This window comes from Metopolophium dirhodum, chromosome 6, assembly GCF_019925205.1.
Source record: "Metopolophium dirhodum isolate CAU chromosome 6, ASM1992520v1, whole genome shotgun sequence".
NCBI classification, from domain to species: Eukaryota; Metazoa; Arthropoda; class Insecta; order Hemiptera; family Aphididae; genus Metopolophium; species Metopolophium dirhodum.
Window position 1 is genome coordinate 34559906 of NC_083565.1, and position 72089 is coordinate 34631994.

General features: G+C 30.7%; 5 protein-coding genes and 2 pseudogenes across 5 annotated transcripts in view; 3 read left to right on the plus strand and 4 right to left on the minus strand.

Annotated features, from left to right (window-relative positions):
* Positions 1–3908: 3908 nt before the first annotated feature.
* On the minus strand, positions 3909–4358 carry LOC132947746 (craniofacial development protein 2-like). Its single transcript, XM_061017993.1, has one exon. It carries the CDS (start codon positions 4356–4358, stop codon positions 3909–3911), a length of 450 nt encoding a protein of 149 aa, XP_060873976.1.
* Positions 4359–16110: 11752 nt separating this feature from the next.
* Positions 16111–24873, plus strand: LOC132947747 (zinc finger protein 514-like). Its single transcript, XM_061017994.1, has 4 exons — positions 16111–16229; positions 16386–16871; positions 20990–21106; positions 24135–24873. Exons 1-4 carry the CDS (start codon positions 16111–16113, stop codon positions 24871–24873), a joined length of 1461 nt encoding a protein of 486 aa, XP_060873977.1.
* Positions 24874–27347: 2474 nt separating this feature from the next.
* LOC132947748 (uncharacterized) lies at positions 27348–28055 on the minus strand. Its single transcript, XM_061017995.1, has one exon. The coding sequence runs from the start codon at positions 28053–28055 to the stop codon at positions 27348–27350; it is 708 nt and encodes a 235-aa protein (XP_060873978.1).
* Positions 28056–28113: 58 nt separating this feature from the next.
* Positions 28114–28741, minus strand: LOC132947749 (uncharacterized; annotated as a pseudogene).
* A 9419-nt stretch (positions 28742–38160) lies between these two features.
* LOC132947750 (uncharacterized) lies at positions 38161–38805 on the plus strand. The gene has a single exon (XM_061017996.1). The coding sequence runs from the start codon at positions 38161–38163 to the stop codon at positions 38803–38805; it is 645 nt and encodes a 214-aa protein (XP_060873979.1).
* A 4981-nt stretch (positions 38806–43786) lies between these two features.
* LOC132947751 (uncharacterized) lies at positions 43787–63884 on the plus strand (annotated as a pseudogene).
* A 6558-nt stretch (positions 63885–70442) lies between these two features.
* Positions 70443–72089, minus strand: part of LOC132947752 (uncharacterized) — a 22958-nt gene continuing 21311 nt past the window's right edge. The window contains 5 exon segments of the mRNA XM_061017997.1: positions 70443–70878; positions 70954–71295; positions 71394–71562; positions 71625–71899; positions 71963–72089. The exon segment at positions 71963–72089 is cut by the window's right edge and continues 51 nt beyond it. Of these exon segments, the coding sequence (XP_060873980.1) occupies positions 70468–70878; positions 70954–71295; positions 71394–71562; positions 71625–71899; positions 71963–72089 (1324 nt within the window). The 3' untranslated portion in view covers positions 70443–70467.

Here is a 72089-nt window from a genome sequence, read left to right on the forward strand (position 1 = left end):
TTTGTTATTAGATATAACAGTTTTTGGCCTTCGTGTTCCAATTGTGCTATTTCTGTTACTCCCTTGTGTTGTCCCTTGAGTACGTCGGTATGTCCAAAACGTCGATTGAACTCCAGGGCTATTCCGCGGGACTGGTCTAAATCTTCGGATACACAATGTGCTAGTGCATAGTCTTGAGTCGCTTCGAATAGATCCCCTTCTACCTCGATAACTCGGTGGTTAATTACCGGAGAGTCGTTGCGTTCAAAGTTATCGTAAGCATTTTCCAGGTTATTAAAATATTTTATGTGTGGTATCCTACTCAAGGCATCCGCGTTGGTATTGAGAACTCCCAGTTTATAAATTATTTCGTAGTCATGTTCCTCTAGCTTGAGCCTCCAGCGTATGAGTCTCGCGCCTGGATCGGCCACTGAAAATAACCAGGTTAACGGTCGGTGGTCAGTGATGATGTAGAACTTGTGCCCGAATACGTAATGTCTGAATTGTTTTACGGCCCACACAATGGCCAGCAATTCCTTTTCTGTAGTGTTATAGACTATAGTTTACCTCCGCTTTGTTAAGTGTTCTTGATATATATGATATTGGCAAGTCCGATCCCACTCGCCCTTGAGACAAAACGGCCCCGATAGCCGAATTTGACGCATCTGTGGTAATCAGAAATGGCTGAGAGAAATCCGGGTGTTGTAGTATTGGTTCCGTGGTAAGAGCTCGCTTAAGCGTCTCGAAAGAGTGTTGGCATAAGTCCGTCCACTCGAACCTCGCTTCTTTCTTAAGAAGCGTGGTGAGTGGTTTAGATATTTGACTGAAATCTTTAACAAACTTTCGATAGTAACCCGCGAGTCCCAGGAAGGATTTAACCTCCTTCGGGTTGCGTGGCATTGGAAAGTTAGTCAGACACGATGTCTTTTTAGGGTCTAGTTTTATGCCCTCTTCAGATATAATGTGCCCTAGGTAATTTACTTCCCGTCGCATAAATTCGCACTTGCTCGGCTGCAGCTTGAGATTATATTGCCTTAGACGGTCGAATACCTCCCTGAGTCGCTCTTCGTGTTCTTGGATCGATGATGCTATCACTATCACGTCATCCAGGTATACGAAGGCCCGGAAACCATTTATACCCATTAGTACTCTATTGACCAGACGTTGGAACGTCGAAGGTGCCCCTTTTAGTCCAAAAGACATTCTTTGGAACTGAAAATGTCCTTGGTTGGTACTAAAAGCAGTCTTCGCTTGGTCCTTAGGGTGTAGCGGTACCTGGTGGTAGCCGCTAGCCATGTCTAGGCAACTGAAATATTTTGCTCTACCTAGTTGATCTAATATTTCGTTGATGTTGGGCATTGGGAACGCGTCACCGATAGTGGGGCTGTTGAGCTTTCTATAGTCCACGACCACACGGTATTTTTTTCTACCGAAGCGTTGACCTTTTTTGGCACGATCAAGAGAGGTGCGTTCCAAGGACTGTCACTCGTGGTGATTACTCCGTCGTGTAAGAGCTCGTTTACTTGTTTATTTATTTCTGACTGCTGCGAGTAGGGAAGACGGTAAGGTCTTTCGTGAATCGGTTGTGCACCTTGTGGTATTTTAATCTCATGTTGCACGGCATCCGTGCACGATATGGTGTCACCTTCGAGATGAAAAATGACCGCGTACTCGTTACAGATGTTTTCTACAGACTTCTTTTATTCCTTGTTGGCGTGGCCTAATCGTAGTGTTTTTTGTAACAAATTGATTCTGTTCTGTCGGTTATCGGCCCTCTGTATGCTAAATATAGTCTTAGCTTGTGCTTCGTCGAGCAGCTGGTGCGATAGCTTGCCCAAGTGAGGTGGTTCCATTTGTATCGGCACCTCCCTCGAGTTAGCTATGCATATCAGTACCTGTCCGTTTTGTGCCGTATTCAACACATTTCCGCAAAATAGGTCCTCTGCGAGCTGTTGTGAATGAATTAGAACGTCTCGGTTGTCTCCGACGACGTTCGTGGTACAGACTGGTATCACTACCTGGCTGCGCGGTGGTACAGTTATCTCGTTGGTGGAAATGTCCCACGTCAATGTTCCCATTGCAGTCGATTACAGCCTTTAGTTGTTCCAGAAGAGGTCGTCCCATGATCCCGTCCTGCGGTATCGGGAAAGCCATTGGTATTACCTTGAATTCGGTAGGCTGTGTAGAATTTCTGATGTGGATGTCCAGCAGGACGGATCCCATCGTGGTGACCGGTGTTTTATGAATACCTTGGAGGCTATAGGTCCAGTCAGTATACAGTATACACCTTTACATTATCAGACAAAGTGTCCAGTTTTATTAGGTTTAGGTCAGCCCCCGTGTCTAATAGTAAGCTTGCTGACCCTTGGTGGCATTGGGGAATGTCCATTTTGGCGTGGTTGTCTACGAGTCCGATTGAAATGACGTAGACACCTTTGCCACTGCCGTGAGCTTGAGGTTGCGCACCGTCTGTTCGCCCTTCACAGACGAGCGCCCGTCGTTTCCCGACGTGCCCGTTGATGTACTTTGCTCCTCTTGCCTTTTCTTTTTGCGACATTCTATTATGTCATGACCCGGAATCTTGCAGAAGTTGCAATAGGGTTTTTTTTTTTCTTTCTCCCCCTCCCGTGGGGGATACCGTTTCGGACTTCGCTTGAGTATGAGTCGAATATATGGTTTTTCCCGTCTGTGTGCCTTTAATAAAACGACAATTTTCTGCCTGGTGCGTATTGGTTTTACATCGGCTACAGTATCGGGTCTTTCCTCCTGGTTTAGAGTTGTTGAAGAAACGTTGTGACTCCTTATCGGATTTATACACTCGTTCTTCTTCCAAACTTTCTTTTATTGCCAATTCCAATGATGCTGGTTTACCCGCTTTGATTATTGTTTTCATGGGTTGCCTTAGTCCTTCGATGAATATGGCTAACGTTTGTCCCTTAATGTGTTTTCGGATAATTATGTCTTCGGCAGCCGTTTTTCCTACGACACTTGCGTTGCAGAGTTCGTGGAACAATGTTTGTATACGGGTTGAGTAACTGCTATCTCCCTCTCGCTGTCGCGTCGCATTTAATTCAAGTTGAACATGAGTGGCGGTCCGTTGAACGCGAAATTCTTCTTCTAATAAGGTTTTAAGTGATTCCCATTGCTCAACGTCCCGGTACTGCGTGATCGCATAAGCGTTCCCGCGTAGTTTGGTTTTTATGGCTTTTAACAAAATCGGTCTACATCCGTCGGAGACACTTGTCATGGCGATTTCGCAAGCGCTAATAAACGGGAAAATATCCTATGGTACTGTGCCATCGAAGCACGGGATTAAATGAAGAGCTTCCCCCAGTGCTAAAGCCATATTAGACGTATTTTCCGTATTTATTGTGTTAGTATTATTATCGGTCGTCTGTGCGTCGTTGCGCGCATGTGTGTGTGTTACTGTAAACTGGTCGGCGCGCGGCGTGTGTGTTGGTATGTAGGTCAGTAGTGTTATCGCGCGTGTTATTGTTTACCGTAGTAGTGCCGGAAACCGCGGCGGCGGCCGCTGCTACGACGTCGTCGAATGTGTCGCTAGTGGCAGCTGATGGGGGGGGGGGGGGGGGCGGTGTTGGTTCCTACGCTTTGCGCCGCTGATGGTATGTCGGGATTATTGCTGACGAATGCTCTAGTGCGAGGATGGTTCGTAACGAAAGATCTAGGTCTAGAATCTGCCCCTACTCTTCTGTCGTCGCTATCATAAGTGATAAAAATAAAAATAAGTTTTTTTATACAAAAATTTGTTAGTTTTTTGGGGTATACATATCCCCCCCCCCCCCCACCAAGGAAAATTTCTGTCTACGCCACTGGACTTATAATTAAATCATGTTGTCTGTAAAATTCGATAAGACGATCACCTCTTTCATTCCTTGTCCTGAGTCCGTATTTACCAACTTCCCTACCGTCTATATTTTCACGCACAATCGCATTCCAATCCCCTTCCCCCACCACATGATAATTAGATTTTCCCTTCTATTTGTGAAGTTAATGAATTCCTCTAACTTTTCGTAGACCTCTTCTACTTCTTCATCGTTCGCTTGTGTTGTGGGCATATTACGTATTTGTCTTAATGTAATGTCATTAGATGCAGATTTTAATTTGATCAATATCAATCTATAATCGTAAGCGATGTGACTACTCACACATAGTTTCCACTTTTTATTTAGAATAAAGCGTACTCCATTTCTTCCGTTATCACCACCGTAGTAGATGACACGGTAGTCTCCCGATATAAAGTCACCTTGACCGCTCCATCTCCTTTCACTTATCCCTAAAATATCTATCTTGAGACGTTCCATCTCAATCTTAAGATTTTCAATTTCTCCTGTTTGCAACAGCGGGTTCTGGCATTCCATGTTCCTATTATACTACAAGGATTTCGCTTGATGACGACCTGAGGTACCTTGTTTGGATTCCTGCCAGGAATAACCTCTCCGATAAAGTCGTTTCCATACATTGTATCATTTACTGTGCTGGTCATTTGTTGATTTACTAAGGAAATTAATGTGGTGGTATCCTCTTGCCTTCCACATCGTAGTGTAGTAGCCGTATTTATGGTCTTCATGCACGCCTTACCACTATTACCTGGTTATAGCTGTACCTGCTTACGAAGCATCGGTCTAAAGCCAGTACTGAAAGCGCTAGTGCTCACTTTCAGGTCCATTTTAGTCGCCTTTTACGACAGGAATGGACTACTGTGGGTTTATTCTACCCCCAACCCACAGGGTTTCCTCTACATGAACTTAAAAATGAATCATATTTTTCTTTCTTTTCCCAATTAAGTTAATTTTGAATATTCCTACTATCCAGAAAAATATTTTGTTTATTATGGATTTTTGGTTTATAATAATTGTTATAAGTTTGCATAATTCAGAAAATATTATCAGAATACAAATAAGATATATTTCAAAAAACTTCGTATCTATGTTTAAAGATAAACTAATATATTGTATTAATTAGTTGCATATAAATATGTAATATAGGGGTAACAATAGTCGCCCGTATGAACTCACGGGGAGTGGAGTTTGCTCATCTCACACTGTTGGATGAAGGACATTCTATATAAGTTCACTCGAATGTTTATTCCGGATTTGTAGTGCGTATAAGTAACATTCAAATAATTACTTGCATGTTCCACCGGTCGTGTTTATACATTTTTGTAAAAGGGTCGGACCTCTGGCTACCCACTTTCCAAAGCAATGTTTAGGTTAACATAGGGACCGTTACATTTTAAATTTCTAACTACCTAGGACTTAAGTTAACTTATAGTCGTTTGTGTTTATGGGCTTGCTACTAGGATAATATCTAATTATTGTCTAATGTAAACTTTATAGTAGGTACTCTGTACTATGTTTGGGACTTGTATAGGCAACATATCGTACCCATTCTTATCAATGTCTGGCTAGGTCAATAATAATTATTACTGAATAGTGACTAAATCCTAGACTTTTTGATTTACAGGCATTTTGTAAATAGTAATGTCTATACTTTATTTTCTAACTCGCGTCTCATAGTTGAATAGTTAAAACACAACACACGTAAGTAAGTAGTTGTCTGAGGTCTCTAAAATTTTTAATATTCACTGAAAGTAACTAAATGATTTACTGTTACTGTTTTTAGTTCACACAAAAAAAACAATGTATTATAGCATGGTTTTTAAAACTGAAATATAATAATAATATGACGTAGGTTCCTACGACTTACTAGGAACTAGAAAGTTGAGCCAATGTGTTAAACATTTATGAGAAGTTGATTTTCTTTAAGACAATTGTTCAGACCAAGTATACTTTATAAATATTACAATTCAACTAATAAAAACATTAATATTAAAGTGAATACTAAAACTTAAAGGTAAGAATATAATTGTGGGCACCTCATGAGATTTTATTGATTTATTAATTTAATAGTGAGTTATCTGTATGACACTATGACTACATTATAGGGTCTGATATCATTATGTTATATAGTTATATTATAATATATCTAATTAAGTATAGAATTATATTTGTGTCCAAAGGGCACAGCCAGTTAAGTCATAATAAATAACTATAAATAAATTATATTAGGTACTTGAAATACCCAAAACTTCCTTTAAAAATAAAATACAAGTAAATAAGGTAAGGTTCAATCTTTATGGTTAGTTGTACCTAGTTTTATTTTTATAATCTTTTAGTTTGAAAAATCTCATGCTTGACACTTATGTGAATGGCAAAATTAATAAATATTTGTAAACTATGAAAAATTACAAAACAAATTTATGTGCAAATACCTAAAGTGGAACAGAGACTCAGTGAATAATTGAGGTTTGAGATACCTAGAAAAATTAAAAATAAGTTAACAATAGTCATAATTAAAATCATTGCAAAATAGAATTACTGTTTTTACCACAATTTAGTGAAACTTATAAACGTTTTTCACTTTCTAATAAGTTGTAAAATGCCCCACCTCCTATGAGCATAGGCTATTACTCCAGCCTCAGTAAAGGAGTGGTCAGACAGATCGTTAACTAAATCATTTGGAATTTTAAACTTATGACTTGGTGTACAGCAGGAAGACAATTCACATACCGCGCTTGGTAGTACATAACAGGCTAGATCAATTATATTACCCTTGACCCTTGACATTACCTGAATATCAACCGCTACTGATACTTGGACACGACTAGATCCGATTCTATTTACTAGAATCACAGCACTTCTACTGGGCAATTGCAATAACTTGAACAGTCGCCTTGAAACGAGATTTACTTGCGAACCGCTGTCTAGTGTCGCCCGACATCTTTGCTTTGTCCCATATCTGTCAGCGATATAAACTATGACAGTTGACAGAAATACGTGACTATTTGCTTGCGAGGCACAGTAGGAAGTTGGTGGTATTGCTGTATCGCAACTTGGCTTATGTGTGTCCTGCTCTGAAGTACAGTCATCGGTTGTACCATCTCGAGCTTACCGTTTGCCCAAGTGAAGTATCGTGTTGTGTCTTCTGTTACAATGTTGGCAGCTGTATCTTGATCTGCAAGCATGAGCTCCATGATAAGGTGAAAAACAATTGAAGCAAAGCCGAGCATCGCGTATTTGTATTTTACTGTGACGATCCGTGACTGTCATTTTTTTGAAATCCTCACACTGATAGACTCTATGAGACTTATTGCAACAGATGCAAGGAGCTTCTGGTTTTTCTGTGACGACCAAACTTCTTTTCTGGTGTGGTAGTTTAGAGGGCTTCGCTGTTGAATTATTATGAATGTCAATCTTGTTTGTCGATTTGTTCGGCATCCCAGCTTCTGAATTTTCCAAAGCCACGCAACAAATAGCTGCGAACGCTTCAAGATCCTTATATTTCAGCAGGTCGGTATTTTTTATGTGCAGCTGCCATCCATTGCCAGTGCTTTTATCCAACCGCCCTGTCACAATGGTTATCAACCATACATCCCAGTACTCAACTGGTTGATCTAACACAGCTACATGCGTACATACGTGATAATAAAGTTTTTGTAGTGCTCCAGAGGACGACCTATCGATCTTTGGACAGTCTAGTATGGTCCTTATGTGAGATTGAATTACTAGGCTTTTGTTATCATATCGATGTTTAAGTTCATTTAAAACTACAGCGAAGTTGCAATCAATGATGGGAATGGATCGCACCAAATCTAGCGCAGGACCTAATAAACATGAGTGTAGATGATAATATAATTTCTGTGCTGTTGAAAGTGAATCATCTTCATGCACCATAGAACGAAAAAATTCAAAGAAGGACGCTGAATATTCCTGAATATTCCCATATTCCCATCGATACTAGGAAGGGAAACGGGTGCAAGTTGCGTACGATGCATCTGACAGGAACTGAAGGATGCATTTGGCCGAGTTACACTTGTTAGTTTTTCGGTATTTATTAGCTCCTATATTTGAGACCTAATTGAAAAATATTCGTTCTCAAACCTCTCTCGCTCTTCTTCGGAACTAGAAATATCATCAATTTCTAGCAGTTCGATTTCTGATTGAACATCATCAAACTTTAGATTAATCGCTGGTAGTGCCTCTTGCCTAAACACCAGCAAGGATACAGGTTGTTCGGTAACATCGAAATTGCTGATAAACGTCCGTATCCTCGTTAGGGATGCCTTAATCACGCCACGCTTTTTTTTAAGCCCCATGAGAATCTTTAACGATTCATCATCTAACACCATATCTACGTTGTTTAATTAATGCGTATAATTAAAATAAATGATAATATATTTTAATTATAACGATATTACGCACTTAGGATATCAACTCTACCAATCAACCAATTAAAATAATTTTAAAATATCCCCATAAATTAAAAATTATAATAATATTATAATTGAAATAATTAGGTCAACAACTTATGGGCGGGAACGGGAAAAATATTTTGACTGTTTTCGAGCTGTATACCTAAAAACTTTATCAATTTTCAATTTTTTCAGTCTGTTTTTTCTATAAATGTCAATAAAATGTTATCTGTTGGGGCGTGAAAATTTAATACAAGGACCGTGATATATTGTTACAATTGCAGTTGGAAAATATTAAAACTACATATGCAACATTTTTTTTATAGGCATTTAACTTTTGAATTTTGACAAAATTCATGAAATATTCAACCTTTACAGCGAAGGATTGAATATTAAAAAAAAGGTTTCCCGTAAATAAGTAAAAATAAATTACTTTATTCACAATAATATCATAAAAATATACTTAGTTATACCATTGATATTATATCATTGAATTCAAATTTGATACCATCCAATATAGTGATCCACTCGAAACCTATGTACATCAAAGCGACACCCACTTTCCCACCTTTTTATCGTCTACCTCCAATTGATTGTAAAATGGCAAAATATTGTCATTATTAAACAAATATTATATAATTGACTACAAAATCACACTAACCACAGAAAACGCATACAAAACTATAAAGATTGTAAAATAAATTCAGGTTTCGGGTTAACAAGAATGTTTTATTCGGGTTTTATTTCGGGTGTTTTGAAAATAGAATCTAAAATTTGGGTGTTTGATTTTTCGAGGGTTTTTAAGGGTATTACAAGTTCTGGTTTATTCGGGTGCAAGGCCCTAATAAATTCAAAAATATCAAGCGAAATAATTAAAATCAGAACCCAGATTGTTGTACACAGACACAATATTATATCTATTCGACATCTATAGGTATCATTTAAGTTTTAATAATTGTTAGTTATTTATATTCCCGGTGGTTATTGTTATTATGTTTTCTTTGTAAATTATAATTCGATAGACATCGTAATATAAACAATAATTGAACGCCAGGCGTCATTGACGTTGCGGCATTTTAAAAACATTCAAATTAAGGCTGTACAGTATGATTCGTTTAACGTGAGACACTCGTTATTTCAAAAAGTATAAATGTTTTTAAAAAGAAATTTACATGGTAGATACCATCCAATCCATAGTTAATAAACTAACGAACCAATTTTGATGATTTGACTATCAAATTTTTCAGGAAAAAAAGATTTGCTGGAATTCATTAAAAAATATAGTAGTTACCATTTGAAAAAAATAAAGTTGATTTTGCTTTTGGTACACCCGCGTGTTTAAACTTTTGAAATTCTTATAAAAAAAATGCCCGTTAAAATTAAAGAAACACGTCTTTTTCCATAATCATTAAAAAAAAACCCGCGTACAATGACATAAGATACACCCTGTATAAATTAGATACATATTAGGTATACACCGTATATTATATAATAAAAGTTATATATATTAAAAATTAATATATCAAGATTTTTTTGTTTTAGCGTGTCAATGAAAACCACTCAAATTAACCGAGCTTATATGAGTACCGTAAAACCTGGTTACATGGGACATTGGCTAACTTGGGCCATTTTTTAAGAAATTTAGTATTGTTTCGTCTGGCATCACTAATTTGTCTTTTTGTTATCATTACAATTTTTATCACTTAGTATACACATTAATAATTGACTACTTACAGACGTATAAATAAAAGTAAGTTATGTTTATTTATTTAATTAAGTTATATAATAATATATTAAAAGCTTTAAAATTCAAGCGAATTAGGTTTAATTCCTGTGCGTAACTATGCAGCTGAACTATAAAGTAGATTTTTATGTTAATTAAATGGCAAATATATTGTAAATAAAATTTAAATGTTGTTATCACCTTGAAGTAATTTTTACACTATAAGTTTTGGAGGTAAATAAATGTATCCATCTTTAGGCTAACTTACGGCACGCCTATCCCATGTTTTACTACTGTCCCAAGTTAAACTTAATGTCAGTTATGTTACTTTAAGTTCAATAAAATCATTAAAAAGCTTATTTAATAATATCAAATTCTTTTAAAATTTTTAAAAACTGTCCTAAGATACCTCTTATTTGGCCAACATGAAATTTTGTATACATTTAATAGGGTTGTCCCAAGTTATACCTTTTTAAGGGTAATACAAAACAGTGACATTTAAAAAAAAAAAAAAACGGTGAGCCATATACTTTTTTAAAACTCACAAAAAATTACAATATGTAAGCTAATACGCATGTTTTATCTCATATATAATTTATTTATAAGTACTATATTTCTATGAGAAAATTACATGCAAACGAAAAAAATGTCTCATGTTACCCTGTCTTACGGTACATAAAATAAAGAAAAATCCCAGGATTTTTAAAATGTTATTCTTTATCGCGTCCGTAAGAAATGAGGGAGTGCAACATTTTTGGGTTATTTAATTTTTTTTTTTTAATAAATTGACTAGTGACTTTATTTTAAAAAACATTTTTGACTTAACCTAACTGTTTAAGTGCATAATTATTCTTAAACTATATGAAAAAAATGAATGAGCAACAAGTGGACAGACCTTTACATTTACTAGATCATGATTATTTTTTACCAGGTATCTTTACATTTTATAACCTATTTATTTAGTTATTTAAACATAATATGTATAATACATAAGAACATATAAGTGTTATAAAATAATTTAATTATTTACCACCAAATTTAGTTATATATCCAGACATTGTTGATGAAGAAGAGACACTAAGTTGTGGTGAGTATGATCATGATGATGTCTTTTCCGATAGAGAAAATGAAGGTGAATTAATTTAGAACCTCTGTTGTCTTGTCTAAAAAAAAATTGGTTTTCTATTAAAATATTTTTATTGATTGTATAATAAAAATTAATACCTGTATACATTATATTAAATGACATAGTTCCAGTAGAAAAAAATCCCGAGACTTACACCATGATTCCAGTAGTTCAGGTTGGATCTCAAGTTTATGTGCACAACTTACATTTTAAGTACTATAAAAAAAGTTCTGTACGAAACCGTTTGTAAGTCTATATACCTGATGAAAATTATGAGTAGAAAATTAAGATTAACTATCACTAATACTAAAAATGAAATAACCACCTTTATCTTTTATGTTCTTTAAGATATTTAGTTTACCACAGAAAAAAATCATAATGATTGGCTATTTTGCCCTGCCACAGCTAGTGTTAACTTAAACAATCCAGGTTACCTATCATTAAACCGGAAGCATATCCATAGGCCTGAAACAATTAATGAGCCATTAGCATTCTTTAGAGAAGCAGTTTCTAAAAGAGTCCTTTCACCTGGAAATTTATCCTCTTCTGTTAGACTAATGTACAATCAGAAAATTGTCAAGTAAGTATAATCATGAAACAATAATACATTTCATTGTTCTTAAAAATTGAAATTGTAGTCACCCTGAAGCAGCAGAAAACTATACATGTCTCCAAACAGAACATAGAGTTAAAAGACAGCGACGTTGTAGGTGACCCACTCCTCCCAGCTCACTAGATAATTTAGCACAAATATTAAATGATCACATCTACGAAAAGTACAGTCACACGATACAAACACCTCCGACTAGGTACAAAAAATAATATATTAATAGTTTAATAATAAAAGCAAAAAGTTAATCATAGTATTCATTGTTATTTGTCAAAAATGTAAAAACACCCTAATATATGGAATTTTATACTTGAGGTTTTCCTATTAATATTATTTTTCTATAATTATAATGTATAGGTTTCATTACTATATAATAAAGGTGTATTAATTCTTCCTCTACATAATCAATTTCTATCATTTATGTTTAATCTTTGGTATATTTTGCTTATTGTAGAGAAATTGACACTGATTGAAAATCAATGTTTTGTAGAACTACACCAAGCACGGCAAAATTATACTGTACTTTATTCTAAATTTAGTATTTATTAAATATATAACATAATATTAGTAATTATTAGTTATAACTTATAAGTAAATATAATCCTAGGAAAACCATAGAATATAGTTTAATTTATGATTTAAATTGAAATTCTTATATAAAGAAGAATGATTCATAAACAAGAAAATATATACAATTTATAGATTAAAGACACTACTTCAAAACAGGAAAGTTGAATGTAAACAACACACCCTGTATTATGTAGATTATAAGCAAATTATTCATACTGTAGTACAGCAGACGCTGAATAGGCATTTTATATTTCTATAGCATATTCGTTCTATGTAGTAGCTTGTAGGACGATTAGTCGTTGCTTTATATTACGCCTCGGAGCACTATAGTTATTCATATCAATATACAAATTATTATATTATTACATATATCCGATCTTATTTTTATTTACCTATAGCTTCTTTATATCTGTATACTTCAACAGGTTATGGGCCCAGTAGTAAGGTATTTATAATAAAGTTGTGTGTGTATAATACATTAATTATTGATACGAATCGCTTATTTGTGTACAGACAGTGTACAGAAATAATAATTCGCGAAGTATAGTGCAGTGTAGTGTAAGTGCATCGATCGTTTGGAGCGCAGAAACTGTGTTTGTTATTATTACATTTACATAGTGTACAGACAGTGTACAGATAATTCGTTATTATGGAAAACGAATCTATAAAAATTAATAAACTAACAGGTAATGAAAATTGGGGAACATGGAAGTTCCAAATAAAAGTCATAATGACTGCAGCTGAAATATTTGATGTTGTGACCGGAAAATCGAAAAAACCCGTTCTTACAAAATCAAGTTCAGAAACTGAAGATGATGCAAGAAAAAGGTATGGTGTTGATTATTCAACATGGAAAAGAGCTGACAATAAAGCTCAAAAATATATTGTAACATCTGTAGACGAACAGCCATTATTTATTATGAACTGTGAAACAGCAAAGGAAATGTGGGACAAATTTCTCAGTATATATAAACCGAAGTCTGCAACAAGCATTTCTTTGTTACGAGAAATATTCTATAGTTATGTTATGGACCCCGTAGAGAGTATGGCTGGTCACATATCAAAACTAGAAAATTTAAGTAAGCAATTGGCACAATCAGGAGAACCAATATCTGATTCAATGCTGATGACAAAGATTCTAATGACGTTACCAGACACTTATAAACATTTTTATAGTGCTTGGGATTCAATGTCGAGTGAGAATAAAACTTTAACAAACTTGACATCTAGACTCATGGTGGAAAAATCAAGGCAACCTCAAGGACATGATGTTCAGAGAAATACTGCAGGTAGTGCATTTTCAACAAAGAAATCGTATGGAACGAATAAAGAAAAACATACAAAAATTGGTAATTCTGAAAACCAAAGGAACAATAATAAAAAACCAGGCAAGTGTAATAATTGCAAAAAACCAGGGCATTGGAAGCGTGAATGCTGGATTTTCTTAAAAGAACAAAAAGAAAGAAATAAGAGCTAATCAAACTCAGGAAATGCGTTGGTTGGAGTACTATCAAAGGACATCGAAATCAGTGAGTCAGAAAAATGGTATGTGGATTCAGGTGCAAGTGATTACATGACCAGTCGAAAAGAATGGTTCACTAACTATGAATTATTTGAAACTCAATTACCAGTACGTATTGGTAAAAGTAATATAAATGTTCAAGCAATAATCGGTGATAAATGGGTTGACAGTCATTTGTCGAACGTTTTACACGTACCTGATCTTAAGGTAAATTTGTTTTCGTGTGAAGCATGCCTTGACAAAGGTATAAAAATGGTGACAGACAGTGACGGCTATATATTTAAAAAAAACAATCGTATAGTTGGTATAGGAGTTCGTGAGAATAAAATGTTTTCAAGACGAAGAGAACGGGACTATTACAACAGGCTGATCAAGCAAATATTGCAGTTAAAAATCTCACATTACTACAGTGGCATGAAATTCTAAGTCATCAGAATGTTCAACATGTTCGAAACTACTTGAAACATATGCGGATTCAATTTACAGAAACAAAAAACAAGTTTTTCTGCGAAGCGTGCGTTTATGGCAAACAACACAGAGAGCCGTTCACACTGAGTAATACTAAAACTACAAAACCAGGTCAGTTAATTCACAGTGATGTATGTATGTATGTATGTATGTATGTATGTATGTATGTATGTATGTATGGAGGTAAACTCACTTGGAGGTAAACGGTATTTTGTTATATTCAAGGATTATTATTCCAATTATACATATGTGCATTTTATGAACCAAAAATATCAGAAGTTAAAAATAAATTTGAACTATTTTTAAATACAGTCAAAAATCAGTTAAATATCTCAGTAATTACTTTAAGAAGTGATTGTGGTCTGGAATATAAAAATACGGAAGTAAAAGCCTTATTGGATAAATTTGGAATAAAACATGAGACGAGTGTACCATATACACCTCAGCAAAATGGGAAGGCGGAAAGATCAATGCGAACAATTGTAGAAGCGGCCAGAACTATGGTATACAGCAAAAATTTGTCTAAGACACTTTGGGCAGAAGCAGTGATACAGCCGTGTATACAATAAATCGAACAGGAAACACAGGTCAAGAAGGAAAAACGCCTTATGAATTATGGTTCAATAAAACACCAGACATAAAGAATTTAAAATTATTTGGTAGTGAAGTCTATGCACATATACCAAAAGAAAAACGAAGAAAATGGGATCAGAAGGGAAGAAAAGGTATTTTCGTTGGATACTCAGAGGAGACGAAAGGATATCGTATATGCTTTGATGGAAAAGAAGTTTCATTAAGTAGAGATGTCATATTCAAAGTAGAGTCAGTAAACCCATAAACAGCTACAGAAGTAAAAATCAGAAATTAAGAAGAAGAGGAAGAAGTAAATTCGGAAGGTGAAGCTGAAGATGAGGAAGTCAATAGCGACGACGAAAAAAAACTGGACGATGATAATCAGATGCCAGTAGCAGTAGAGGATCAACGACAGATGATACTCAGAGACAGAGGAAAACTCAATAAACCTATTAGGTATAGAGATGCATTTTTCTCAGCATTTAATGACCCACTTACATATAAATAAGCTATGACAGGTAACAATGTAGACAATTGGAAGGCAGCAATGGACGATGAAATGTTATCATTGCAGAAAAATGAAAATTGGAAATTAGTAGATTTACCAATAAATAAAAATCCAATAAATAATGGGTGGATATATAAAACTAAGTACAAAACAAATAGAGAAGTAGATCGATATAAAGCTAGGCTAGTTGTAAAAGGCTGTGCGCAAGTTCATGGGATAGATTTTCAAGAAACGTTCAGTCCAGTAATGAAATACGATTCAATTCAAGTAATACTTGCGATAGCAGCAGCCAGAAAATTAATGCTCAGACAATTTGACATTAAAACAGCGTTCTTATATGGAGATCTTGAAGAAGACATTTATATGAAGCAGCCAAAAGGTTACGAAGATGGAACACAATTAGTATGCAAACTTCAACGGACCCTATATGGGCTGAAACAGGCACCCAGGTGCTGGAACAAAAAGTTCAAAAATATGCTGATGAACTTTGACCTAAAGGAAACAAAAGCAGACCCTTGTGTATTCGTAAGCAATAAAAATAATCAATTATTAATTGTCGCTATTTTTGTAGACAATGGGCTAATCGCAGCAACAAACAACGAGCTGGTGGACACAATGGTGAACTACCTAAAGGACAACTTCGAGACGAAGGAAGGTGAACTTGATCATTTCTTGGGTATTGAAATTGATCAGAGACCTGATGGTTCAATTTTCATACACCAATCTTCATATTGCAAGTGAATTCTAGAGAGGTTCAAAATGGAAGAAGCCAACGTCCTGCATATTCCCACAGATCCACAACACTCATTAGATCCAAATTTGTCAGGATCATTGGAAGCAGGGGAAGTTCCATACAGAGAATCAGTTGGAAGTGTGTTGTATCTAAGCCAAATAACAAGGCCTGATATAACTTTTGCAGTAAATCTCGTCAGTCGTTATTTAGAAAAGCCTCTGACAATTCATTGGAATGCGGTGAAACGTATATTTAAATATTTAAAAGGGACATTTAATTATGATTTAATTTATGATTCTAGTGTAACACCAAAGTTGCGTGGATATAGTGACGCAGACTATGTCGGTGACACAACAACGAGACGATCAACATCAGGATTCATTTTCATGATGGGAGATGGAATCGTGGCATGGTGTTCACAAAGGCAAAAATCGGTAGCACTTTCGACTACTGAGGCAGAATACATAGCGCTGAGCCAATCGATACAGAAACTTACTTGGTTGACGCTACTTATCAGTGATCTTCTGGAGACACAGGGAGATACACCGGTTCTGTATGCAGACAACCAAAGCGCCATCAAACTAGTGAAAAATCCAGAATACCATAAGCGAACAAAACACATTGATGTTCGCTATCACTACATTCGTGAGAAGTTCAGTGAAGGGATGTTTTCTCTGGAGTATGTGCCAAGCAAGGAGCAGTTAGCTGATATATTGACTAAGCCAACTCCACGACCAAGATTCGAAGAACTCAGGGAGATGTTGGGAATTAGATATATTAATTCTAAGTGAGGGTATATTGTTTAAGGGGAAGTGTTGAATGTAAACAACACACCCTGTATTATGTAGATTATAAGCAAATTATTCATACTGTAGTACAGCAGACGCTGAATAGGCATTTTATATTTCTATAGCATATTCGTTCTATGTAGTAGCTTGTAGGACGATTAGTCGTTGCTTTATATTACGCCTCGGAGCACTATAGTTATTCATATCAATATACAAATTATTATATTATTACATATATCCGATCTTATTTTTATTTACCTTTAGGTTCTGTATATCTGTATACTTCAACGGTTTATATAAACGCAAATTATTCAAGTATTATTTCAAGTGCCTTGAATGTTGATGGAGATATACTAATGTTCCTCAGGAGGGCAGGCCATCATAATGATGTATATGTTCAAGGACAGATTGGTCCATTTCCTGTAAGATCTTTAACCATGAATTTTGATCATATTTGTGAAGATATAAAGTAGTTTGTAGTTATTTTTTCTATTAATATTTTTACAGGATGACAAAATTTAACTATAAATCACCTGATTGAAAGACAATTTGTTTGTGGCACAAACAAAATATGTTTTATTATATATAGACTATATAAATATACTTAATATTTTGTGACAAAATTTGATAATCACAAACATTTTTATATATGATTTTTTGTAATTGTGTTTTATTATTTATTTATATTTATTGCTTGAATAACATTTTCCTATTAGATTCTAAGCAGAACGATGAATTGATTTTACAATGGTATGTGTATTGTGTATAAAAGTGTGATTTACATTTTATACCTGCTATTATATTATGTTTTAACTGGAAATCTTGAAATGGAAAAAAAAATTTAGATTGTTATTTGTCAATAATTGATTTATAATTATTATAATAATTTTATAAATATTTTATTTAATACCAAATAAAAAGGTCTTCTTTTAAAATTACGTTATAAAATTAGTAAGTATACATAATATGAGAATACTATATGATATTATATATTTGGATAGTAAAATATTCAAATAGTAACCAAATTTAATTCAATAATACGTGAAAAAAACCATACTTAACCTAAGCTTATAATTTGTAACATTTTACCCAAGATTAAAACAATTAACTTTTTTATATATGTTTATTTGTAATTGTGTTTTATTATTTATTTATATGTATTGCTAGAATAGTTGTTTCTTATTGATTGATTAACAATTTTAGATTCTAAGCAGAACAATGAATGTATTGATTTTACAATGATATGTGTATTGTGTATAAAAGCGTGATTTACATTTTATAATATAACTGCTATCATATTATGTTTTAACTGGAAATCTTAATATGAATAAAGATTTTAGATTGTTATTTGTTAATTATAATAATTTTAATAATATTTTATTTAATACCAAATAAAGAGGTATTATTTTAAAATTATGTTATAAAATTAGTAAGCATACATAATATGAGAATACTATGTTATAGACGTCTCCAAAACCGAGTTTGTTCGTTAATAAAGAAATACGTGGTGTATGAGTTATCACTAATACTTTATTAATATAATCAATTTTAAAAGAAATTTAGTTGTACAGAATTCTTATTAGACTTAAAAGATTAACAGAGGTTCTGCTCGATGGTCTGACGGTACTACACTCACTCTTATACAGACAGCGAGACATGGTAGGGGATCGCTCGGGCTCAAAACTGTCCACCCAGCGAATTCCCTTAGACCGTGTGACTGCCTGTTCACATATTAATATGCTTACACACTATCATATATTATACTATTACTATATCTCATACTACATATAGCATACAGACAGGGGTTCACAACAACTATAAATTATGATATTATATATTTGGATAATAAAATATTCAAATACCTAATAACCAATTTTAAATCAATAATACGTGAAAAAAAACAATGCTTAACCTAAGTTTGTAGTTTGTAACATTTTACCCAAGATCAAAACAATTATCTAATTATTTTATTTATTGTAATATTATTAACATATTATTATTATATTATAAATAAATTAACTGGTTTGTATCGACCGTGCATTATGAAAAGTTTCCATATAGTCGCTGTGTACTGTGTAATCACTACACTAATTAATTATTTCGTCGCAAATATTATATTGTGAATGTCAAAATATGTAAATTGTGGATACTGCAGTTTAAATTTAAGACCACTCAAATAACTCGTTATCGCAACTTGAAAAATATATTTGGTTATTTTGGTCATCTGATTAACTGATTTATATAAAATCACGGTCTTAGATTATAAAATCATTATAATGAGCACGGTTGTATTGATATACCCCCATATACTGACCCCTTCCCATACCGTGATAATAAATAATGACTTAATATAATATTCTGATGTTATTATAAATATATGTTACTATTTATAAACTTACAATGGATATAATATATAGGACGGACTACGTTTCGTACAGTATCTGATCATGAGCCCAATTAAATTCCCATTCGGAATTTTTTTTAATATTTGACGTTGGTAACAAAACATATTCCTTATCAAGATTGAGGTAACTGTACCCAGCCCATCTGTAAGTGGTGAGATTGCTAGGTTGGTCACATTGGTTTTAGCGGCGTCGGCGGATTCGGCGGCGGCGGCGGTGACCAGTTGATTTTCTTTCATTCTTTGTTTTTCCTGCGTTCGAACGTATCGTACCACCGTACAGTTCTCGCCATCTTTCTTATAATTCAAAACAACACCGAACACATACGAAAACCTCGTGACTAGCCGTCGCTGACTTCGTTTCCAACGTGCTGTCATTTTTGTAATTCTCAACGAAAAAATATAATTTATAACAGTCTTTTTTATACCTAACATTCGTCGTGTCATATATTTATTACGTCAGTCAGAGAAGACGTACGCAGTAAGTATAATATACACAATCGTATACTTTAGTGATGTCAGTATATCACGATTATTTGTTTAGAACTTTTTTTTTTTTTAATTAATCACGAAAGCCCGGCAACTAAGGCTATTAGCTGTTTGGTTTTTTGTTTGTAGGGGAGAAATTTTAGTCTTGTAAACACGTGTGTTTTTTGTTTGATAGATCTTTTAGTGGGCACCAAAAGGTTCTATCATGCCCGGGTGGTGAATAGTGGAACTTCTCTGCGGACACCGTGACTTGCCCGAAAAAGAATGTTACCCGCGGCCGGATTTGAACCAGTGCCGGTTGCGTCGCAACCAACTCCTCAATCCACACAGCCATAATTTATTCGCTCACTAAATTAATTAGAATTATATTTTACAGTTTTTAATTTCTAAGCAATACTGAGTCAATCAATAGTAAAACGTAAGCAAGCCCCAATATCTCCATCTAAGTTTAAAAAAAAATTTTAATTAAAACAGAGGTGTTCTTATATTAATGTATAAAAAAATTGTACAGCAATGAAAATGTTTCCTGTTGATTGGTGAGAACCATTAACAATATGTATATAAAATCTAAGAGGGCTAACAAACAGAAATAGGTTAGCAATGAAATGTATTATACTAGAAATTCTAGTTTTTAGTATAATATAATATTTTATCAATTTTTTCTTGCCCCTTAGTAGTTGGTAAATTGTAGGAACATAATTATTATTATGTATATAATACTGAAAATGCACTAAAAAGTAAAATAAACTACAAATTAATACATATTCGGTCATAATCAGATGTTGAAATCATATCAGTGTTTTAGTTTTGTTTATGACGGTATAAAGAAAAATAGGTGAGAATAGGTGTAAGCATAGGTGAAAAGGCATATTCTAAACCCCTCCCAATAGGTACTAAATAACATGTTTGGCCTAAAGTTTACCTAATTATAATGATTCATGTTCACAGTAATCAAAAACCAATTAAGAACACAAATTCATTATGGAATCGATAAAAAAAAATATTCATGACGGCACAGTAAATTCCAAGTGAGTATATATATTATAACTAGTGTATCATAAAATTTTTTTTTTAATTTTAACCTTAATTTTGAAAGAATTTTATTTTAGAAAATAAATGTGTCTTAAAATTAATGTATGATTTAATTTGTAAATTGTATCTAATTTATGCATCAGTTAGGTATCTACATGATACTAAAAAAATCAAATTTTTTATAATTTTATTTAGGTATCATGATCAACTGGCCAATCGATTTATTAAACAAGAAAGTATTGACGTTAATGATGAAATGTTTGGTGGAAATATCAAACAGGAATACAACGAGCGTCAATTATTACAAACAGAGTAAGAATTTAACGTACATTTTTAATCTTTTTATTTTTGAATTTGTGTACAATTTATTTACTAGAAGAAAAATAAATAAATTCAATAATTTTGTTATTGAAGTTATCGATGTTTGTATCATTAAGATAAATATCCCAGTTTTCTGTGTTTATAAGTATATTCAAATAGATAAAATCAATTTTATGTTTAGTGTTTGGTAGATCATCAATACTATCCTTAATATTAGAGATATATTTTATAAAAAGCATGTGGCATAATGATCAGTAATGTTAGTATGTTACACTTAATTACATAAGATTATACTAAATTTTTTTAATATAATCTTATGTATTTTATTGTAATACTTTAATTTTATGTATTTTTTTTTTTTGTTTTATTGAACTTAAGCCCGGTGACTAAGGCCATTAGCTGTTGTAGAGGTTATGAACTGTGGTAGGGACTAGGGATAAGGTTGGTACGGTAGGTTGTTTTTACGAGTGTTATACGGTTGTTACGGTATGTAGCAAACACATGTGTGGCAAGGTTTTTAACTACTATATGAACCCGGGTGGTCATCGATCCGGGAGCTAGTAGCTGTGGCCGTTACTCACTCCCAGTCGCATTCCGCGACTGGTAGCAGGCAATGCGCAACGCCAAGCCACTTTATTTATTTTACATTATTACTCATTTATTAATTTAATTTGCTATTTAATCAATATTGTTACACCATCACTTTAATTCAACTTACCTATTCAGTTAAGTGTCTGATAGCTATTTATTATGAATTTAAAATCATGAGCATGTTTTGCTTAAAACAATTACATCGTAGTTACAATTATTTAAATCCAAAAATAATGGTAATTCATCAATATGTAATCTAATAATTCTAATATTTAAAGCTAATAAAGTAAATGCGTTTTTATATATACAATTTTGAATAATAGTACTTATGTACTTACTGAAAAATGCTCATAAGATATTTTACATAGTTTATAAGCTTATATTTTTTTTTTCTTATCTCAGGATCAACTTTACTAAACAAAATTAATGAGATGCATCAGATTTTAAATTAATTCTTTGGGTATGTAACAGAAATTCCTTTACTTGTAACTGGATATTTTGAAATCTTTTCTTTGTTGCTTTTATATCAATAGGTTAGATTATTTTCGATTAAGAAAGTTTCAAAATAATATTCCACCTCTGTACTAGAGCCACTAGCGCAGGTAATTAACAATAACGCTGCATGGTCGTATATTACAGTGGAGTTAAATAGGCCGTTTCCCAACCTGAGTAGATAACCTTGCTACTAATATACTTATATGTTAGAATGAATAAATGTTTCCTGAAAACATTGCACTTATTATATTACAAATTATTATAACTGTGCACCTCTATAGAAGTGCATAATATATTAATTGTTATTAAATTTTGATCAGTATCGACTTATTATATAGTACAGTATGAATAGTTTTGTATAAGCAGAGTATGCCTTATAATTAATCAACATATTATGAAATATATTTTCATTATCAACTATAAAATATACAAATATAAAAATAATTCCATTGGTAGAAAATATATTTTCTCTAAATTCGGAAATATTTTATTGTTTATTAGGACACTATTGCATGTTTCGTGAATATTTAAACTTGTGAAATAAAACAACTTAATTAAAAAAAAAAGTTGGGCAAGTTTATACAGTTTTGTTGTACAGTAGGTTACAACTAGGTCACTATAATGAATGGTGTTAAATTTTAATTCAATGATAATATGATATCATTGACAATGATCGAAAATAGGCTTATTTTATTTTAATTTCAAAATTTTTATATTGTGTTTGCAAAAAAATATGCATGAAAAGAAAATAACATATAATAATATAATGTAAGAAAATAATAAATTAAAACGTTGATTATTATTGTTTTTTAAATTAAAAATAATTTTAGATTTTTTTATTTATTCATTTGTCGTTTTTTTGTTATTGAATGTTTAACTTTTAATCAATAATCATATTGAAATATAAGAAATATTAAAAATTATATGAAAAATATAATAATTTGAAATATTTAATAAATTGCCAATAATAAAATCTAAAATATTACCTAATACTAAAAAGGAAAATGTTAAGTAGATATAAAAAAATGATTATTTATTTATACTTAATTCGTTATATATTTTTAATATTAATAGTATATTTTGTATAATTATTTATTTGTAAGTGCTAAGACTATTGACTTTAAAAATAAAATCACAATAAATAGATGGTGGTAACTTCAGGAGGGATGTCTAAAAACAAATTAGAAACTTTTTTTTTAAGTATGGTCCGGTAAATGATAACTAATTGAACAATGAACAAATAATATTTGATCTTACAATGTCTTATAACTTCATATAATTATAAATAAATATAAAATTCAAGACCAAGGTGAAAATATCATTTATTTAGATAAAAATTGTAAAAAAACATATTTTGTATATAATATATTTATACATATATTACATATGTACATATGTTTAATTTAAATTCACTTACTAGTTCATCAAACGTAGTAATTCTCATGCAGTTCTGTTTAAAAATTCTATTGAGCTCAAAGTTAAAAATTAACTTTAGAGTGCCCTTCTTATGGGTCATGAAATTGTTGAGTGAAAGAAATTAAAGGTTAAAGGTTGAAGGCTCCTGATATATTGTTACAATAACATTTAAATAAATACATAAACATATTTTTTTTTATAGTTATTATATTATGTTCAAATTTGGATGAAATAAAATCCATATTAAATAACTAAGAATAACAATTTTAGTTATTTTTTTGTAATTTTATAATTTAAATTAAACTTACCGGCTACCGTATTAATACGAATTAATAACAATATAAATATAATACAAAATATACTAGATTAAAAAACAATATATAATTTGGTTTATGAGGTATATAAGTAAATAGTTTTTCAAATGTATTATTATATTCTACATAATATGAAATTATATTTCTTTTCCTTTATTTGATAAAAGTTAACATTTTTAAAAAACCTAATTTTATTTTTTTAGAATTAATGCTGAAGAACAAGGAAACACATTTGATACAGAAATAAAAATTGAAATAGATGTAAATGATGGTTTCGTGTTTAAAGGTACATCTGAAAACAAACGCAACACTTTACAATTCAATGGTCTCATTAATTCGGACTTGACATCTAACAGGGAAAATCCATTGACTGAAAACTGTGATAAGATGCCTACGGAATCCAATTTAACTGTGCAGCCAAGGACACATACCGTAGAAAATCTGTATGAGTGTTGTATCTGTGGTCAAACTTTCTGTAAGAAACATAATTTAAAAAGACATATAATGGCAAATACCTGCAAAAAGCAGTATAAATGTGGTATCTGTGATAAGGGGTTTTCTAGAAATTACAACTTAACTAGGCATTTAAGGATACATACCGGTGAAAAGCCTCATAAATGTCGTACCTGCGATCGAGCTTTTTCACGAGCGAAGGCGTTAAGTATTCATATGAGGACACATACTGGCGAAAAGCCTCATAAATGTCGTACCTGCGATCGAGCTTTTGCACAAGCAGTGAACTTGAGCACACATATGAGGACACATACAGGCCAAAAGCCTCATAAATGTCATACCTGTGATCGAGCTTTTTCACAAGCAACGAATTTAAGAAGACATATGAATACTCATTCCGGCGAAAAGCCATATAAATGTAATATGTGTGCTAAGAAGTTTACTAGAGTACACAATTTAAAACTTCATACAAGGAAACATTCAGGGTAAAGGCATGTAAATAATATGTTACCTGTGATTAAGCGTTTTGTAAAGCATCAAATTACAAAAATCATACAAGGGTACCATACTATATTCAAGACAAATGAAAATTATATTCAACTTTAAATATTAAATATTTTATATAATATATTATATTTTTATTGGTTATCCATCAATTTAGTCACTATCGGAATATTATTTATTATTTTAATTATCAAATTGTTGATCTTTATAATAGTGGTAAACTTTTTTAATATATATATTATATTTTAGTAAACAATAGTGTTATTTACACAGCCTGATTAATAAATACATTATATAAGATGCACAAATAAGATCTCCATTGTTGTCTTCTTCTCACCGTTCCACTTACCTATGAATTTGATTTATTAAATTAACTAGTAAAATTAGCTTATAGAAGTGATTAAACTTTAAATACGTAACTTTGTGTGCTGTGTATAATAATATAGTTAATTTAAATTCAATACTAATATATGTACTATTTTTAATTTTACTGTTTTAATTTCATAAATTTTTTGGTTCAGCCTTAACTACTTTTTTTTTTTACATTTTGAATCGATAACTGGGGGTGGTACTGACGTTAGTCATTTTGCCCCCCCCCCCCCCCCACCATCGTTTATTAACAACAAATATTCGTTTACATTACAAATAAATTTATACAAATAATTTTGTACAAATGTGGAGGACCTCTAACCCTCCCGTGAATATTGGCTTTCGGCCTACAAAACAATAGTCTTAACTAGGTTTATGTTGGTGCAGTCTGCCTCTTGCGTTCTTCATCGATTTTCTTTTGGAGTACCTCGTGGACGAACCTGTGTTCCAGCTCCTGGCATCTTTCAGCATCACCTTGATCATGAATTCCGGTGTCAGGGTTGTGCCAACCTCTACCTCCGCCCTAAATCTACGGGTTCCCCAGGCGTCACATACAAAGAGGGTATGGAATGGGTCATCCATGGGATGTTGACAGAACCAGCATTCAGAAGTGTGTAGCTTCCTGAACTTGTGTAGGTATTTGCCGAAGCATGCGTGGCCTGTTAAGGCTTGGGTCAACCAGTAGTCGATGCTGCCGCTAATGCTTGATCAGGGTGTGCGTCCATTGACCTTTAAGGCTTCTGTCCCATACTTCCTGCCAGGCTGCGACCGTGTTGTCGTAAGTAACTTGTCTGACGTTATTCAGATCTGGGTCTGCTCTGTGTTCGTATAAGGTTTTTCGTCCTTTGGCCTGAAGTTCCAGCAGGGCAATGCCAGCTATTACTAGTACCGCGTCCTTGGATGTAGTTTGGTATGCGCTTACGGCATGGATGATCTTCGCCAGGTTCTGCACTGCTTTATTAGCTTTTTCTGCAGCTAGCCTCGAGTGTGCGGTAAAGTTTAGTTTGCTGTCTAACTGTATGCCCAAGTACTTGAGGTCTGATCAAAATGTTCTTAGTTATTCTTCTTTAAATACTAAGGAATAAGAATAATAATCTATTAAATACTAAATACTTTGTGAATGAAAACGAGCTCGTTAATTATAATTCAGTGTGCAATATAAAATATTTGTAATTAAATAATTACTACTTATTAAATGCTTTTGGATTAATATTACACCTGACAATGTTCTAAACAAAGGAAATATAAAATAATATCCTTTTAATTTTATCGAGTACCTGTTATCTTTTAGCCTATAGGTATTTTTTAACTTTTATAGCATAAGTACTACACTAAAATACTCAACAATAGTTAGTTTTCGGTAACATAAATGCAGATTAATATGTACATGACTCCACGGTTCTAATTTGTAATAATCAATTATAAATTCATGTAATAGAAATAAACATAGATATTCACATATTATTATACATATCTACAAATATGGAAACGTCCATGGAATTGCTTCCAGATTATGCACGTGCTTTAAGAGCAGGTAAGGTAAAGTAATTTCAGATATCGGCGTTTAGATTAAACATAATTGCCCATTGGGATAAACCACGGACCAAGATATAATATTATTCTATGAACTGAAAACCCAGTTATTTTAACACCATCTAGTACTATTAATTTGGAAATATTATTGGCCGAGTCCTTCTTCCATTTTTTTTTCCAAGTCAAGCAGTGATCACTGGCACTCAGTGTACATAAACCATAAATTAGAAGTAGTTGAACAGACCACTCTATGACATAAGCATAATATAGATGGACTGCGCGTTCCTACCACCTCACTATCAATAATTTCGGATATAGGTACGTCAATTCATTGTAGCTAAATTATTCATAGCACGTCAAATGATCGCGGTCAATTCATCGCATGTCAATTTGTCGTGGTCGCAATTAATCGCACGTCAATTTATCGCCAAATTGTATTATAAATTTATAATATTTTATTATTTAACTAATCACAAAAAATCATAAAAACATTAATCACAATAAATATTGTTTGTCGTTTACATAATATACATTATTTACAAAATTTACAATTGCAATTAAAAATTATGAGCTATTCCTTGTAAATAGTCGTCGATAGATCTATTTTCAAAACCATAGCATATTTGCTTTAGACGTTGAGCTTTATTTCGATACTTTTTTTTTACTGGTGGACATTCTCCAGCTATATATTGTTCGATTTTTATTTTATTCGTGTTTTCCTCTTTTTTCAATGCTAATATAAATATCCATATACTTGGATGACATTGATTTAAAATCGATGTAAAACAATTGTGCCATCCTTCAACAGCATTATTTGTTCTTGGCAAATCTTCAGAAACCAACGAATAGCAGTACCAAATCGAAATTTTAAAAGTAGGCGATCGCTTTTTTTGTCGCCTGTCAGTACGTCCTATCCAAGTATCGTCAAAATTATTAAGAATTAGTGATATTAGTTCGTCATTTTCAATAAAGTATTTGGTGTCCAACAATTTTTCATAAGACTCAATAACCTTATTTTCTGGTACATAAGCTAAGCTTGGTAATTTACGAATCTGTAGCGCAAAAGTTACGTCATCTATATATTTTTTTTGGAGACCTGCGGCTTGAATTTGTCGCCAAATACATTGCGACAAATGAAAGAAACAACCTTTTATTTTTGCTTCAGGAAATTCAGAAGTTATTGCATTCATTGCACCTTTTTCAAAGTCGACCATAATTGTCTTAGGACTTAGATCAGGCTCAACTGTTTTTAGTGCTTGAAACATACGTTTGTAGGTGTTTTCTTTTTTATTTGGCAATAAGATGTAAACAGACGGTAACACATTAGAATACTGAACAGCGTGAATTGTATATAATTGATAAAATAACGACGGTGCACTAGAAAATGTGCCATCACAAAACCAATTCTCGCATTGTGTCATAAGATACAATAAACGTGTGGTTGAAAAAATTAAAATTCGTTCAGTATTAATACCACTATCATATTGCAAAAAAAGATTTCCATCTATGGTTTTTGTCATTTCATCGGGTATGATAAAGTTTAAGTCTGTTGGGTCGTTGGGCAACTGTAATTTTTGCTTACGTACACGTTGAATAGTACGTTTAAGTATATTTATATTAGGTAACTGCCCACACGATTCAATAGGAATTTGATTAAGTGCTGAACCTATTACCGATTGTGTACTCATATCACTATTATTACTGGCTATATCTTTTATATTATTAAGTGTTTTTTTTACCTGAATTTCTGATGAACTTGGAAGTGATTATGGTCAGCGTTTTTTAATATTTTCCCTTCACTTAGGTGAAGTCGTCCGCGACATTTATTTTTATAATACTGATTACATTTCCATATGGATTTAGTGTAATTTTCTTTTTCTTTTAAAAAAATGTGGCCATCGTAGCAAAACATATCTTTCCCTTTCTCAGTTTTTAGCATTTGAAAAGTCATAGTAGAATAATTTTATTATAATAATAAATGAGCGTACTCGATAAATACACGACGGGTAAAATGATGATTTGACGGTTGTCATAAGATTGAGCATTAGCAGAGATCATTAGAGGTCAAAAATCATAAAAACGATAACACGCGATAAATTGTCGCGCGATTATTTATAACGCGAAAAATTGACGTTGCGATAAAATGACCACGGTGAATTGACGCACGATGCATTTAGCCGCGATGAAATGACATGACACCAATAATTTCAGCCGTAATAAGATCGGAGTAGGTAAGTATATTATACAGTATGTTCTATATGTATAACAAAGTATAGTACTAATAGTATAGTATAATATTAATTATTAATTAATAAGTATTGTAGTAAACCCAAAAGCCATTATATTATTTTAAATAAAATAAGTAAAATAATAAATTATACATAGTATAATTTATGAGTAGAAACGTAGGTATTAATATAATCCTAAATAACAGGAAACATAGAGCAAAGGTGAAAACAATAAGTTGTTTTACCGAGTCACAAAATAGTGCAATTCAACAATATTAGGGATGTATTAATACCCACAGCTATAATACGATATTAAACAATATCACGTAGAATAAATTATATATTTAGTATAATTTATAATGGGTAATGTAGGTAGTGATATGCAATGTAAAATAGGCCTAAATAACAGGAAGCGTGGATCAGAGGTGAAAACAACAAGTTGTTTAACCTAGTCTCATCATAATGCAATTTGACATTACTAGGGAAGTAATATTAGAATATAGATATCACGCCACCAATACGTCATTGTTAGAACCCACATAAATACGGGTAGAGCACCTACTATTACTTAGAAGATAGTCAGCCCTCGTCGTAGGTCTATCAAGCTTACGACAGTGCTTATAGTTATTTAGTAATTAAAACTTGTAATAATAAAGTGTTATTGTCATATTTAAAAAGTCTAAAAAGTGTTATTAATTATTTACCTATCTTTCTCAACTACGACTCAAGACGACAACGAACGTGCTACGTCGTTTAAATAATTATTGTATTAGTGTTCAACGTGTCCTTCACGGCGATCATTACAAGCGGTATAAGTTAATGTAGATCTGTCTCTTTTAAACAATAATTTTACCCCATCTGGACCAGTTACATCAAAACATTTGATTACATCATTTTGTGAAAAATGAAGTTCCCAAATACGATCAGTTTTTTTAATGGACGATCTGCTCTTGGAATACATTTGTTCCATTCACCAAATAAATCCTATACCTTCAAATTAACAAGTGAAGTCAACTACTATACCTACATTACGAAAATAATGACATATTTAAAATTACTAATTACCTCATTTTTTTGGGTCGTAAGCAAAGTTGGATATTTTAAATTAGGAGTAGAAAGCTAGTTCCTTCCTATGTTTCTAATTTCCCACATCACAGCCAGGTACAAAATATTTATTGCTCTTACTCAATTTTATTGCAGTAACATAACTTAATAAAATAAAGAACGAAATATTTTCAAATATGATATTGCGATAAAGACTGTGGTAGTATAGTACAAATTGCCGGACACAAGCAAACAACTCATAAATGATAAAAACCAGACACCAACTACCAAATAAATAACCACCAAACTACTACAAATCTTAATTTTTTTTTTTTTTTTAATTACCTACCGAAAGAAAAATAATATCTATATATTTTGATATAATGAATGAATAAAAAAACAACAGTGAGATTAATAAATTTAATTTATTAAAATATAAATGAACATAAGGTTTTCTAATTTTTATAATACACAATACAGTCGTATACATAGTGTAATAATTTCAAAAGGAGAAAAATTCCAAATATAAAATTTAGATACAATATGTAATATTATTAAATAATACAATTTATATAAAAACAATATTTTTTTTATATGTATAACATTTTTACATAAAAATTTAAATCGTAAACAAATTGTTTTTTTTTTCTAATAAATTTAAAAAAAAAAATTTAAAAAGTAAAAGTTAATTTACATACTAAATAAAACACAAATATATTTTCATTTTAATTAAAAAATTTTGGGGAGATACACTTTAATTACATTGTATTGCACCCAGAAATTTTATTACAAGATACTTTTTTTTCTATGAGCAATAATATCAGTAATATAATAAAACTGTAAGCATTTTTGTTTCTAATATAAATTAAATCATGTCATATTCTAATATTGAAAAAATGAATATGTTTAAGTGTTACACACAGTGTAATAATAATTCTCAGTAGGTAGCAGTTAAGTTATATACTGAACTTTATGATGACAACCATACAATACCCAACCATTTACTTTCGCAAGGATACAAAAGAATTTACTTTTACATGGTTCTTTCAATAAAAAAATATAAAAAGTGTAAGATGTAAGAGAGTAACAAATTAAAAAAATACTGTTATGGTTCTTGCACATTTATGTAAGAATCCACATACACCATTATGTATCATATCAGGTTAATAATCAAATTTTAGAATTATTAAAACATTTGTTAGCACATTTATAGTTATTTTTTTTTATTATTAATATTTATAATAATTTCATGGCTAAGGCATAGTAATTCATAGCAATGATTATTGTAGTAAAGAAGTTGTTTATATAACTCCATCAATCACTGTAGATGAACTTTAAAACAAAATAGTAGACGTATGTGCATACATTTCTAGGGAAATGTTATTTAAAGTAACCCACCATGAAGTATTAAAACAAATAGAAATGTGCCTAAGAGTAAATGTTCAAAATTTTGAACATTTATTAAAATATAAGTAAATGGCTATTTTAGTTATTAAATATTATTATCTTTTATTTAAAGAAAATATATATTTGTTTAATATAATATAACTCTTGTCTTTAATTTAACTGACCTAACCTATAACTACCAAATATCAAAAAGTGTCCTCATTAATACTATAATATAAACATCATTGTACATGGTGTAGTTTAATTACAATTTAATATGACACGCTACCTATTTAAATTTCAATAGCTATAGATAAAGTTTTGTACAGTCTATATTAATTATTGATAATATGACAAACGTTTTAATGTAGATTCTTAAATTAGTGCACAGCCTAAAATATGATTACTACTTTTATAAAAATATTTACAACTTCAAATTAGTGATGGGCAAACCAAGACTATGGCAGTCTTTGTCTTAGTCTTGGTCTTGTACTTAATAATATTGCGATATAAAAAAAAATAAAAAGGTACCCCAAGTACCAACTTTAATTCTGTTATTAGTTTTATATTCTGGTGTTATTATTATAATATTTGTTTGTGCTCATTGCTCGCACATCATTTCTTATCTTGTTTTCAATAATTCGTTATTTCCTCAATTCCTGGAACATGTTTACATCAAATGCAATTTCACATTCTTATTATATTCCTAATAAATTATTTCATTTAACCTACAACTAAATAACAAAGTTTCTGGGAAAATTAAAAATAAAATTGCAATAAATATTGCAAGACTGCAAGACCCTTGCAGTGTGGGTCTTGTTTTAGGCTTGGTCTTGCAGACCCAGTCTTGGTTTTGGTCTTTGTCTTGCAAAGCAATTCGTAGTCTTGGTCTTTGTCTTGGTCTAAGTCTTTCAAATGAAATGTAGAATTGATTGTAAATAAAAATACATTCGAATATGGTAAAATTATTTTCTTTAAATTAAAACAGATGCCACAATAGTGGATTAAATGGTTTTAATTCACACTCATTTTTAGCTGTACGTTAATTAAAAAAAAAATTAAACTTGATGATATTAAATTAATAATACTTGATATTTGTCTTCACGATTTCAATGGCTTATTATTAAATATTTACAATTATGTAAAATTAGGTTTAATTTTAATATTCAGAAATATGTTACTTACAACTATGTGCAAATACTATCTAAAAATTATTTTATCCATAAAATATATCTCACAAATTGATTAGAAAACATTTTGGTTCATTATAATAATTGCATGCACAAGACTCCAATTTGAATGTTTGTAATATTCCTGAAACCAAATATAAAAAAAAAATATAAACTTTTATTATAATAAGACCAATTAGTGCATGAGCTTATGACTCTGAGGCTATACTAAAAACGAACTGCACGTATTGATAGGTACATAATATTTATATATATAAAAATGGAGACAAAAATGTATAACATTGCATCAGTTGAGAACGGCTGGGCCGATTAATTTGATTTTTTTTTTTTTAACGATAGAAAATGTCGGGGAGCGGGTTTATAGCATAAATTATGGACCTAACTCCTGTGTCCAGAATATTTAGAGACAAAAACTGAGTTACGCCAGTGGCGCCCTTCAGCAGATAAAAATATAAATATTAATATAATATAAATAATAATAATACAAATATTGATAATAGCAAGGCTTGAAATCGATTTCGAAATCGATTAAATATCGATAAAATCGAAAAAAAAAACAAAAAAAAAATATATTTTTTTATTCTGGTTGATATATATTTTTGATTGAACCGTGTTCCAGGCGTATCAACGCACTGAGGAAGGGAAGACCTGATAGGCACGTCAAAAGACCCCGACGTGGGTCCCCGTATAAGGACGACCGAGGTGATGGAGGGCACCTTCCTTTTCCGCACGGGAACCATCTACCCAAGTGGAGGAATTATACCACCTGGGACAAACCAGTGGGCTTGGGCGAAAGGCGCCAGAGCATGACGAGGGAAGCAGACGCGGACCTCCGTCAACGCGCTGGTGCTTCTAGCACGAACCTGACTGAGAGCACACGGGCCCGACCAACTCGTGTGCGAACACGTGCAAGGTGGAAGTCCGGCTGGGGGACACCCACCGTCAAGCACTCAAACCCGAGCATTCGGTACGGACACGGCACCCGGCAAAAGAAAACCGTACCACTCAAAAAAGGTCGCATCGCGTCAGCGTAAGAACTGCCCCGGTGTCGATGCTAGTGGGAAAAGAGTCGTTGTGAGTACTCTGGATAACAGATCCTTCAATCTCATCCCGCGGGTGACGAGGACAGCCCCAATGAAAACCCGACTTAGCTAACGCCCGAACGGTAACAGTGCCCGTCGAGCTGTGTGGCGTGCGTCCGGCCGACGCGCGTTGTACCTCGCGTGCTCGCGCTCGCCGGCCGCGCGTTCGCGACATATGTGGATGGCCTCGCGGGGGCTGTCGGGAGTAGCGCCTTAGTAGAAGGGGAGGAATTTGCCTGGGTCGAATCCAGCGCTCGCCGACGCGGATCAGCGAGACCCAACGTTCTACCTCGTACGAGAGTAGCCGGCGGGGGACCGTCAGCCTGGCGCCAGGGCGCCCTGAACCTAACCTGTCGGAGGGACGCGACCGCGTGACAAAGGCGTGAAGTAGCCGCCCTCGAGAAATATGGCTAAAGGTGTAACAACCCCCGAGGGAATGGTCTTATACTCCCCGTCACACAGTGGTTTACAATACATTTTTGATTATAGACACTTAGAACTTTAGAGTAAACAAATATAATGGTGGGAACATTATTCATTTTATTTTGGAACATATGTTATTTATGAATTTTTTCAATCAAAAACGACTTTATTGTTTTTTGGAGAGAATTGTTATGCCTCCTATGAGAAGAACAAACATTGGACGGCGTACACGTAATGCAAGAAACTGTGATAATGTCCGTTATAATCAAACGCAAGAGGAACGGGCAGAAGCAAATGAATTGAGATGTGCTCATAATACACAGGCCCGTGCTGCACAAACGCCGCCTCAAATTCGACAACATGTTAGTATAAGAAGTAGAAGTTCAGATGTAGCCTTGAATCGCGCTGCTTTCGAATACGATTCCGCAGTCGCCTACAAAGATATTTTGTGTGTTGATATCGGTTCATTATCTATCATATGCCAGCATTGCAAGGCATTGAAGTTTCGATTGGAAAACCCCAGCTTATGCTGCGCTGGTAGCAAGGTTAAATTACCAGTTTTAGCTCAACCACCAGAGCCATTTTATTCGTTTCTCTATGGAAATACAATCCAATCAAAACATTTCCTGGCGAATACACAAAAATATAACGGAAGTTTTCAAATGACGTCATTTGGAGCCGAAGTTGTTGAACAACCAGGCTACAACCCGAGTTATAAGGTAAAGGCGTTTGTAATAATCACACATTTTTTTTTTACAAATGGCCATTTAAATATTCAGATTCAAGGACAAATTCACCATCGAGCAGGCGCTGTGTTACCACAACCAAACGAAGATCATAAGTTCCTTCAGATATATTTCGTTGGTAATTCGGAAAATGAACTAGAACAGCGGTGTGCAATTTTTCCTGCAAATAAACGTGAAATAATCGGACAATTGCAAATTCTTCTGCATGGGCATAATGAATTGGGCAGATTGTTCAAAACAGCATTGGACACAATGAATTCTAACGACCACAAAATCATTATCAGAGCAGACAAAAGACCCAATGGAAGCCATGCAAGACAATTCAATGCTCCCACTATCAATGAAGTCGCAGTGGTGATTGTTGTCGAAAATGTGGCATCACGCGATATTGTTCTTAAGCGTCGCGATGGTGGACAATTGCAGCACGTATACGAGACTCATCAGTCATATTATGATACACTTCAATACCCGTTGATGTTCTGTCGAGGAGAGGATGGCTATCACTTAAATATAAAGATGGTCAACCCAATGACAGGTTTGTTTACAGGTCATCAATTCTTTTTTATATTATAACTAAGTTTGAATTCATATTTCAGGAGAAGAAACGAATACAAATGTCAGCCCAATGAATTTTTATGCATATCGATTGATGATTTGACAAGATGTTGACAATCATCTATTGAGATATCACCGGTCGTTTCAACAGTACTGCGTCGACATGTACGTCGAGGTAGAAACGGAGCGTCTCAATTTCATTCGCTTCAATCAGTCAAAGTTACGATCAGACGAGTACATCCACATGCGTGATGCCATCGCTACCGAAGGAGACGCGGCCAACATTGGTCGTATGACTATTCTCCCAGCTACTCATATTGAAAGCCCGCGCCACATGCATGAATAGCGGAATTACGGACGACCTGATTTGTTCATCACGTTTACTTGCAATCAGAAATGGCCCGAAATTACAAATCAGTTGCTGACAGGACAAACACCAAGTGATCGACATGACATCACTGCACGAGTATTCAAACAAAAGATCGTAGTACTCATGAATTACATCGTTAAGCAGAAGGTCTTTGGCGCAATCCGTTGTTGGATGTACTCGGTTGAATGGCAGAAGCGTGGTTTACCACATGCGCATATTCTGCTTTGGATGTTTGACAAGGTCCGACCAGATCATATTGATTCGATCATTTCTGCCGAAATACCAGATCCAGAAACAGATCCTGAGCTGCATTCTATTGTGACAACGAACATGGTACATGGCCCTTGCGGAGCTCAGGTCACCGTGCATGCAAAACGGAAACTGCACAAAGCATTTTCCGCGTCTGTTTGTGGCTGACACAATCAGTGGAATCGACGGATATCCATTGTATCGGGGTCGTTCTCCAGATGACAATGGCAGATCAATCATAATGAAGGTCAAAGGGAAAGATGTCGTCGTCAATAATCGCTGGATCGTTCCATATTGTCCACTTTTGTCGAAAACGTTCTCAACTCACTGCAATGTTGAGTATTGCAACTCCCATAAAATCTATCAAATATGTTTGCAAATATGTGAACAAAGGGAGTGACATGGCTGTGTTTGGCATTGCTGATCCAAATGCAAACGATGAGGTGATGAAATTTCAACTTGGACGTTACGTGAGTTGTAATGAGGCAATTTGGCGGTTGTTTTCATTTACAATTCATGAACGTCACCTGACTGTCGTACATTTGGCAGTTCACCTAGAGAACGGCCAGCGTGTATACTTTACGGAAGCGAACGCAGCGCAAAGAGCAGAACGACCACCAGCGACAACATTGACAAATTTTTTTTCGACATGCGAAAGCGATCCGTTCGCGAGGACTTTACTATATTCGGAAATGCCACGCTATTATACATGGAATGCTGCATCAAAGAAGTTTCAACGCAGGAAGAAAGGTGATGCTGTTGCTCGCTGATGTCTATTCATCTGATGCCCTCGGACGAATATACACAGTTCATCCACGCCAAGACGAATGCTTCTATCTTCGCTTACTTTTGGTGAACGTTAGGGGCCCGACATTCTTCATCGGGATACGAGTTCGCGTACTATGGATGGTGTACTGTGCGCCACTTTTCGGGAAGCTTGCCAATGCTTGAATTTTCTCGAAAACGATTCACATTGGGACTTAACACTCGCCGATGCAACCATTTCTGCGGCAGCAAATCAAATTCATACGTTGTTTGCGATCATCATAGCCACATGTCATCCATCGAACCCGAATGCATTGTGGGAGAAATACAAGGACGAAATGGTTGATGACATTTTGCACAGAGTTCGAACGACAAATTTTAATTTTGATATTGAAAGTAACGACGAGATGAAGCATTAGTTCTGATCGAAGACATGTGCGGCAGTCTGTTGTCAACATTGGGAATGCCAGCGCCAAATCGTTCGACGCACGCTGCATTCAATCTTGAATTACAGCGGGAGAAAAACTATGATTTAGATGAGCAGGCTGAAAGAGTCCGAAAAAATGTGCCGTTGTTGAATGCCGAGCAGAAGAATGTATACGATTCGCTGATGAAGGTTGTTGATGATGGAACGGGAGGCATTTACTTTCTCGATGCTCCTGGAGGGACAGGCAAAACGTTCGTCATTTCGTTGATTCTGGCAACAATTCGGTCAAGATCTCAAATTGCGTTGGCTGTCACATCCTCTGGCATTGCTGCCACATTGTTGGAAGGCGGTCGAACTGCAAATTCCACTTTAAAGCTGCTAATGAATCTTCTCACGGTTGACAAGCCTACGTGCACAACGACCAAGAATTCAGCGACAGCGAAATTGATCCGAGAATGCAAAATCATAATTTGGGATGAATGCACGATGGCACATAAACTAGCTTTGAAGGCAGTTGACCGAACGATGAGGGATTTACGAGGTGATTCGAGACTATTTTGTGGGGCAATGATATTACTCTCCGGAGATTTTCGTCAAACACTTCCCGTCATTCTGAAATCTACTGCTGCCGATGAAATTAATGCATGCCTGAAATCGTCGTTTTTGTGGCAGCATGTCAAGAAGTTGAAATTGACCACGAACATGAGAGTCGCGTTGCAAAACGACCCATCGGCTGCTGAATTCTCGATACAACTGCTGGTGCTTGGTAATGGACACATTCCGATTGATGTTTTGACTGGATTAATATCGTTTCCGGCAAATTTTGTGAGTTCACATCGTTGAAGGAAGAACTCATTACAAAAGTGTTCCCAAGCACTGAGGTTAATTATAACAATCTTGATTGGATGGGTGAACGGGCAATACTAGCAGCGAGGAATAAGGACGTCGATAGCTTCAATTTTAACATTCAGAGTAAAATTGCTGGAGAATTGCGTTCGTACAAATCCGTTGACAGCACGACCGACGAAAACGAAGCGGTCAACTATCCGACAGAATTTTTGAACTCGCTTGATGTGCCAGGAACTCCACCGCATAATTTACAGGTAAAAGTGGGATCGATCATTATTATGTTGCGGAATCTAAATCCTCCTAAATTGTGCAATGGTACACGATTGTCCGTCAAGAAACTGAGGAACAATGTAATACAATCAACGATCATCAAGGGCAAATTCAAACGAGAGGAAGTCCTTATCCCACGAATTCCGATCATTCCAACAGATCTTCCATTTCAGTTTAAGCGGATTCAGTTTCCCGTTCGAGTGGCTTTTGCGATGACAATCAATAAATCGCAAGGCCAATATCGTTGGAAGTCTGTGGGATCAATTTGGAATTTCCATGTTTTTCGTAAGGGCAGCTGTACGTTGGCAGTTCGCGTGTTGGCAGACCATCTTCGTTGTTTATTTTTGCACCAGAAAACAAAACGAAAAACATTGTTTATCAAAATGCACTCAACTGATTTCTGTAACAATTTATTTACATGGAATTCTTGAATTATCACTCTAGAGTTTATTTGAAGGCGTTAAGTTCACCGGGTCCACTTAACTTGAAAAAAAACTTTTAGGCAAAACAACGTTTGCCTGGTCAGCTAGTAATATTATATATCTTCCAATCCTTACTTTATACGTAAAATAACACACGTTTTCTAACAACTTATTCTTTTAGATTCTGAACGGAGCGATGAATGTATTAATTTTAAAATGATGTATGTTTTTTTTTTGTGTGTGTGTCTGTCAACACCGTTTGGGGCAGTAAAACTGCTTCGATTGTCTTCTTGTTCGATGGGAAAGTGAATCTAGTCGGTGTATTCAGGAAATCGAATTTTAAAATTCTCAATAGTTTTTAAAAGCACCGTGAAAAACCACTTACAAATTAAGGAAAAACGGGAATTTTTACCCCAAATTGGTTTTCGACAAAATCGGAATTGGTTTTTGTTGAAAATTTCACGGATTGTTTATATTTGCATTTTCTATACATGATACAATTTTCAAAATATTTTGATTTGTTTTGAACTGTTTAGGAATATTTTCAGTTTTACATTTTATTGGTATTTTTTCTATGAATGTTAATAAAACCATATTTGTTGGGTAAAAAAGCTTGAAAGTTTAATACAAGGATCATACTAAATTGTTAAAATGACATTTGAAAAATATTAAAAATCCTTAGTCACAGTTTTATTTTATAAGCATTTAAAGTTCAAATCTCGACAACAGACGGATAAATCACGAAAATTATCAAATTATTTCGAGTTGAGAATTCATAAAAATGTTTATATAAGTAATACAAAATTTCTGATAAGTTTGTCTACCCTTATCAAGAAAAAAAACAACCACTAGGAAATCAAATTAAATATTTATGAGCGTTTGAAATTCATATTTTTACAATATTGGATATTTACTCGATTTCTCATGTAGCAATTTTGTTATTTTGTTGTTTTTGAAAAACGAATAATTGGGGTAGAACACGATTCCATACTTTTTGCACCCAAGATTTGAGTGCAATTTTGCCAGATTTTCGTAAGGTTACGTAGATATTTGACATAATATAGCATTTTACGTACGTTTTGCGTATTCGTAACTATAGTTAGGTTCCAAATCTCCAAACAGACAAATAGATTTTGCCGACCGGTCGCCGTGTTCCTCCAAACACAGTATGCCGGCTCCAGTGCCCGGCGTACCTACTTGGTGAACTGACCGATACCAGCGAAAAACAGCACTGTCAGTTTACCACAATCTACCTCCATATATAAAAAACCGGATGTCTGTTTAGTAAAATGTAGGTATATGCTTAACGTACAACAGCGATACAATCGTCGTCATACCTATCAGATAAGTTTTTTACCCTTCCATTCATTTGGTTATACCAGTTCTGAAGGAAATACAAGAAGAGTCTTGCATAAAAAAAGATCAGCATCTAAATCCTAAAGGATGTTTCAATCAAATTAATATAAATATTTAGAAACTTTTGAATTATTAATGATTATAAATTAAATTAAATATGTAGGTACGTATCTTAATATTAATAATATTAGACTTCATCAAAGTTACGACATAATCGACTGTTACCCTTCCTTATAATACGGTGTATAAGTATAGTAAGTACACAACACTACAACACTATAGTGCCGTATAAAAAAGAACCCAAATATTTTAATGATTGGAGGAAAATGCAATCTAACCTTTTTTGATGAGGAAAACAATATCTATTTTTTTGCCGTATTTTTTGTCTCAAACCTCTGTTGGAGTTGCCTTCCAAATCACATTTATCGTTTATGGTAATAATAAACGGTCCTTGTCATCTAGTCACCTAGATTCCCCATTTTATAGAACAACTCTGTATTTACTTATCAATACTTCCATTCGGAAATAAGCATTTATTACTGTCTGCTGGACAGGAAAATTTCTTTCCCCAACACTTCAAACAGCATCTAAAATTAAACTTTTGGTGCAGGCTTGACCAGTGGCGCAACTAGAGTTCAAATCTTGGAGGGCCAAAAAAATTCTTAGATGTCGGGGCTCTTTCACCCCACACTCCAAACCGTAACAAAATACCAATATTTAGATTAAACTATTACGCACATTTATACCACTGTTAGGAAAAAAATTTAACACATTTTATTCGTTATAATTATAAGGAGGTACCTAAAGTATTTTATAATATTAAAATGTAAAGTGTTAAACGCTAAAACATAATTTCCTATCGATAGTAACAAATGTGTTCAATATTTCATCTGGTTTAATGCCATTTTAGCTAGATCTGGTTGTGGTCCCCAAGTGGAAAAGTAATTTATTTATTATTTCGTTGAGTTATTTTAGATTGTGAGCGGAGCGATGAATGTAAGGATTTTATAATGATGTCTGTTTTTTTTGTGTGTATCTGTGTAAACAATAACTAATAAGACGATAAGTAGTTGAATAATACTTTCATTTTCAACTTCAGTATCTTATTCAATGGAAAAGTAAATCTAGTTGGTGCATTCGGCAAGTAAAAATTAAAAACTCAGTTGTATTCAGAAGATCCGGAAAAAACAAAACAATAATTATATTAGGAGGCGTGGTTGAAGTAATTTTAATAATTATTCAACACAAAGAAAAAAGAATAAGATCATATACTATGTTAAACATTTTAAAACTTGTATTATATTTTTGTATAGAGCTTTAATTATTGCTCCAAAAATAATATTTTTATAGATGATTGAGAAAAAACTTTAAAATCACACATAAAACCCAAGACGGCGGACACTTCCGTACCTTGGAGGGGTGGAGAATTTTATTGTCAATTAGGAGACTATAACAAACATTTTTGCCGAGTTTCAAAATTTTCTGATTTATTCCATTAATATAACGTTTATTGACCTGACTATTCGTCCTATACCAACATCTATGTTTCATTCAGAATCATTTTTAAATAATATTATCATGTAAAGGTAATCTTTTATTGCTCTACCACTGAGCTAAAAGCTACCCGACCGCAGAGACCCATCACGTATGTCACTATTCTCCCCAGTTAACGGGTGTTAACTCAAGTATTTTATGAGTATTAAGATGCAGCGGTGGTGGTGGTAAAATTCTATTGTCTTGGCATTTGGTGGTGCCGTTAGTATGGCGGTAAATTGTGTCCAGCTACATTTAACCGCCATCACCATCGCCACCACTTTCGCTACAGCGTGGGGACCTTTACTAACTTACACTTATATCGTAAGTAAGAATATAATACTAAGAAATAATTTAAGACATGTTCAAATGTGTGCAAATTAAAAATAGCATTCATATGGCTTACTATACCTAGATGCTTAACTTATATTATAATACTTGAACTAGTATAGCAGCTGCAATGCAGGCTGTAATCAGCATTCTATATTGCATTATTGTGCATAATTGTCTTCTGGTAGGTGTGCCCTATAATTTGAGGTGCTTTTTTCCGAAACCCAATTCGTCATAATGTACGTTGTAATTTACTTAGTAGTTATAAAAAAAAATAGTAGTTACCAGTTAAACTTTTATCTATGGTATTGTTACTACCACGAATTTAGATATTTGGCATTTTAGCGTTGTTTATTTTTTACTTTTTATTCTTGTTATTAATTCATTTTGGTTTTTGACACAAATTTTAAGAGTCTTAAGAAATAAATAGCTAGTGTTTTTTAGTTATTTTTCAGAGTTTAGACTCATAGATATAAGTAATAATTCTTCAAAACCATTAGGTAGGTAACTAATTAATATTAGCAAGGCTGGGCAAATAAATGATTTTTGTTAACTCAGTTGAGCTAATTTAATATGCACCAATAACAAAAAGTTAAAAGTTAACAGTTAATTTAACTATAGGTTAACTTAGTCAAGTGAAAAGTTAATAAAAACTTTTTGTTAACTTTTTATTAAGTTAAAAAAAAAGTTAATTTGTTTATACAACGCTAGTATACTTAATTTTTTCCAACCCAAAACTAAATTAGACTATATTGCATTCTTTATACATATAAGTTACATTCGAATAATATCAATTTTTACTTTAAACAATTATTCACGGTAAATATTTTTTAACATGAAAACGAAATTGACTGAAATAGTGAAATATAATTAAATTAAAAACAAAATAAATTAACTTCATTTACTTATTAAAATGAAAATTAATTCGATAATTTCACGTTAATTAAAACAGAAATTTAGTAAATTAACAGTTAAGTTAATGAAAATCCAAAAGTAACTAGTTAAGTTAAAATGTTAAAATAAAATTAACTTTTTAACTTAACTTAACTTTCAACGTTAATATTAGTATGTCTGCGAAATGCTATTAGTCAAAATGTATTCGAAGACACCATTGATAAGTTATAATTTTTTTAAATGTAATTATTTGATTCCATTTCCATGTATTGAACATAAAAATATGTAATATGGTTGAGTATATATTCCCTACTTTTATTATAATGATGAGACAACATACCTATTTTTCTAACCATCAGCTAAAATGCAAAAAATAAGGTTAAAAAAAACTACCCAAACCTACTAATACCTACTAATTAATTTACTAGTTACTAGTTAGTTATATTAAAATACAATATTCCTATATTATTTATTATTTTATGCTTATTTGGAATTATATATTTTATATCAGAACACCACTTATCCATAATATATCTTGTGTTGGAAAAAAAATACCTAATTTACGTATTATGTCTAACTGTATACATCTAAAATTCCATGTTACAATTTTATTGATCTTAGTAGAAATAAAAACATTTAATTTACATTATTATAAATTAATGATTAATAAATGCTATATAAAAAAAAATGTAATCAAATAAGGAATACTTGTACTTTATGAATTTATTACATTAACAAACATTTTTCAGCTTATTAGTTTTTAAACCTTTTGGTTCTTGTACAAATTTACAAGAAATGTAGGAATAATAGAGAATATTTAGATGTGCAGGACACTTATATTCATTTTGATTTATAAATGTAACTAACAAAAGCGAACATGAACGGTAAACGTATGGCAAATAAAGTTGTGGCAATGGTTATGTAAATTACAATATATTTAATCATGTATGATATACCTGTATATCACAAAATATTCGCTTTCAATTAAATTAATTTTATGGAGTAAGAAGTAAGTAGTAACAAAAATTTAAATATGTAAATTAGTGCCACAGACATTTAGTGAGTTATGATTTTGTGACAGAATAGATTTAAGATTAATAGGATTTGAATAAAGCAACTACTAACGGAAGTGAATAATGGATATCACGTTATTATTACAAATCTCACCACTGCCACTTTCTAGCGGTACTTGTCAGTTCTAGAACGAAGAAGGTTCGTATAACAACTGATAAGATTGTGTATCCTGTATATCTTAATTCCTGGTTACTACCTACTTGCAGATAAGTAATATAATATAACCGGTATTATTATTCAACGCCATAATATTAATTATTAATAACTCATAAGCACGGTTTAAGATAGACTGGTTGCGCATCGACGTATGTTAAGCTTACTGACCAAGTAACTATGCAATGTACTAACATAAACTCACTGACAGTAAGTGCCATCTAGTGTCGACGTTTATAAGTTTCACTAAATCGTGGTAAAAACAGTAATTTTATTTTGCAATGATTTTAATTATGACTATTGATAACTTATTTTTAATCTCTCTAGGTATCTCAAACCTCAATTATTCACTGAGTCTCTGTTCCATTTTAGGTCTTTGCACATTGTCAACCATTTACTATTCTACGAACTACAATATTAACATTGAGTAATTTTATGACATACTAACTAGATACATATTTACAACACATTTTTATAGGAAATCTTTTTAAAATAAATCAAGCAAATAAATTCCTTATATATTATATTAGTTTAATTAGATACAAATAGTATATTACAACTAACACAAAAAGAATAAACATGACATATGCAATTGAAATTAGTTGGATAAGTAAGTGATTAAGAATTTATAATAACAATTATACTTGTGAAATACTGAAATCATAAAAATATCTTTAATTAATTAAAGAAAGTATTTAATTTTAAGTAAATATTTTAATATGTTGATTATTTGATTAAGTTAGTTAACTAATTTTGATAATTTTTTTTTTGTTTAGTTTTGTTTTTTTTGTTTCTTGATTAGCCATGTATGAATATTGCATCATTGACATTGTAATGTACATTACAAATATACTGGTCAATATTTCACTTCTATGTTCTTGGCAGTTCCTTTAAAATGATGTAAGCAAATACGATGAGATTTTTTTAATGTCATCCCTAAACTTTTTTCCCATTTATTACGTTCGTTTTCAATTTTTGGAACACCAAATAACGTTTTGGATTTCTCTTGAGGTTTACAAATACAACAATAGTTATAATTAGACATTAAAAAAAAAAAATATATTAATATATTATATACACTGTGTTAAATATTTAGACTTTAGTCAATCTACAACTAAATCATTTAATACAGTTTAAATTAATTAATTAAGTGGGTAACTAGTAGCTAGTCATTAAGACTGTTAAAGTTAAATAATAATCAACTAATCAAGGTTTATTTGATAATTAAAAATAAATAAGTGATTTTGTGAAATAAAAAAATCGTGGCGCATATTCATTCATTATTCAGTCCAGAAAAGAATTATTATTAAAACAAAAATATAGTATAGCTTATGAATATGATCGCTAGATCACGTTATGTGATATTAAGTTTTCGTAAGCACTTTCTCTTGCCACTTTTTTTCGTTCGACGCACAACCAGTCTATCTTAAACCGTGCTCATAAGTAATTAATTATGAATTCAACCCATAGATTATAATACAATTATTGGTTTAACCTCCAATTTCAATTGATAAAATGATAATGATGATAACAACTAACCACGGCAACAACTTACACTGATTGAACACGCATGAATGCATGATAATAATATAATGCTATGATGTTTGTTATTTTAACATAATATTAAGCTAATAACGTTGTAAAGATTTTTTAAGTATGAATTAGTGTAACGTAATATTATGATGATATTAGTCATCTTACTTTATAGGTACTGATTTTAAATGCTCGTATAATATGTAGTGATTTTTATTGTCAACGGTTTACCATTGGAAATATTTTGTGGTAAGTTCTCTTATTACTATAATATGTCTATTGTCTATACTATTTAGTATACACAACAATATAACTTTATTTTTTGTACTTTGTGTTTGTTAACTATGCCAGCAAAGGGGTTTTGGGGACATGCTTAAGCTGACCATATGTATTTTGGGTAAAAACGGGACAAGCCAAATACTTCATATTTTTTATTATAAATAGGAACCTAAAACTTTTTTTTATTTATAATCTTAAACAAAATTACACGCTATTATATTTTTACGGAACAAAAAAATTAAACTAAATTAATTACACTTATTAATAAATAACTCATTTTTATTATAGATATATTTATTTTTGTATTTAATCATAATTATAAAGAACATTAAACATTACATATTATTAGTATATCGTTCAAACATATTTTTAATAAGTAATTATAAGTCGGACACTTAGAGGATGACTAAAATTGTAGACAAGACAATTTTAAAGTTAAAATCCTAAGTAATTTATTTCACAGACTTGAACTTCTCCATAATTTTTTTTTTTTTTTGCAAGTCAAGGAGTAATTGACGGACTAAATATAGAAGAAATGTAAAACTTAGTTTTTCATCTAAATTGTTCATAAATCATAGATTACTTTGGCAGCTCCAAAAGTGCAATCTCTGAAACATTCTAACCTTCAATCTTTAACACCTATGAAAAATCACCGACTGACTATGTACAAAAAAAAGTCATAACTTAGAATTTGGGCACTGAGATACATTTTTTAAAGCTGTTGGACACTTTTTATGCAGCTTAATAAATAATCTCTTAGTGGTTCTTATAACTGCAAAACTCTTTCGATAGCAAGAATTAGTGTAATCCATATAATTTAATCTTGGTATTTAATCTGGTTTTACTATAGCCCAGTAATTTCTGGTACTCAGTTCCACCCGCCTCACAACTTTTTTTTTATTTTCGTTGTTTCTTAGTCTACCTTCAGAAAACGGGACATTTTAGTATCTCGAAGATTCCCTAGGGAACAACAGTCTGTCCCAGAGGTATGAAAAACCGTATAGTCACCTTGGCCATGACCCATATTATTTTAGTTAATATGTATTAATTTTTTTATCATTTGTAAAAAATAAATTATAAGTATGTATCCACCGTATTATATTCTTGACTTATGACTTCCCCCTACACTTATATTTCTGAGGGCTCCCTTAATGCAGGTATGCCGTGATTGAATCATGCCTATTTTTAGAAATTGTGTAATTTTCATATTCTATTTGATGCAGTTGTGTTAGAGGAAAAACCGAAATGGGAGACTTTGATGTACTCCAATATTGTCGTCAGCTACATAGCCTGAAGCCACCTCCATATGAATGTCCAGTAGCTGATTGTGAGAAAGTATACTCAAGCATGACTGGTTTTCAATATCACCTTGCTCACATTCAACACTCGAGTCCTATACCTCCATTAGACATAGTTGCACCGAACAAACAAAGTATTGTTATTCCAGTCGTCAGTAAAGCTAAAAGTATAAACAAAAGTTTTCTTAAGGATGATTATAAGTTGTAACTAATAATTTAATAATGTAGGTAAAAAAAAGAAAGGAAGGAGAGTAACATATACAACATTTTCGAGAGTATCTCAACCTGAAGTGGTAGAACCTAAAACACCTGTTCGTTTATCAAAAACTTTATGTGAAGTTGAAGTTGCTGATCACAAAATGATACGATTTAGTGCTGATGAATATTTACCAATAATATCAAAAGATGATTACTTAAAACAAAAAAAAGATATTAAAATCCCCTTCAAAGTAAGTCTTTATATAATCCAATTTATAATCATGTAATGTCAAATATATTATTTGATTTTTAGACAGCTGCAATTCTTTCTTCTTTATCAAAAAGTAAAAAAGCTGTTAAAAACTTACCTCAAGCTGCATTTAAAGAAATTGACAATTACGATATACTTCAAGCTCCATCTATGCCCAATTCGCACATAAGGTTCGTTAAAAATAAGATTTATTATTCATTATTATATTTTTTGTAAACAAATTTGGAAAATGTATTAATTTATTTATTTAGATTTATTGAAAATTCGGTTGAAGAATTGGATACTAAAATTGAATATGATATGGATGAAGAAGATGCGGCTTGGCTGCAAATTATGAATGAACGCAGAGAATCTTCAGGCTTAGCAGCAATATCAATTGAGTCCTTTGAGCTGTTAATGGACCGTTTAGAGAAAAAATCTTATTTTGTTGTAGTAAGTAGTTTGTTTATTTTTATTGTGTCAAATATTATTGAACACAATTTTAGGTATTTGTAATTTATTATTTAATTTATTTGTATAGCAAATGAACAAAGAAGTTGATAGTAGTTTAGCAGTGATTGATGATGAAGCTGTTTGTTCTATTTGTCTCGTTGGTGAATGTCAAAATTCAAACGTTATTCTATTTTGTGATATGTGCAATCTTGCTGTCCATCAAGATTGTTATGGCGTTCCATATATACCTGAGGGACAATGGCTTTGTCGGTTAGTAAAAATGTTAAATAAAGTTTGATATAAAATTTAATAACTTATCGTTAAAAATGCATAATTATTGTATAAAGGCGATGCTTGCACTCGCCATCACATATGGTTGACTGTGTATTATGCCCCAACAATTTTGGTGCATTCAAACAAACTGATCGTGGGCTATGGGCTCATGTTATGTGTGCATTATGGATACCAGAAGTTAGGTTTGCAAATACAGTAAGTCACACTTAAAACTGATCTGACTATTTTATTAAAACAGTAACTACATACTAAATGTGTATCCTATAGGTGTTTTTAGAACCAATAGATAGCGTTGAAACAATTCCTACTGATAGATGGAAACTTACATGTTATATTTGTAAAGAACGTGGCGTAGGAGCATGTATCCAATGTCACAAATCAAGTTGCTATGCCGCATTTCATGTCACATGTGCTCAACAAGCTGGCTTATATATGAAAATGGAGACTATATCTAATGATATTTCTAATATCGGTAATAGTACATTGAATTTTTTTTTAAATTCATTTAAAGTTTTTATTTTGCAAATTACAATATTAAATGGTGGCAGTTTTGGGGGTGAGGCTAGTGAGGCCCCACCTCATTTGTAATGTTCAGAAATTAAAATATATTTGTTTTCTTTACAATGGTACTATTTTGAATTAATCGTTTACTTTGATTTAAAATATTTATATTGGAATTGGACATTTTTGGGATATTTGATTTTTTTTTTCAAAACTTGCATAAAATACTATAATGGCTGCGCGTTGCTGTAATATTAAAATGTTATAAGCTATTGTAGTTATTACCGCTTAATACTGAGTCCGGTGCCGCCACCAATTGCTGCCTTTGCCCAAGTTGATGCATGGCACGTGCGTCTACACACATACACATAAATACATAAAATAATCTGAAGAGTGCATGCGTAACAGTCTGGTTGAGGCTGCCATAATCTACCCCCTCATTGGCCACCAGTTACATTGTATACATCCACACTACTCGTTAGGTGGGAGTGTTACAGCTGGGTGCTGTTGTCGCTGATAGAGGCCCTTGCTTGTCTGTTAGTGTCTAGTGATCTAAACATATCTGGGCACTGGCTAATCTTTCCTCCATTATCCATAACTCATACCATTTAAAGAATACATTTCAAGACTACTACTGATATAAATATTAATTAAAATTTTTAGAAGATGCTGAACCAGGTACAGTTTTAGTTCAAAAAGTTGCATTTTGTGATGCACATGCACCAGTAGATTATCTAGCTGAAAACCGAGAACAACAATCACCTGGAGAAAAATTAAATAATGCCAGACAAGTTTTAGCTAAAAAACGTTCTGCTGGTCCAGTCATATCGATACCTATAATTCCACCCGAAAAGTAATGTTTCTATACTCTTATGTAACAGTAACCTTGGGCGGCATAACATTTTTTCCGATCCTGTCAGGCCACACTCATTGATAAATAGATTATTTTCACCAGCTTTCATTTTTACCGATTGACCAAAAAATTGCTGTACAAAATGCATGCTAGGTTTTGTTAAATTAATAAAGTGACACTCTTGTGAGCACAGCACTCGGCACATATTAATCCTACTCATTGCCACCGATATATGCAGAAGCCTGCCACCTGAGGTTACTCTTATATGAAATAGAGTATAATATATTATTACCTTATACGTTAAAATACTTCAATTTTGTTTAGAGTTACTGAAATAGCAAATTTACTGTCAGTGTCCAAAAAAGTCCAATTTGTACAACGACTAATCGCTTATTGGACATTAAAACGGAAGTTTAGGAATGGAGTTCCACTTATAAAGCGTTTACAAACTAGTCAACATTCTAATGTATCACAACGCGAAGAGCCAATTACATCAAATGGAAATGAAAATGATGTTGTAAATACTATATACTGATATATTAAATTAAATGTATAATAATATAACTGTAAGTAAATCAGATCAGAATCATTGTGAGACACGTGAGCAAAAAATGGAACTATAATATAATTATACAATATGTTCAATGTTATTATTTTTATTTAATCTTCAAGAAGATAATGGGCCCAACTGAACATGTTCGTGTGGGGTCCCATAAGTTTACAATTTGTAATATACATTTCATACAACTATAATATTAATATAAATAAATATATATTTTCTTCTCTTTGGTTATATAATATAATATTATAATACACTATAATATGGTAAAATAAAATTAAAATTAACAATAATTACTAAAGTCGTACAACTAATATGATAAATAATGCAGTAATCCTATACGTTTGTTATAAGTTAGTCTATATTTTGTTCTCGTAATAGCCAAAGTGTAACATTTTTTTTAAGAATCTTTAAAAAGTGGCTGAGTTTAATTTCTAATGGTAGTATATTGTACATTTTTGGACCGATATATAAGTATGTGGATTGTGTTAATTTTTTGCACATAGTTGGTACTTTGATATTAGATATTTATCTAGTATTATGTCCGGGCTCAGTTTTAAAAGTAAGGTTAATTTTAATTATGTAAAGTACCGACGCTTTATAAAATAATTTTTTATTGGTAGGTATATTCATGTCATTGTATAAATATTTTGTGTAGTATCTTGAGTATTTTTTTAGGATAGTTTTTAGTATTTTATTTTGTATTTTTTTTAATGGATCTATAGTTGTATCATACGTACCTCCTTATATAGAATGAACCATAATTAATTATGGATTCTATTAATGCTTGATACACTACTCTAAATGTCTTAAGTTCTAACATATCTGTTAAATTTTTAATTACATGCATAAGTTTACTTAATTTATTTGTTACACATTTTATGTGGTCATTCTAGTGTTTATGACACATTTCTATACCTAAAATATTTACAGTTTTTAACTATTTTGACAAAGGTTTGGCATGTACATATATTTTGATTTAAACCGTCATTCTCATTTATACATAAATTTGTTTTATTTGGTTGATTCAAATTAACTATATAGTGTGGTAATATGTAGGTTTTTTTAAGTTTAGGAACAAATTATTTTCACATATCCATTTTTGTATTTTACTCATGTCAGATTCAACTCTAGCAAATACTTCATCCCAGGATTTGCCTTCAACAAAAAGTACTGTATCATCTGAGTAGCAAACTAGTTTTCTGTGTGTATTCAAGTAATTAATTTGGTTCATATATGTATTAAACAGTGTAGGTGATAGAGTTGTCCCTTGAGGTACACGCCGTACACCACATACTATTGAAGTGTCTTCGCTTAATTCATTGTTTATTTGAACGTGTTGTTTTCTATTTTTAATATGAACTTAATAAATTCTGAGTCATTCCATTAATACTAAGTGTGGTAACATTTTGTAGTAATATTTTATGATCTATAGTATCAAATGCTTTTGCTAGATCCAGGTAAACAGTTGGACATTTTTTTTTATTTTCAAAAGAATTATGAATTTAGCTTGATACTGTTGTAATTGCTTGTTCAGTACTTTTACCAAGTCTAAAACCGAATTGGGTACATGATAGAAGATTATTACTTTGAAGGTAATGGACTAATTCATTTTTAATAATTTTTTCAAAAGATTTGGCAATATTTGATATCTGTGAGTTGAACGATAATTTTGAATGTTATATTTGTCAACTTTTTTGTGTATTGGTGTTATTACTACAATTTTAAAGCATTCTGGAATAGTAGATGTTGCTATAGCTAAATTCAAAATGTGTGATGATGGTTTAATCAATGAATGTATATTTAATTTGAGCATTTTTACTGAAATTCCATCTAATCCTGGAGAAGAATCATCTTTTAAAGCCTTTATTGCTTTTATAATTTCTTTATCATTAATTACGCTAAATGTATTAAATGATATGTCTGTAGTATTTGAGGTTAGTTGTTCAGTATATGTACATTGTATGTTACCTATGTATATTTTGTCTTGTAAGTTTTATTTGGTTATTCATGTTTTGTGCTGCATTTGTAAAGTACTCATTAAGATAATTCGATATATTTTTTTGATTTATCTGCGGAGTGCAGTTTTCCACAAATTAATTTGTTGTCAATAGTTTGAATAAAGGAATTATTTGTTTTAGAACGGTTTGTGGCGTTTTTAATAATTTTCCAGTTTAGTTTCGAGTCATTTCCGGATTTTTCTAGCTCGGATTTATAAAATTTGGTTTTAGCTTCTTTTATCGAGTCAGTTAAACATATTCCTATATTTTAAATAGTACTGTTTAAGTTTTTCGTTTAATGGATGCTTTTTTAAAGTCATATGTAATTTATCTCTACGACGAATTGATATGATGATTGCAATTGTTGCCCAAGGTTTAATTTTTTTGTTTTTTAACGATATTTTTTTTCTAAAGAACAATTATTTTCTTCATTTTTTAAAATTTCAATAAATTTATTCACCGCAGAATTTACATTAGTATTTGTTTTACAATTTTGTCAAAATTGTTGTTTTATTATTTCACAATAAAATTGTAAAATCTAGTTATGGTGATTGGGGAGCTTAGCCCTTTCAAATTTTTACAATCCCCTCAAACAATTTACAAGCAATATAATGTATTTTTTAATACTGATATGTACTTAAAACATTTATTTTCCCCTAAATGGATTTATTTTATTTAAATTATAAACGTCAAAGCATATAGAATACATAATATGTAGAATAAATTAAGTAAAAAAATCATAGATACATAATCTTTGACATCACTAAACTGAACTAATAATTAATATTAGTATTAATAATATGGACGGCTGGGGTCGAACGCAGTTGAATGGACGATTCACAACAGCGACACAACTTCTACACCAGTGACTACTTGTTAGTTGTTACTCCTTGTGTATAATTATATTATTCACTAGCCAATACCTCTGTAAATAGAGTTAGCATATCTGAATATATATCAGACATTGAAAAAAAGTTAATCCATAATATTATATTTAAGGTATTTGCATTAAATTAAATTATTGAAAATATCAAAATCATTTTAATATTATTTTATTGTTGAATAACTATTGAAATAATTATATTGAACATGTGATGTGTATGGTGGCTTGGGGCTTTTAATTTTATCATATTGTTCTATACAACCAGCGCCAAACAGTCAAGGCCCACCTAGTTCTGGGATTTTATCCAGCACTAAAAAAGTTAACCACTCATTTTTCAATAAGACATAATATTTAATATTTTTTACGGTATAGAAGGTACCTATTACCTATTTATATTTTCATTGTTCAGAGTTCGATGGATTCAAATATTTTCGGTCCTATATTACTAAGCTAAACCAAATTTTACGCGGCCCACCGAGTTCAACAGATAACTCAACCCCCAACGGACTTATAGTAGAATACAAAACTCTAAAATAAATAAAAAATATTCTTAATTGAATAGAAGTCTAGTAAAATAAAAATTCTAAAATAAATGAAAAATATTCTTAATTGTATAAGAATAGTTATTAAATAAAAAAGGCCAAATTTAATAAAATATCTACAATTAATAAGAAATATTATTAATTGAATAAGAATAAAAGTTAAATTTAATAAAAAGCCTAAATTAATAAAAAAATCTAAAATTAATAAAAAACATTGACTGTTGTTATAATTGATGACTATATGTGTAGTATAAACATTTTATATTTCTTTTTAAATATAATGAAACACTAGTTGATTTCTATGAGTACAATTATACATTGTATATGTTTTTAAATTTCAATATTTGTTTTAATACATTGTTGAAGAATATATGGATGATAATTTCTATGTTGGTACCACTGGCCACCTACCTCATAAACTGAGTACTGACGATAGACATATATAATAACTAGATTGTCAACTTATGAAAAAAGTGAGGTTCAGAAGTCATTTGATAATGTGTCAATGTTAACATCTAAAATCCTAACCTATAAAAAAAGTTAATAGAAATTATATTTATATATAATAGTTATAATAATAATAATAATAATAATAATAATAATATTTATAATATATAGGTATATTAATTTATAAAATTTTTGAGGTTATTTTGTTGAATGTTAACATTAACACATAAGCAAATGGATGTCGCCTCACTTATTAAAAAACAGATCCATAGGAAGTTGGCTATCTAATTATTATATATGTTTATGGTATAATTTGTCTTAATTGAACATTTACTAATCTTACTAAATAATGTGAATATAATACAGCTTAACACTTAATACTTATCCTAATAAAATGTGCTTGATTTCTGTATTATTTTTTATATGAAAACCAGTTCATTACATACTAAAAATTTAGTCTAGATTAGCTTATATTAAAAATAACATACAACATATTTTGTAGTACTTATCATATAATATTATAGCAAGATTGTATAATATGATAAATTAAAAATAATAAGTTATAATTTTAATTTGTTTATATTTAGGAAACCAATAAACCAGAACAACATTTTATTGGATTTGATATTGATGACGATGTATTGATAATTATTGAAAATAAAAAAAAATGTAAGTTTTTTCTCTATGATATGTTTATATGTACATCTTTTGTATCCAACTTAAATTAAATATGTACCAATTTTATGTTTTATAATTTTTTTTTGTTTATGACCACATTCAGCGGTAAAAATGGAACTAAGTAAAGAAACAGGAGAACATATGGATGTAGAAAAGCCATCCATTCTTAATACTAACCATGTTAATAAAAAGAAACAGTCTAAATCAAGTAGTAAGTTATAAAGACTATGTATAAACCTGCTTATGTTCTTATATTTTATATCATGTATATTATTATGAATGTGAAATAATAATGTATTATTTTTATGATTGATTTATAGTTTCATCACCTGAACCTAATGATGTCAAGAACAATCAGAGTAATAAGAGGCATAAGAAAGACAATTTACGCAGTGATGCCTTAGAATCTTTGGAATTACAAGTTCCTCCTACCTTAGGTGAGTGCGCCCCAATGTATAATACATTTATCGGAAAATGGATAAAATCTCTCTGTATTTTTATGAAAAACAAGTAAAAATATTCCAATTCATTTGCACTCAATATAAATACACACTAAACATTAATTTCCATACTTCCATAGGTACCTATTATTTTCTTTTTTAACGTATTTCTTGAGATACTAGCTTTAAGTCTTAATGATCTTAAGTCCATTGTTGTACACTCACTAACTGTATAACAACTGAACATTTAATTTTTGTGCATTAAACAAATGTTCTCTTAGAAGTTTCAATTAAACTTTATTTGATTGACTAAGACATCAATTCCATTATAGTTAATTAACTATTAACTTGCCATTGGCAGTTCCGGGTCTCTTCACCTCGTTATTTTTTTCATCATTATTTATTATAATATAATGAACATGAATATTAAAACCAAAACCAAATTATTTATATTTTAATCTTTTACAAAAAATGTTCCTACAATTTTTCTTAATTTTATTTTTTTTTCATTTATAAACCCTCGGCAACTTAGGCAACTTAGGGTGGTTTTTAACTGTGAGAGAGGGTACTGTAGATTTTAAACATGTGTGTTTTAGTTTGGCAGAATTTGCAAGTGGGCACAAGTAGGTTTCTGCTATGCCCGGGTGGGGGATGGCGGCCTCTCTTTCCAGACACCGTGACATTTTTATTCATCTTGGCCCAAGTAGTCTGACATATTTTGCTGATTATTACACAGTACACATGTGAAAGTTGTCTGATCCTTAAAAATCGGTCTGTGTTTATGAAAAAAAAATATTGCGTGAATATGATTGAGTGAGTGCAACGCTCATGTTGATATATAATCAAGAAATATTTATAAAATTATTATATTTACAAAAGTCTATTGAAACATTTGTCGATTAAAGGTATTAAAAGTATCAGATAAATTTAAGTAATAAATAAACAAGTGGTTCTCAAAATATAATTATATCTTTATATCTTATGAATATTATCCTCTTATAATTTTTGTAATATGTGATTTTATTCTAAGATCACTTAAAATTGAAAAAGAAAATAATTTTATGAGAATGCATTTGACCTATGATGCTAATGGGTCACTGATAAAATAACAAATATTGTGCTGGCATTCTATTAAACTTATAAACTTGAAATTTCAATATTTAAAAATAAAAATATAAGAGAAATTATAATATTATTACAATTCTAGGTCAAATGGTCTTGATACCACATAAAAAAAATACAATTATCTTTTTTTAAATTTTATATCATGATTGCTAAACATTAGTTTTTAATAAACAAAAGAATGATGCATAGCTTGAGGAAGTTTTCAACAATATAAATTTGTTTCAGCACACATTTTTCTAGGTGTTGTGTTCAAAAACTTAAAGATCTGTAGGTAGCACTACAACTATAGAGTTTTTGTACAATTAAGTATCAACTAATATAAATAAATATTGAATATTAAGATGATAATTGTTTAATTTGATACCCTATATTTATTATTTATATATCTTATGTTATAAAAGTTAATAGTACCTATTATAATTTTGGTCCAGTATGATTTTCATAATATGTACCTACTGGGTTTACTTTAAATAATTAATGATTGGTTTTAAAAGAGCTAATTTTATCAAAAAGTTATTTATTTTTAACATTTTTAGAACTTACTACTCCAACACTCAACCTTACCTCTTCTAAAACTAGAACACAACGTAGTACTGGTAGAAAATTGAATGTTGATATCAGTGATGCTATTTATAAACTTCCATTTGAGCATGGTAAGTAAATTATATTAATGATCTATTGCTGTGTATTATTTGTGTTTAATAATTTTCAGGTTGGAAACGAGAATTAGTATACAGAACATCAGGTGAATCTACTATTCTCAATCGCACAAATAGAACTGGTGATGTATACTATTATTCTCCAACTAACCAAAAACTTAGATCGTTACGAGAAATTCAGGAACAATTGGACATCTTATCTGATGAAGGTCTAACGATAGAATGTTTCACATTTTTAAAACAACCAATTGGCATGAATGATCGATCTAAAGAACTTATCAGAGATGCAAAATCTAAATTATCTAAAGTAATGAAAACAATTTTATTTATTTTTGTCTATTGTAGCAAGTTATTCCATAGTCTAAGAACAATTAAAAAAACACTATTAAATTTGTCAGCTTTACTTTGTAAATTATTTTTATTTTCCTACCGGTTTTTTCTTTAATTTCGAGAACCCTTAAATACCTAAACTTTAAGTATTTTGAACCGAGAAAAATTGATGTTTAATCTTAAATGGTTTTCATGATTAATAATGTTTAGTAAAAGAGAAGAATAGTTTGATTTTAAACCCTAGTTTAAACCTCACACACATTTTGATATCACATTAACAATGTCTGATTATTTGATAAGATATATTTTTTTTTAGACTAATTAAGTAATAACTCAAAACTATTTTGTTAAAAATGAAAACCCTTACAACTTAATGTAAAGTTTTATTTTATTTTTATTATGTTTTAAAATATTTAAATTAAATTTTTATAAGTTTTGTCAGTGCAGGATATTTAAGTTTGAGTTTAGGAAATAAGTTTGTCATCCCTAATTTTTTTCAATTATAATATATAAACTTAAATATAATAAATATTACTTGAGTAATTTTTAATTGCCCTTCATACATTTTATGATTTTAGGAAGTCTCTTTTGTTGGTGTTGCTGTTAGACCTAAAAAATCTAAAACACCTGTACAGCGGCCACCATTTGATTATGAATTGTCAGATGATGAAGACAACAAGTCTTCAAGTAAAATGAAAATTGTTTATAAAAATGCTAAGAGCTCCTCTAAATTGAGATCAACAAAAGGCAAAAGTAAATATATTTTATATACTAATTTATTATTATTTTTGAATTATAAAGAGAGATTCAATTTTAATTGAGTGTATACCATATGAAGAATTTGGTTAGCATTTAATAAATAATAATCTAAAATATAATAATGCTCTATTATCTTTTTCTCATTTCATAAATATAATAAATAATTATATTGATATTTTCACGTGTTATTAGATTGATTTTATACATTTTATGTTGCATTTTTAACTGCAATTATATTATGATTTTTCCTTCTCAGTTTTATCAGATTTTTAATGCAGTTATATCAAATTTTCAAATCATAAGCTTATGCTATAATCTTAGTATTGTATACTTATATAGTGCCATGTAAATTATCTTTAAGGGAAGTAATAATCAAGTAGTTAAACTTGATACACAAGTCTTGGTCAAATGGTCTAGATACCACATAAAAAAAATACAATTATCTTTTTTTAAATTTAAATCATAATCATAATCATGCTAAAAATTAGTTTTTAAAAAACATAAAAATGATGTGCAGCTTGAGGAAGTTTTCAAAATATAAATTTGTTACAGCAAACATTTCATTAGGTGTTGGTTTCAAAAAATTAAAAATCTATAGGTAGCACTACAACCGTAGTATTTTTGTACAATAAAGTATCAACTAATATAAATAAATATTGAATATCAAGATGATAATTGTTTAATTTGATACCCTATATTTATTATTTATATATCTTATGTTATAAAAGTTAATAGTACCTATTATAATTTTGGTCCAGTATGATTTTCATAATATGTACCTACTGGGTTTACTTTAAATAATTAATGATTGGTTTTAAAAAAGATAATTTTATCAAAAAGTTATTTATTTTTAACATTTTTAGAACTTACTACTCCAATATTCAACCTTACCTATTCTAAAACTAGAACACGACGTAGTACTGGTAGAAAATTGAATGTTGATATCAGTGATGCTATTTATAAACTTCCATTTGAGCATGGTAAGTAAATTATATTAATGATCTATTTTTGTGTATTATTTGTGTTTAATAATTTTCAGGTTGGAAACGAGAATTAGTATACAGAACATCAGGTGAATCTACTATTCTCAATCGCGCAAATAGAACTGGTGATGTATACTATCATTCTCCAACTAACCAAAAACTTAGATCGTTTCGAGAAATTCAGGAACAATTGGACATCTTATCTAATGAAGGTCTAACGATAGAATGTTTTACATTTTTAAAACAACCAATTGGCATGAATGATCGATCTAAAGAACTTATCAGAGATGCAAATTCTAAATTATCTAAAGTAATGAAAACAATTTTATTTATTTTTGTCTATTGTAGCAAGTTATTCCATAGTCTAAGAACAATTAAAAAAACACTATTAAATTTGTCAACTTTACTTTGAAAATTTTTTTTATTTTCCTCACTGCTTTTTCTTTAATTTCGAGGACCCTTAAATACCTAAACTTTAAGTATTTTGAACCGAGAAAAATTGATGTTTAATCTTAAATGGTTTTAATAGTTAATAATGTTTAGTAAAAGAGAAGAATATTTTGATTTAGATAGAACTATTATGTATTAAAATCTTCAAATTAAATTTTTAAAAGTTTTGTCATTGCAGAAGATTTAAGTTTGAGTTTAGGAAATAGGTTTGTCGTCCCTAATTTTTTTCAATTATTAATATATAAACTTAAATATAATAAATATTACTTGTGTAATTTTTAATTTTCCTTCATACATTTTATGATTTTAGGAAGATTCTTTTGTTGGTTTTGCTGTTAGACCTAAAAAATCTAAGACACCTGTACAGCGGCTTCCATTTGATTATGAATTGTCGGATGATGGAAACAACAAGTCTTCAAGTAAAATGAAAATTGTTATTAAAAATGCTAAGAGCTCCTCTAGATTGAGATCTGCAAAAGGTAAAAGCTAAAATATACAGGGCGATTCATTAAGAGTAAGACACTCATTTTCTCAAAAAGTATTAATGTTATTAAAAATATTTTTTTACATAGTTTCAAGTTGTTAAAAAAACAACATTTCAATTAAAAATCATATTTTTATATATTTATTATTCTTATGTTTTTTTAAGCTTTTATTTTTTTTTAATGACAACATAGAGTTTTAATATCATTTTCCAAAGCAGAATATTTTTCTAAGTATTTTGATACATAAAAATCGAATTTAGGACTAGTAGTTAATGAGTTATAAGTATTTAAAGTTTTGATAAGCGGAGTAGTGGACAAAAATTTTGAGGGGTAACCCCATACCACTCCACTCCACCCATCTAATAAAATTATTCAAATAAATAAAAAAAAAATATTTTCAAAAACATTAATACTTTTTGAGATAATGAGTGTTTTATGCTTAATGAATCACCCTGTATTTTATATACTATTTTATTATTATTTATAAATTATGAATAGGGATTCAATTTTAATTGAGTATATACCATATAAAAAATTTGTTTAGCACTTAATATATATTTATAAATTATTAAATGAACCTAATTCAAATAATTGGTATTGAGTCTTGCAGTTGTGAATCGGTATACTCGCATCATCTCAAATAATACAGCATCTCATTGAAATGTTCTAAAATGCATACATATGGCAATATATCTTTAAAATATTTAATTAAAATACAATTCACATTTTTCAAAATTGCAGACAATATAATTTTTGGTGGAACTCCCTGTGTGTTTATTTTCCAATTAATATGAGGAATAATTATATGTTTTACTGTGCAATTTAAAAACAGAACTAATTTTTTACATCATCACCTAGGTATTTCAGAATCAATAAATTTATCATCAGCTACACCTGAATACATATCTGAAGACTGCCAAGCTATTCAATCTAGTGCATCACTAAAAGTTTCTTCTACAAAACTTGAGGAATTTGATATAAATAACACAATAATTAAAAGACGGTAACATATTGGCTTTATTTTTTATTGTTAATGCTTAAACAGTTTTTACTTATTAGTTTATTATTTGGCTTCACAAATGTTACGCAAAATTAAGGGGTTGTTATCCTTATGCTTCCTTTATAATCGTTCCTTAATCAAACCATATACGTCAACGGATAAAAATAGGTTGTTAACATCAGATGGTGAAGTCATTATGCAGACACCTTGTGGGATATGGTGCCCGAATAACGATGAACCTGCCACCTGTCTGGTCTACTATCTTCCAACATGTGTCAAATTAAATGCTAATTTAAAAATTGTTAGTTGTGTATGTATAGTAAGTGATTATTTATAGTTATCTTTTTTTTTTTTTAAGCGATAAAACTTTTTCTTTTTTTATTTAGAACTGAGTCTTTTCATACGTGATTGTTGGTGCTACTGAACCGGAAAAATTATATGTTGAACCAAAAGACATGTGCATCAAGTGTCATCAAGTAGATACATCAAGTAGATAAAACACCTATTTCTAAAACTTAAGAAACGCATTATGAAATTGATGAATATAGTGATAATAGCGACTCTGATATAATTAATAAAGTTATTTGTCAAGGAAATAAATTATATATTTGTCAACGGTTGTTGGTAGTTTTCATGAACAGTTTGTTCATGAAATGAAACAAACAAGAGGACCCAGTTTGATGACCTGTGTTATTCAAGAACCTAAAAATCTGAACGAGTAAGTAATTATTTTAGCTTCCCTTTCTTTTTTGGGAATGTATTAATGGACCAGGCACACAGTAGCGTTGGTCATTGGTCTTATTTGTATGAATGAGTGCATGTTAAATGTTTGTATTTTTACTACTTTAATCATTTGATTGTGTTTGTTTTCAGATTTGAGCAGAAAGTCAGCATTCCTATATTCCTTTCAACCCCTATTTATTATTTACTAATTTTTTCATACATGTTCTGAGGCCTAATTTAGTTTGCATGATAAATTATATGCTTTCAAGTTCAACTTCTTAAAATAATTATAAACCTAATTTTTTTTTTTTTTAATCAAATTTAACAGGAATTCTGAAATGAATGGTTCTTTACGAGAAATTGTAACACCTTTTGCATCCATGCAATCATTTAATTACATGGTTAAAGCATTGAGATATGTTTTCAAATATTTGAAAACGCATGAGCTGTTATCAGCTTCTAGAGTATGTACCACCTGGCATATAATTGCAATGAATAAATACTTAGTAAGTATAACCTTAAAATGTCATACAATGTATTTTTACTTATTAATTATTAAATATTTTTAGTGGCAGAATGTTCGTTTAAAAAATTCTATGGTCTATGACTGGGAAAGGTTTGTAGACTCAATTGATCAACAAAAAACTGATACATTAGACACTAGACGTATGCTGTTACCCTCTAAAGTTGAAGACTTCGAAAGTTTTTGGTTACAATTTGCAAATGCAATGAAAAGAGCACAAATGTTGAAATTCATTGAATTGTATAGATGTCCTGTCCTTGTAGTTGAAGATATTATTAATTCATTACCTCAAATTGAAGTACTTAAAGCTACTTCAATAATGTAATAAAAAAAATATATTACAATTTTTTTTCAAAAGTTTCAATAATTAATTTTATTTTTAGAAATCCAAATTTGATGAAACCGACAAAAAATCTCAATGATTTAATGTACCTAAACTTGAATTATTTGGGACAAATGACAAAGCTCACAGAGTTAAGACTAAAAGGTTTAACTGGAATAAAATTGACGGCATTGCCATCATTTGAAAATTTAATAAATTTGAATAGATTTGTAAGTTATTTGTAATAATTATTTATATATATAGTTAAAATATTTAAGGAAAGAAAAGTATTATATTTACTCTTATTATTTTCATGATTATTATTTAGTCATTAACCTCTATTAAAGCATTTCCAAAAGAGATCTATCAGAGTTTGAATACTATTACTGATAATATTGAGTTTTTTGAAATTGGTGATTGCGTATGCTTAACAAAAGATTTTGCCGTGTCACTAAAAAGATTTGTCAATTTGAAAACATTGAGATTAGAAAATTGCCGTGATGGATGGGAGGATCAATCTGCACAGGATGTTTTTACTGTCATCAAAGGTCTTGAAAAGCTCAATGTTCTGGAATTGGTAAACATAGAATTCAGGAATTGTGTCGTAGATGAATTGGAAAAATGTTATGGTATTAAAGCTTTACTGATTATTCCTGCTTATGAGAGCCAAGTATGTAAACTTATTATGTATTATATTATTTTACAACATCTATTTATTAATGTTAATCTAATTTTTTTTTTTTAGTCCACAATTACTCACTGCCACTTGATTGACTGTCTCAAAAATCTCTCCAAGACATTAACACACTTGGTTTGGGGAGTGACTCATGAGTTACTCCAAATTACAGACTTATTTATTACTGAATATCGAGAGAACCAGCATACTAATGATTATAATTTAGATTTATCCCATGCCGAAGAAACGACCAACAATATACCTATACTCAGAACAATAAAGCACCAACAGCAGCCAGGAGATGAGGCTACTCCTGAAAAAGAAAAGGACAAGTCAGTTACTATAGTTGATATATATTCAGTTCCTGCTCTAGAGAAATTGTTAGATACTATGATGTCTGATGCTAAGACTAAGGTAATTAAAGTTCCCTTGTCTAGAGCAGGTACAGTTTATTTGAGTGAACAGTTTAATGATCTTTAAATTAAATGTATAGTATTCATTTGTTTTTTTACATGAGAAACTTTTTCCAACATAGTTCTATTTTTTGTGACCAGAAAAATTTTATTTTGTACTTAAAGGTAGATGGAGCTTTTAATAACAATTTAAATTATTAGTTATAATGTATACGCACATACTATGTTTTTCTGTATGTATAATAATAACTGATCATTAATCATAAATGTTATCATTTAGTGTACATTTAGTAGATTTTTAATTGTAATAATTTTATTTCATTTATAATTCATATATTTTTTTTTTATTTTGTAAGTAATATAAATCTATAATTTGGAAATGTAATTCTTGCTATTCATTGTTTAGTAAATTAATTTTGATTTATATCTAAATAAAATTACGTTCAAGAACTTTTTAATATACAGTAATATTCTATGTACTTTTTATGAAAAATAATTCATGCCGTATAGAATCATTTTTAAAACTGTAATCAATTGTCTTTTATTTAGATATGATTTTACAATAAAAGTTAGTACATTTTTTTGTTATAAAATAATTAATTGAATTTAAATAACTGACTTAAATATCTTGCTTAAATACAAGAAGATAACCACCTTTCAGGTGATCTAAAAATCAATGGATATAGTCTTGATTGTCTTGAGCCGTGGTCTATACTCAATACCAATGTATTATAATTATTGTACTAAGAAGTGAGAAGTGTAGAATGGTGTGAATAGGTTCACAAATTAATTTAAATATTTTGAAAATGTTATTGTGTATTTGTGTATATGCCTTATGGTAATAATCAATATACATAATATGTACACTTTGCGGCAAAAACTTTCACGTCTCACATTTTTTATTAATATTTTAATGAATTATTTTAATAATTAAGATCCCGAGACAACTAGTTTTTCTATGTTGGCTTATTTGAAAGTACATCGATTTTTAGTTCAGGTGACTGACTTGTTAGACATTCCAACGGGTCTTCGACTTTACACATTTTACAGATAAAAACCAGGGGATGGTATCATTTAATTACCGATTTTTGTGAACATTTGGAGATTTCTATACCATGTTTACATGCATCCATCAATTCGAATTAATTCGAAATAAATAAGAAATATTCTTAATTGAATAAGCATAAAAGTTAAATAAAAATAGCCAAGTTTAATAAAAAGCCTGAATTAAAAAAAAATCTAAAATTAATAAAAATATTCTTAATTTTATAAGCATAAAAGTTAAATAAAAAACTAAATTTAATAAAAAAAACTTATGTGCAATTCCGGAATTCGTCTTTGTGTTAATATGTCCGAACCTATTTATTCGAATCATAATATTATTATATGCCCTATCAAACAGACTTGGAAACATAAGCGCAACTAGAAGTCAGCTGGGGGCTTAGCTCCCCGCAAAATAAAACAACTTTTACCCCCTCAGGATAAATTAATCTTAAATAATAGTAATACATTTAGCATATTACTCAGTAAAATGATGTCATGACACGCAGATATTCAACACCAATGCCAACGAATCCATCGCACAATAGGCTTAAAATCATAAGACATTTTGTAATTTTACTTGTTTAGTTGAGTGTCTTGTAAAGTGTATCTATTTATATTTTGTTGTCAATTCATATATTTTACCAACGCGGATAACTCTATTATTACAGTCTATATTTAATATTTACTATATAGTTAAAGTTGTATTATGTAGGACATAGGTACCTACTAATATACCTTTTTAAAAACTTATTAAATGATAATACATCTGAATTTAAATTTGTTCTGTAAGATTTGAAACAACTTGAAACAACGTGAAAACTGTTGTTAGTAATAATAAAACTAGAGTAAGAATTTTTATTGAATAGGGTATGAGGCAAAGATCCGCATCGTGTTACTTTTTAGGGAAATGTTTGGAGAGACTAGCACCCCCATAAGTTATTTGAGCTAGATGCACTATTACTTAGAAAGAACTTAATATCATATAATAAAATACAATTTGATTACCTACCACGTTATGTCACATATACTAAATTGTTGTGATGTATTGGTAAATAAATTAATAAGTATACCTACACAGTATACACTTTAAAGAGGTTAATTACACCCAACCCATTTTTACTGCCATGTTCAAATTGACTGTAGAACCTACCTTATAGATTATAGATACACAATTTATTACACATTTAGGTACACAATTATTTGGCAAAATATAAGGGGGAGACTGGTAGAGGGTGAAATACCTCTTAATTCTGAGTTTTATTTTTTAATAATTGTTGTGTAAAAAAAATCAGATTTATGCTAAGTGGCTAATATGGGACGACGTTTCAAAAATAATTCCATGAAACTATGAAAGTAGGAAATACCTGTTGACAAACCGTTACCTGATAAAGAGCCGGTTTACTATGGAGACGTGGAGTACAATTCCACAAATGTAATTTTAACTAATTTATATATAGGTATACCATTACACTATGTCACGATTACGCATGATTTTAAATGCAGGAAATTGTAAGTTTCTACACGAAAGTAGCAGGTAAAAAATACATAAAACAAAAAATCTTGAAGGAAAAATTATTATAGTCTATACGTATTTCCTTTTATATTGATTTTATCTTATGTATTAGGTACATTTTATGAATAATATTATTATTAATTTTATTACATTATAATATCATGATACTCGAAATTTACTTATCAATTTCTATTCTCTGTTGATAAATGTTGTCAATTATATTGTTTAAAAAAAAATAATGAGTAGGTACTTAGTTTATTAGCTAGGTACGTACTAGGATTTTAATCGTGATCAATCGGGCCAGAAAAAGCTTTTTAGGTTGAAGTTGTTGGTTAACCTAACCTTGTAAAATTAGTTATGAACCTAAGGTTCAAAATTTGACATTACAGAGTATTAGGTACCTATCTCTATAGTCAGCCTATAATATTAGTTATTACAAAGTTTGTTTGATGATAATATTGTGATTAAGGCAGTTTATTTTACTATTAAGCATTAGGAACAACTGTAGATTAAATTAATTTTTGTCAAAACAGTTACATTTGAAAATGCATTGTATGTATAAAATATACTCTATAATGTTATAACACCATTATACTCTGAAAGTTTCATATACCCACGAATAATGTTTTTGAATTACAACCAAATAAATCGTTTTTTTTTGGTTTTAATATGTAATTTTGTTAAAATTTGAACTTAAAATGTCTGTAAAATAAAACTGTGTTTATATATTTTTAAGATTTTTTTTGTTACAGTATGAACTATTTATGAGAATACTTGTTTAAATTCTCAATCCTTAGCTATACAAATTGAACATTTTATATTTTTACATGATATAATGATATAATGTAATAAAATTAATAATAATATTATTCATAAAATGTACCTACTACATAAGATAAAATCAATATAAAAGGAAATACGTATAGACTATAATAATTTTTCCTTCAAGATTTTTTGTTTTATGTATTTTTTACCTGCTACTTTCGTGTAGAAACTTACAATTTCCTGCATTTAAAATCATGCGTAATCGCCTATTGTGCGATGGATTCGTTGGCATTGGCGTAGATACGTGATACGCAGATACGTGTCATGACATCATTTTACTGAGTAATATGCTAAATGTATTACTATTATTTAAGATTAATTTATCCTGAGGGGGTAAAAATTGTTTTATTTGGCGGGGAGCTAAGCTCCCAGCTGACTTCTAGTTGCGCTTATGTTTCCAAGTCTGTTTGATAGGGCATATAATAATATTATGATTCGAATAAATAGGTTCGGACATATTAACACAAAGACGAATTCCGGAATTGCACAATAAGTTTTTTTTATTAAATTTAGTTTTTTATTTAACTTTTATGCTTATAAAATTAAGAATATTTTTATTAATTTTAGATTTTTTAGATTCTGAGCGAAGCGATGAATGTATTAATTCTACAATGATGTGTGTTTTTTATTTATTTATTTTTATTTTTTTTTTTATTTTTTTTTTATTTTTTTTTATTTTTGTGTCTGTCATCACCTTTTAGGACAGTAAAAGTGCTTGAATTTTCTTCAATAGTAACTTTTCTGATAGGAAAGTGAATCTAGTTGGTACTTTGGGGGGTCAAAAGTAAAAATTTCCAGGTAGTGTTCACAAGCGACGTGAAAAACAAAAGAAAAATTAAGGAAAAAACGGGAATTTTTACGCAAAATCTGTTTTCGAGAAAATCGATTTTGGTTTTTGGTGTAACTCTAAAACAAATGACCGTAGAGACATGACATTTTGACTGAATGTTTATATTAGCATTTTCTATACACCATAAAATTTACAAAATATTTTGACTCTTTTTGAGCTGTTTACGGCCATTGTCAGTTTTCAATTTTTTTAGTTTTTTTTTCTATAAATATCAATAAAATTTTATCTGTTGTGTAAAAAAGCTTGAAAATTTAATAGAAGGCTCCTGATACATCGTTCTAATAGCAGTTGAAGAATATTAAAAATACATAGGCACAATTTTTTTTTATAAGCATTTAATGTTCAAATTTTGACAACATTTATCAAATTTATAATTTATTAATTATTTTGTGGTTAAAAATGTATAAAATGTTTAACTTTTATGGCTAAAGATTGAAAATTTAAAACAAGGCTCCGAGTAAATAGGTTATATATAAATTACTTTATTCACAATAATATCATCAAATATACTTGGTAAAATCATAGGCTGACTGACCGTTTTCGCTCAGAATCGTTTTTCTTATACAATGATATTATATCATTGAATTCAAATTTAACACCATCCATTACAGTGACCCACTTGTAACCTACTGTACAGCAGAGCGACATCCACTTATTCACCTTTTTCTTCACAAATCTTACTGAACAAATTTAAATTCAGATGTATTATCATTTAATAAGTTTTTAAAAAGGTATATTAGTAGGTACCTATGTCCTACATAATACAACTTTAACTATATAGTAAATATTAAATATAGACTGTAATAATAGAGTTATCCGCGTTGGTAAAATATATGAATTGACAACAAAATATAAATAGATACACTTTACAAGACACTCAACTAAACAAGTAAAATTACAAAATGTCTTATGATTTTAAGCCTATTGTGCGATGGATTCGTTGGCATTGGTGTTGAATATCTGCGTGTCATGACATCATTTTACTGAGTAATATGCTAAATGTATTACTATTATTTAAGATTAATTTATCCTGAGGGGGTAAAAGTTGTTTTATTTTGCGGGGAGCTAAGCCCCCAGCTGACTTCTAGTTGCGCTTATGTTTCCAAGTCTGTTTGATAGGGCATATAATAATATTATGATTCGAATAAATAGGTTCGGACATATTAACACAAAGACGAATTCCGGAATTGCACATAAGTTTTTTTTATTAAATTTAGTTTTTTATTTAACTTTTATGCTTATAAAATTAAGAATATTTTTATTAATTTTAGATTTTTTTTTAATTCAGGCTTTTTATTAAACTTGGCTATTTTTATTTAACTTTTATGCTTATTCAATTAAGAATATTTCTTATTTATTTCGAATTAATTCGAATTGATGGATGCATGTAAACATGGTATAGAAATCTCCAAATGTTCACAAAAATCGGTAATTAAATGATACCATCCCCTGGTTTTTATCTGTAAAATGTGTAAAGTCGAAGACCCGTTGGAATGTCTAACAAGTCAGTCACCTGAACTAAAAATCGATGTACTTTCAAATAAGCCAACATAGAAAAACTAGTTGTCTCGGGATCTTAATTATTAAAATAATTCATTAAAATATTAATAAAAAATGTGAGACGTGAAAGTTTTTGCCGCAAAGTGTACATATTATGTATATTGATTATTACCATAAGGCATATACACAAATACACAATAACATTTTCAAAATATTTAAATTAATTTGTGAACCTATTCACACCATTCTACACTTCTCACTTCTTAGTACAATAATTATAATACATTGGTATTGAGTATAGACCACGGCTCAAGACAATCAAGACTATATCCATTGATTTTTAGATCACCTGAAAGGTGGTTATCTTCTTGTATTTAAGCAAGATATTTAAGTCAGTTATTTAAATTCAATTAATTATTTTATAACAAAAAAATGTACTAACTTTTATTGTAAAATCATATCTAAATAAAAGACAATTGATTACAGTTTTAAAAATGATTCTATACGGCATGAATTATTTTTCATAAAAAGTACATAGAATATTACTGTATATTAAAAAGTTCTTGAACGTAATTTTATTTAGATATAAATCAAAATTAATTTACTAAACAATGAATAGCAAGAATTACATTTCCAAATTATAGATTTATATTACTTACAAAATAAAAAAAAAATATATGAATTATAAATGAAATAAAATTATTACAATTAAAAATCTACTAAATGTACACTAAATGATAACATTTATGATTAATGATCAGTTATTATTATACATACAGAAAAACATAGTATGTGCGTATACATTATAACTAATAATTTAAATTGTTATTAAAAGCTCCATCTACCTTTAAGTACAAAATAAAATTTTTCTGGTCACAAAAAATAGAACTATGTTGGAAAAAGTTTCTCATGTAAAAAAACAAATGAATACTATACATTTAATTTAAAGATCATTAAACTGTTCACTCAAATAAACTGTACCTGCTCTAGACAAGGGAACTTTAATTACCTTAGTCTTAGCATCAGACATCATAGTATCTAACAATTTCTCTAGAGCAGGAACTGAATATATATCAACTATAGTAACTGACTTGTCCTTTTCTTTTTCAGGAGTAGCCTCATCTCCTGGCTGCTGTTGGTGCTTTATTGTTCTGAGTATAGGTATATTGTTGGTCGTTTCTTCGGCATGGGATAAATCTAAATTATAATCATTAGTATGCTGGTTCTCTCGATATTCAGTAATAAATAAGTCTGTAATTTGGAGTAACTCATGAGTCACTCCCCAAACCAAGTGTGTTAATGTCTTGGAGAGATTTTTGAGACAGTCAATCAAGTGGCAGTGAGTAATTGTGGACTAAAAAAAAAAAATTAGATTAACATTAATAAATAGATGTTGTAAAATAATATAATACATAATAAGTTTACATACTTGGCTCTCATAAGCAGGAATAATCAGTAAAGCTTTAATACCATAACATTTTTCCAATTCATCTACGACACAATTCCTGAATTCTATGTTTACCAATTCCAGAACATTGAGCTTTTCAAGACCTTTGATGACAGTAAAAACATCCTGTGCAGATTGATCCTCCCATCCATCACGGCAATTTTCTAATCTCAATGTTTTCAAATTGACAAATCTTTTTAGTGACACGGCAAAATCTTTTGTTAAGCATACGCAATCACCAATTTCAAAAAACTCAATATTATCAGTAATAGTATTCAAACTCTGATAGATCTCTTTTGGAAATGCTTTAATAGAGGTTAATGACTAAATAATAATCATGAAAATAATAAGAGTAAATATAATACTTTTCTTTCCTTAAATATTTTAACTATATATATAAATAATTATTACAAATAACTTACAAATCTATTCAAATTTATTAAATTTTCAAATGATGGCAATGCCGTCAATTTTATTCCAGTTAAACCTTTTAGTCTTAACTCTGTGAGCTTTGTCATTTGTCCCAAATAATTCAAGTTTAGGTACATTAAATCATTGAGATTTTTTGTCGGTTTCATCAAATTTGGATTTCTAAAAATAAAATTAATTATTGAAACTTTTGAAAAAAAATTGTAATATATTTTTTTTATTACATTATTGAAGTAGCTTTAAGTACTTCAATTTGAGGTAATGAATTAATAATATCTTCAACTACAAGGACAGGACATCTATACAATTCAATGAATTTCAACATTTGTGCTCTTTTCATTGCATTTGCAAATTGTAACCAAAAACTTTCGAAGTCTTCAACTTTAGAGGGTAACAGCATACGTCTAGTGTCTAATGTATCAGTTTTTTGTTGATCAATTGAGTCTACAAACCTTTCCCAGTCATAGACCATAGAATTTTTTAAACGAACATTCTGCCACTAAAAATATTTAATAATTAATAAGTAAAAATACATTGTATGACATTTTAAGGTTATACTTACTAAGTATTTATTCATTGCAATTATATGCCAGGTGGTACATACTCTAGAAGCTGATAACAGCTCATGCGTTTTCAAATATTTGAAAACATATCTCAATGCTTTAACCATGTAATTAAATGATTGCATG

Bases quoted from the DNA above. Each gene is read 5' to 3' on its own strand.
- LOC132947746 (XM_061017993.1), bottom strand. From the start codon at position 4,358: ATGGAATGCCAGAACCCGCTGTTGCAAACAGGAGAAATTGAAAATCTT.
- LOC132947747 (XM_061017994.1), top strand. From the start codon at position 16,111: ATGGAAGAAGCCAACGTCCTGCATATTCCCACAGATCCACAACACTCA. The intron at 16,230-16,385 runs GTATCTAAGCCA...TTATGATTCTAG, and splicing joins GAATCAGTTGGAAGTGTGTT to TGTAACACCAAAGTTGCGTG. The intron at 16,872-20,989 runs GTGAGGGTATAT...AATTTTATTTAG, and splicing joins ATTAGATATATTAATTCTAA to GTATCATGATCAACTGGCCA.
- LOC132947748 (XM_061017995.1), bottom strand. From the start codon at position 28,055: ATGTTTCAAGCACTAAAAACAGTTGAGCCTGATCTAAGTCCTAAGACA.
- LOC132947750 (XM_061017996.1), top strand. From the start codon at position 38,161: ATGGGTGAACGGGCAATACTAGCAGCGAGGAATAAGGACGTCGATAGC.